Genomic DNA, 71,547 nt, shown 5'->3' on the forward strand with positions numbered 1-71,547 from the left:
CCTATCACTGCATGACCCTGTCAAAATTCTCTCTCCAGTTTTCTTGTAGGCCCCCTTTGAGTACTGAAAGGCTGCTATAAGGTCTCTCTGGAGCCTTCTCTTCTCAAGGCTGAACAGCCTCAACTCTCTCAGCCTTTCCTCATAGGAGAGGTGTTCCATCTTATTTTTGTGTCCTCCTCTGGACCCACTCCAACTGGTCCGTGTCTGTCCTGTGCTGAGGGCTCCAGAGCTGGGTGCAGTACTCCAGGTGGACTCTCAAGAGAGGAACAAGTTACTTCAGAATTCACGAACCTCACACTTTAAGAAACAGTTGATGTTTCTACCTTGCTACAGCATCCTTAACACATCTTTGCATAGGCTACTGCAACTGTATGACAAAAAAATCAAAGGTAAATAAGGAAGGTACTGGATGCAATAAAATGGGTGACTGATGCTGGAAAAGCTTAGAGGCTTAGTAATATTTCCCGTCAGCTCCTGAAAGACAGGAAAACATGAGCAGATAATCAGCTAGCAGATAGGTAGTCTTTCTTCTAAGAAAGCAGACCAGAGCTAGAGGTATAGGGACAGGATTAATCTTAGGGACATCGATGAGTAATGGCCCCCTATCTTTGATAGGATGTAAATTCACACCCTTGCATAGTGTATTGAGCATCAGATGCACTAATGGAGTTGTAAAAGCCTACAGCATGTGTTCTCTGGTCAGGAACTGGCATTTAGCACGTATATCTGTTTTGCTGGTGTTAGTATTAGGTTTGCCTAATACTCATGTAATAAAATGTCATATAGGTTTAATAAATATGCCTCCTTATTTTTGCATTGTGAGCTGTCATGATGTGGAACTGCTGCTGAGCAATTCCAGGTTTCATCCTGAAAAGAACTACAGTCTCAAAGATAGTGATCTGCCTTGGGGCTCGGGTTTACCCCTGCTCTTCTTGACTTCTTCACAAAATTACTTTCTCAATTCTTGATTTCTTGAGTAGCAGTCAACTATTGACAATGGACAAAGGGGCCAAGTGCACTACTTTACAAAGTAATTAAGGTTAACAATGATGTTCATTAGCATAGAACTAGTCATTCAGCACTTTTGGAAGAAAGAAAGGAGAAGAAGAATAATAAGCCTGAATTAGCAACCTTGTTTAATTTCCTACACCTCTTCCCAAAAGAGTTGAGGACCAAATCTGCTTAGGGTGGACTAGCTGTTTGCTGACAAATGTTGACAATTACCCAAGTTTCTGAAAGATACTGCAGGAGGACGGACCATCCCTCAAGACTACTTTGCCTGGGAAGGTCCTATGTATTGCAGTTGTTGAAGGATAGCTTTAATTTGGATAGTGTTTACAAGATCTGCGTGTTTTTCCCCAGGCTGTTTTATGTGACAATCCAGTAAGGTTTCATTAGGTCTCCTGTATAAAAATACAGAACAAGAGAAGGAGATTCCAGGGGAAGTCTTTTCAAGTAAACATGGGTAACGGTACAATGACTGTACATTACTGTAGCTGATTGCATGACCAGCGTGATGCTAAAAAAATAAAGCGCAATGATGTATTGAAAAGATCTGGGTCAGATGACACAATTTCAGGAAATTAATTTATGCTGAAGGAAACTGTCGCATAAAAGAGAGAAATCACGAACATAGACTAGACAGAGCAGCCCAAAGCCTGAGCTTTCATCTTAACACCCAAAGAGATGTTTTTCAGATGCTTCTACCCCAGCAACGTAAAATCTTGCAAATATCTTTGTAATTTTGTGAAGTGGCACAGGATGAACCCAAGCGATGTCATGGATGTATGGCTGAAAGGTGATGCGAACTATCTGCCTTCTCAGATTTTATTTCCTAGGATATCTGGGGATAATTCTGCATATTTCTAGGATAATCTGGGGATTATTCTTGCCTTTACTGTTATAACCACATATCAACTATAGTCAAAAATCATTGGGATGAGGAGGCTGTTTCCCGTTTCCCTTCTGGATATCTTCAGAAAGCCTCATTTTGTTACTGAATGGCTAAAATTTTTAATTCACATGCTTGACTTGACTACGTGTATGAGCAGAATTGCTTAATGTAAGTGTGCACCTGTGAGTGTGCGTATAAAGAAGATCTGGAAGGATCGTAGCATGAGACGTAATATATAGTAGGACCCAGGAGAATGAAAGAAAACTGCCTGAAATTGAAAACATGCTCATTTGAATCTTTTTCTATAAGACTGCTTATGCTGTTGAGTCCTCATCCAACCATTACTTGACTTCACTTTAAAAGATCACATCTTTTTTTCTACATTATTAAGTCTAATTAAAAGGAATTAGTCACAAGAGTGACAAATTTTAAGCTAACTACAGAATTATTTCATGTAGCATTTATTAGATAAGTCAAACATGGCAAGAGTTTTAGGCAAACTGGCAAAATCAGCAAAAGTAATGTCTTGGCATCAAAATTCTTTCTTAAAATCAAGTAATTTTTTATTAGGGGTATTATTTTCTTTTTCTCAACTTCTTTTTCTGTACTTTCTTTTTGTTAGGACTGGAGAATAAAGAAATTGTATAATAGTGGGTAATAAAATCTGTCATTCTTGTGAGTAATGCTTTGTAATTAGAAGAAATAAAAGTAAAGTAAGTACGATGGCGTGTGGTTTGCTAGGCTGGGGGTGTATCATTGCGTTCAAAGGTTTTTATATTAATAACGAACTTTAAATGCTTGAAGATTCTGCTTGAATTAGCATCAAAAGGGACAGAGGTTTATCTGTACTTTCAGTTCCACATGCTGCCACAGCTATATAAATCTTTCACACAAAAAGAGCCGGGATGAACCCAAATCTTTCAACACTAAAGCTGCAAGCTGCAAGCATGAGAGCTTTGGGAAGAAAACCCCATCAGCTGCTAAAACTCAGACTGTCTTTGCAATTCAGACGCTAGATGGCTGAGTTCCCCTCTCATATGCTTGTGTACACCAGGTCATGCTCTGAAACAGGGACCTGTGGGATTTACTGTTTCCCTCTTCGGGACCAGCAATTCCCCACAAATGACCTTGCTGCTCTTATTGTGCTTCTTTTGCAGCAGAACCACATGAAAATAGCAGTCCAGTGGACTGGACAGATATGGTAATATTTCAGGTCCCAGGAACTTTGATCAAGTCCAAGGCTATGTTTCAGTGGACTGGCTGACACTGTGTTCTCAGAGTCATGAATGCTGTTTTCCTGTTTGTCCTTTGCTGGATTTATCCAGAGCCGGGTGTTTCAGCTGCTGTACCCTCTCTGGCTCTGGAGCAGATGGTTCTGATAGGGCTGCCCCAGAGCTGAGGATTTTGGAAGATGGATATTTCCGAGCCTTGGGCAGTGAGAAGGAAGATCTGCCCCAGAACTCTGTGTGCTGGGACCCACCTGCAGCTGCTCAATGAACTTACCATTCTTATTAACTAGCATTTAATGAGTTTGCTAATTGCCAGCTAGCAATGCAATGCACAAGAGTGTCAGATTTTCTGAGCAACTACTGGGATCTGGGAGCTTCCAGTTCCATGGAAATGTGGATGATTTTTGCTTTCTTCCTCATTTAGACAAATAACATCTCTTTCAAAAAGACCAGTGAAATGTAAATGCTGATTTTCAGTTAACTCTTCTGTCTAGTCCTGTCTCCGAGATTCCAGGAAATGTTGAGTCCACCACCTCCACATTTAAATTATCCTGAAGTGTAAGTACTGCCATTTTTTTGAAATCCTGTCATATTTCAAGGCTAAATGCAACTAGCTTCATTTTCCAGTTATTTAATTCAGGAATACCTTTCACTTGCAAGTCTTGAAACTACAAAAGTTGCCCTCCTTGGTATTCCGTTAAAATATGAAAAACTACACAAGAAATCTACTTCTTATCCACTTTAATGAACTGATGTGATTTTTCACCTTGAAGTTCATATAATGTAGCCCTTTCTTTGAAAACCCTATCTTGGCCTCTTTTAACAATTTTCTTCAAGTGAGGGTGGGACTTCGTATTTTAGTAGTAGCTTTCATTGTACAGCATGCAGAGACATAATTTCAGTAAACAATAAATCAAATAAATAGATTTTTTCAGGATTGCCTTTGTACTTTTATTAGAGGATTTCTTTAAGAACTTGTCGTACATCTGTTTTGATGATTTCTAGGACCTACTCATCTTCCTAATCCCTTCAGTTTCTCTGTTACAAAAGGTAAAAAAACCTTCTACTTGTTTCTCTTCAGTGCACTTTGACCACTCGGCGTGGTGTTTGGTATCTTTGTAATGGTAACTTGTCCTCTTTATTATTGACTCCATAATCATTTTTATGCTGCATACCAACTTTCACTAAAATAAACCAATAAAAAGTAGCATTTATATATCAGTGGAAAAAAGTATTCAACAATGTTTGCTCAAAACCTGTTTTTATGGTGGTTGCAACAGAAAGACACATTCCTTTCCTCTAAAATCAAAATAATGCTTAATGTACTGAGATAGCTTTTAATCGGTGTAGGAGAAGTGGGCCTGTGTGAACCTCATGAGGCTCAACAAGGCCAAGTGCATGGTCCTGCATCTGGGTGGGGGCAACCCCTGCTATCGATACAGGCTGGGGAATGAAGGGATTGAGACCAGCCCCACTGAGAAGGACTTGGGGGTTCTGGTGGATGAAAAGCTTGACATGAGTCACAACGTGTGCCCGCAGCCCAGAAGGTCAACCGTATTCTGGGCTGTATCAAGAGAAGCGTGGCCAACAGGTCAAGTGAGATGATTCTGCCTTTCTACTCTGCTCTGGTGAGACCCCACCTGGAGTACTGCGTCCAGCTCTGGAGCCCTCAGTGCAAAAAGGACATGGAGCTGTTGGAGTGGGTCCAGAGGAGGGCCACACCAAGGATCAGAGGGCTGGAGCACCTCTCTTTTGAGGGAAGGCTGAGAGCTGCGGCTGTTTGGCCTGGAGAAGCGAAGGCTGTAGGGACACTTATAAGGTCTCTGCTGCTGCTGAAAGCAGCCTTTCAGTATCGGAAGGTGGCCTATAGGAAAAATGGGGAAAATCTTTTCAGCAGGGTTAGTTGAGATAGTACAAGGAGCAATGGCTTTAAACTAAGGGACTAGATTTAGATTAGATACAAGGAAGAAACTTATTACCTTTAGGGTGGTGAAACAATGGAACAGGGTGCGAAGAGCAGTAGTGGAGGTCCCATCCCTGGAAACATTTAAGGCTAGGTTGGACAAGGCTCTGAGCAACCTGGTCTCGTTGAAGATATCCGTGCTCACTGCAGTGGGGTTGGGCTGGATGACCTCTAAAGGTCCCTCCAACCCAAAGCATTCTATGATTCTATGATTCTATGATTTTATATGTCTTATTGTTTCTTTATATGGCAGCAGCTTCATTGCAGAAGGCATGTGGTTACAATTTCGTGAAACCAAAGTAGGTTATATCATCGTGACTTTCTTTATCAACCAGACGTGAAATCTGCCGGAAAACATAGCAGGTTTCTTTGATGAGACCTACTTTTCAGGGAACAATGTCATCTGGTGCAGTAGCGATATTTTTAACTTTGAATTATCTTTGTTACTTCTGACTTAACAGTGATTTTGCTTGCTGAGGATCTGTCTTTACAGTCCAGCATCTAACTCCATTGAGTGTCCACAAGCCCTTAAGTCCCTTGAAAGGTCTCCAGTTCTCCAAGTTGTGTTATAATTTATGCAACCCCAAAACAGTGTCGAACACTCAGTAAGTTTTGGAGTATGAAGTTATATGCTGCAGTAGTTCTCAAATATTTCGTTGCAACATCTGTAGCCTCATTTGCTAGAAATGCTTTTAGGTCAGCTTGACTCTATTTGGACATTTACTGTCACAATGTGACATGCTAATATGGGTGCACCGGGAATGTTACAACACTCCATGTGTACGCAGCTGATGTATTTTGGCTGTAGGCCTGGGGATCACAAATGACGGGAGAGTTTTTCTGCATCGAGGTATTATAGCCCTTCTTCTTCTATGCAGAGGAATTTATGGCTGCATTTTGTCAGACCAAGTGTGTGTCTAGGCAGTACTCTGTCTCAAATAGTGGCCCACACATCATGTCCAGTAAAATGTAAAAGATAAAAATATACTGTTCTTTTCATTGTATGTTCTCTAGAGACGGGTGGCTGAGGAAATGCAGCAGCCAGAATACTTGAATGTACTGTGCAAAATCGGAAGAGAGTGGTTATTTTCTACTCCCATGTACACATGATCCAGGAAGCAGAGCAAAGTTTGGCTGCTGTGCTCCTTTTACTCCTGTTGCTACGGCGTGTGCAGAGAGACTCAATTTTCTTATTGGCACATTGGAGCTCTGAATTCCTTAATCTATTTGCCCTTTCTGCAGCCATACCTCCATTTGGTAAATAGCCTGGGGAGGTGAGCAATGGAAGTAGTGAGGTAAAGCAAAGTTATTATGAACCTGCTGAAAAGAATGAAAGGACTAAAATGAGCAATGGGAGAGAAAAAGAAAACAGAATGTCCCAAGGGGACATTTCATTGCTCAGTGGGCATCAGGTTGAAGAAGTTACAAATAAATTGTCATCTTAAGAGCTACCAGACACTGACGCAAACAGAAACCTTAAACAACAGCTCCTTGAATGTTATAGGCAGCAGCTTATGGTGCTTTACTGCATTTGCAGTCCTGAAATTCAAGTTGAGCCTGTGTATTAGCAGTGACTTTGCTGCTAGATGTTTAATGTTTTGCCTTTTTATTTATTTTTTTTTTTTAATCTCAGCGGTCTCTGTTCTATCTGTACTGGGATATACTGGCTCAAAGAGATTTCCACAAGACTATTGATGGTACACTTGGAGTCAAGGAAGGTCAGCCTAACATGAACCTGCTTGTGGTGACCATCCACACTGTTTACACATAAGCAAATATGGATTTGTCCAAGCTCTGAAAAGACAGAATCAAACTGCAAGTTGCAGGGATATTGCAGGGAGGTGTCACTCCATACAAACCTGTTTTTACACTCATCCCTGTGTGCTTACTATCTGCTACTGCTGTGATGTTTTCTTCTCCAGTGACACCATTATCTTCTCTAGTAACAAATTTCCAGCCTTCAGCAAAAGTTCCTCCTTAAGTATGCATGTGAACACAGGCACAGGCATAAATCATATTTAACCTTAAGCTTTTAAATGCAGTCCTTTGTCAGCTCCTTTCAGTATCTGGCCAAGGGCTGAACTTCAGCTTGGCTTGCTCAGGAACACAGAGCTTGCTATACTCTAATACCTTATGCACCAACACAATATGCACCAATACCTAGCTCTAGAGAGCTGTATATTTTGGCTGTATAGGAGATTTCTTCCTAAGTTCAGGAATAAGATTCGACAACCTGAAGTGTAGAGGGATCACAGCATTCATGGTTCCAAGGTCCTTTTCATCGAACATACCATTATTGAACCTGGGAGTGGGAAAAATGGAACTGATGGGCTTGTTTCAAGACCTATAATGCCATGGTTCAGGCAGTTCAGGCAGCACATTTGATCTAGTTCTCCAGGCTGGTTATATTTGCAATGTAGAAGTAGTTTCAAGTGGATAAAGAATATACACTGGCTTATATACTTGCTAGCACAAAGGAATAAGTTGTTCTTTTTGATTGTGGTAGGGACCACAAGAAGCCGAGGGTTTACCCTGCAGCAAGAAAGACATTTGGGAAAAAGTTTCACAATGTAAAGGTTAGTGAAACAGTGAAGTAAATTGCCCAGGAACTGCAGTCTTCATGACCAAAGGTCTCTGAGATCAGGTTAGACTGACATCTTCCAGGAATGAGAAAGGCCATGTAAACAAGGAAGAAAAGTCAAGCACCTTCATAGTTTTCAGCTCACAGTTTTCATAGAATCATAGAATCATAGAAATTTTGGGTTGGAAGGGACCTGGAGAGGTCATCATCACTCAGTCGGTGAGATAGGCAGCGGCAGCGATGGTAAGTTCCACGGCTGGGCACTCGACCGAGGCAGATAGGGGTGTTCCCGGAGCCAGAGAAACCCGAGGGAAGAGCAGTGAGACCCGCGAGGAGCCGGCAGCTCTTGTGAGCGAGCAAGGCTGACGTTGGCGTGGGCATTGCCAGCATCAACCACGGGAAATTTAAACAGCACTTCAGGAGCGCCAGCGACCAGAAGCGCGGCGAACAGAGTGGGCAAACAGGGCGTAGCACACCAGTCGGGGCATGGCACGGCAGTTTGCTCAGCAGTTCAAGCAGCCAGGGCACGCAGGAAGGGCCTTACAACCTGACTGTAGACCACAGCCGAAGGGAGAGCTCTAGGTTTCTGCCATAATGGTGCACATTAGCCTCAGAGCTAGAACCAGAGCTCCCACAGTGGGCAGCCTTGTGACGTCTGATGCCTCCACCCAGAAGGAATTGGTAACAAAGGAGACTTCAGTACGGGATGGAGCTTGCAGCGAGTGCCCAGACTCTTCTTCTGGAGTGCTGGTAAGTGCCTGCACAAGATGCAGGCAGGTTGAGGATCTGATAGGTCAGGTGGCTGAGCCGCAAGAAACAGTTAAAAGGCTACGCGGTATCAGAGGAACTGAGATAGAGATAGATACATGCTTGCAGAACCATGCTCCTGTGGAGGCCACCAATGAGAATGAGGCACCTTGGACCCTGGTGACCCGCAAAAGCAGGACTCCACTCGAGCCTCTGCCCTCCAGCATAACTACCAAAACCAAATATGAGACTTTAACAACCATAGATACCCAGGAGCAAGGTCTGCAAGAGGAAACTACACCAGCAGCACACAGCGGGTACCGTAGAAAGAAACGACGGTTACATGAGGTGGGTGACTCCCTGTTAAAGGGCACTGAGGTGCCCATCTGCTGACCTGACAGGGAGGCACTCGAGGTGTGCTTCCTTCTGGGATCTAAGGTATGAGACACAGCTGAGAGGGTGCCACAAATTGTAAAGGACACAGACTACTATGAGCTGCTACTCTTTCAAGTAGGCACAAATGACACTGCAAGTTGGAACCTTGGCAGAATTAAGGAAGACTTCAAAGCCCTGGGGGTGAAAGCAAAATGGTTTGGTGCCCAAGTTATCTTTTCCTCCATTTTACCAGTTGGAGGAAAGGGATCAGCTAGAAACAGACACATTCTGAATATCATAACAAGTTGAGAGCTTATGGATTAGAATTAAGGGACAGCCTCATATGGGCAACAATGTTGTGGGTGTGTACTACAGGCCACCTGATCAGGAAGAAGAAGTTGATGAGGCCTCTACAGGCAGCTGAAAGTAGTCTTACAGTCACAGGCCCTGGTTCTCATGGGGGACTTCAACCACCCTGACATCTGCTGGGAAGACTACACAGCCAGGCACACGCAGTCCAGGAGGTTCCTGCAGAGCATCTAACTTTCTGACACAAGTGGTAGAGGAGCCATTGAGGACAGGCTGCTGCTGGACCTTGTACTAACGAACAAAGAGGGACTGGTTGAGCATGTGAAAGCTGGAGGCAGCCTCGGCTGCTGTGACCATGAAATGGTGGAGTTCAGGACACTGCCTGGAGGAAGCAGGGCGATAAGCAGGATCAAAACATTGGACTTCAGGAGAAATAATTTTGGCCTCTTCAAGGACTGCTTGGAGGAATCTCATGGGTCAGGGCTCTAGAAGGCAGAGGGGTCCAAGAGAGCTCGTCACTGTTTCAGCATCCCTTCCTTCATGTTCAGGATCCGTGCATCCCCCTGAATAAGAAATCTAGAAAAGGAGGCAGGAGATCCGCATGGACGAGCAAGGAGATTCTAGCCGAGTTCAGATGGAAGAGGAAGGTCGATGGAATGTTGGAAGAGGGACAGGCCACTTGGGAAGAGTACAGGAATGCTATCAAAGCATGCAGAGATGCAACGAGGAAGGCTAAGGTCCACCTGGAATTAAATCTGGCAAGGGATGTCAAAGACAACAAGAAGGGCTTCTTCAAGCACATCAGCAGCAAATGGAAGACTAGGACTAATGTGGGGCAGCTGCTGAAAGAGGTGGGTGTCCTGGTGATGGAGGATTCAGAGAAGGCGGAGTTACTGAATGTCTTCTTTGCCTCAGTCTTTAGTGCTAAGGCTGGGTCTCAGGTATCCCAGTCCCCGGCACTAAGAGAGGAAGCCTGCAGAAACAATGACCTTCCCTTGGTCAAGGAGGATTGTGTGAGAGATCATTTAAGCAATCTGGATGCCCACAAATCCATGGGACCCAATGGAATGCACCCAAGAGTGCCGAGGGAGCTGGCAGATGTCATTGCTGAGCCACTCTCCATCGTCTTTGAAAGGTCCTGGACGACAGGAGAGATGCCCAAGGACTGGAGAAAAGCCAATGTCACTCCAATCTTCAAAAAGGGTAAGAAGGAGGATCCAGGGAACTACAGGCCAGTCAGCCTCACCTCCATCCCAGGAAAGATGATGGAGCAGCTCATTGTGGAGATCATCATCAAGCCAGTGGAGGAAAAGAAGGTTATCAGGAGTAGTCAACATGGATTCACCAAGGGGAAATCATGCTTGACCAGTCTGATGACAGCTTTCTAAGATGATATGACTGGCTGGGTAGATGAGAAGAGAGCAGTGGATATTGTCTACCTAGACTTCAGCAAGGCTTTTGATGCTGTCTCTGATAACATCCTCCTAGGGAAGCTCAGGAAGTGTGGGCTAGATGAGTCATCAGTGAGGTGAATTGAGTTCTGGCTGAATGACAGAGCTCAGAAGGTTGTCATCAGTGGCACTGAGTCTAGTTTGAGACCTGTAACTAGTGGTGTCCCTCAGGGGTCAGTATTCAGCCCAGTCTTGTTTAACATCTTCATCAATGATCTGGATGAAGAGACAGAGTATACCATCAGCAAGTTTGCTGATGACTCTGTTCTGGTTTGGCTGCAGCCGGCAACAAAAGTGCCGCGCAGCCACCCCTCCTCCCGCTGGGGTGCGAAGGAGAATGGAAAGAAACAGGCAGAAGCTAGTGGGTCGGGATAAGGGCAGTTTAACAGAACAGCAAACAAAGGGAACAATAACAACAATACAGATTAGGAGAATACACAACACAAATCGAAGAACAGAGAGCCGCTCTCCACGACCACTGCCCCACGCTCCTGAGCTGCGAGTGAGTTCCCGCTGTGCAGCTCCCCCCTCAACCTGAACCCAGCATGACGGCACATGGTATGGAATACTCTGCTCTGTTTGGCCAGGTTGGGTCAGCCCGCCCAGCTCTGTCCCTTCCTGGATTCCAGTGAGACCTGGACAGTCTGGAGAGTTGGGCGCAGAGGAACCTCATGAAGTTCAACAAGGGCAAGGGCAGCGTCCTGCACCTGGGGAGGAACAACCCCATGCACCAGAACAGGCTTGGGGCTGGAGAGCAGCTCTTTAGAGAGGGACCTGGGAATGCTGGTGAAAGACAGGTTAACCGTGAGCCAGCAGTGTGCCCTGGCTACCAAGAAGGCCAATGGGATCCTGGGGTGCACTAAGAGGACTGTGGCCAGCAGGTCGAGGAAGGCTTTCCTCTTCCTCTACTTTGCCCTAGTGAAGCCCCATCTGGAGTACTGCATCCAGTTCTGGGTTCCCAGTTCAAGAAAGATGAGGAGCTACTGGAGACAGTCCAGCGGAGGGCTACAAGGATGATGAGGGGACTGGAGCATCTCTCCTATGAGAAAAGGCTGAAGGAGCTGGGCTTGTTTAAGCTGAAAGAGAGAAGGCTGAGAGGGGACTTCATAAATGCTTATAAATATCTGAAGGGTGAGTATCAGGAGGATGGGGCCAGACTCTTTTCAGTGGTGCCCAGTGACAGGACAAGGGGCAATGGGCACAAACTGAAGCACAGGAAGTTCCGTCTGAACATGAGGAAGGACTTCTTCACTCTGAGGCTGACAGAGTACTGGAACAGGTTGCCAAGGGAGGCTGTGGAGTCTCCTTCTCTGGAGATATTCAAAACTCACCTGGACAAGGTCCTGTGTAACCTGCTCTAGGTGACTCTGCTTTGACAGCGGTGTTGGACTAGATGACCCACAGAGGTCCCTTCCAACCCCGAGCATTCTGCAATTCTGTGATCTAGTTCAACCCCCTGCAGTAAGCAGGGACATCTTCAACTATTTTAGGTTACCCAAAGCCCCATCCAACCTGGCCTTGAGCGTTTCCAGTGATGGGGCCTCTATTAACTCTCTGGGCATCTTGCTCCAGTGTTTCACCACTCTTTTGGTAAAAAATCTCTTCCTTATATCTAATCTAAATCTACCCTCCCTTACTTTAAAGCCATTGCTCCTTGTCCTATCGCAACAGGTCCTTGTGAAGAGATTTTCCCCTTCTTTCCTATAGGCCCCCTTCAGATACTGAAAGGTTGCTATAACGTCTCCTTGCAGCCTTCTTTTCTGGAGGACAAACAACCCCAGCTCTCTCAGCCATTCCTCATAGGAGAGATGCTTCAGCCCTCTGGTTATCTTTGTGGCCCTCCTCTGTGCCCTCTACATCAGCTCTGCTTTCTTCTTGTGCTAGGCTACTTTCAGATGAAAACCATTCTGCAAAACAGAGTTGTCTCTCACTTGTCATTTATTGGGCCTGAATAAAAGGACTAGACCACCATCAAACAAAACCTTCAAGGTTAAGTCTAATGTGACAGGTACCACCGATAACAACAAGGTTTTGTCTTGTCTATCATTTCATAGTGCATTATAGGCACAAATTTTGTTTTCTTATCTGAAACACAGAACAGAAGTTACCCTTTTGGGTCTAAAATCCCCCTACCCAAGAAAATATATTCTTCCCCCCAAAAACATGATCTGAGGCTCATAAAGACCAAATAACCACATCCAGATAGCCCTCAGGAATCTATTTTCCATTAATGATGTGGATACCTATTCTTAGCTATTTTCATATACATTTTAATATGCAAACAAATCCCTTCCCATCTCCTCAGATGAAATTCTGACATTACTTAGTTTGCCTGGATATTTTTTTGTCCCTCGTGTGATGCACAGTGTACAGTGAGTGGTCTACTTAGAAGGGAAGCAGAAAGACAGGTGTGTGTGCACACCTGTAAATCTGCTTTTAGAAGGCAGAAATCACAGTTTCTTAAGCACCTTCAAGTCCAGTCCATAAATCTCTGCTGGGAATATTATATTCACAGAGCACAACTTTCGAAATTATGCACGTATTGAGGAACTTGCTGAAAAAGTGGGCAACCCAGTGTTCTTTTAAAATGTCTTCTTCAAACCTTACTGACTTGCTATCATATTTTCTGCACCTTTCACATCATGTTAGCTGACCAGACAATTTATTAAGGACGGTGTGGGGAATACTGAGATGAATGGCTAACCGCTCTGAATAGTGATGTTGGAGGGAGTAATAGGCTTCCGAACAATTTCTGGAAGTGGGGAACTTTATCAGAGTATGTATAAAAGTAACGTGAACTCCATTCAGATCCTGTGTCTTCATTTCTGATAAACACATTATGCAACACAGATATTAACCTCCTTAACATGAGAGCTGTGGGGAAAATTGATTTGTTATTTTTCTTGTGGTCTGCAGCATTTGTGGGAAAGAAAAAGCCCAATAGCAAATTTTGCATAGAGTCTGATCACACATTGTTTTTCTCCGGTAAACTGAAAAGTAGATAATGCTTTCACTTAAAGGGAATGTTTTACTTCAGTGTTCGGTTTGTGACTTCTGTTAGAAAATACTCCTGGTTGAACAAATGTCATTTCCAATCAGAAAGTAAAAAGATTTTATTTTTAAATGAGCTGCTTTATCTCCTACAGATTTTATGCTTCCTGCTAAGTTTTTTGTTTGTCTGTCTGACACCCAATAATTTGTGAAACTAACATAAACACAGTAATAATTTTGAATTAACCCAACAGACATTTTTCATCTGTTATCAGCCCAAGAATTTAGATTTAGTGGAATTCTTTAGTGGGAAGTGTGCCTGTGAGCTGGATACTAAGTGCTCTTCAGAGCTGTGACCTCCACATCAATCTGTCTGGCATATAGTTTTGAGAATTCAAGAGCTACTATGTTATCAGTAATAATAAAAAAACCTACCCTCTATTAATTGCCATTAAAGTATGTCATAGTTAAATTTCTTACCATGTTAAATTGGATCAAGGAACGAAAATCTGCAATCTGTGCTCTGCCGTTAGTAAGATCCAGTAGGCCTCTGGTGCCTACATAAGAAATCTTGCTGCAGCATATTCTTCATCCAGCCATTTCTCTGCTAAATTTGTTTTTTTAATTACGAGTTTCTTCATTTGGGGAGGTGTAAATGGGCACTCAGTTACTGCTCTGCAAGAACTGACGGGCGAAGATAGGGCAAAAGAATAGACAAGACTGTACTTTGCACAGACATGATGTCCCAAGGATCGTGTATACTCAAGCTATAGTCCAGAGACACAATGTGACTCTTGAAGATCTGTCTGATTCACATTTAAGCCAGATGACTGAACTCACAGTAGCAAGTTGGCTTCACTGTCACGAACTTCAGCATCAGGACCATGAGTAAACAGCCTGTACTCCATTCAGTGAACTAAAGTCTGCACCTTAAACCTAGCTTTTGCCACTACTTGTGTTCCCTACACTGCCTTTCTAGTTAAATGTGCCCTTAGCTCTATCTGTGTCAAATGAGATAATGACAAAGAAGGGTCATGTGAAGTTTCTTCTAAATGCAAATTATCTTCTGTTCCAGCTTTAATAAAGATCCTGTCATCTGAATTAGAATTTGATTGCATTAAACAGAACGGACTCAAATCCACTGCCCCTTACCCAAATCATTTCTACAAGCGGAAAGGACATATCAAGTTGAAGAAACAGCCTTCAAGCTGCCTTGTTGAAATGCTTGGAGCTCTCCCTTTTTAAATTCCAGGAGGAATATTTCCCTGAGCGAAATAATGACTATCACTGTTTCTTGGTAGTTTTGTGGTGCCTTCTCTGGAAAAAGAGGACTTCTCCAGAAACAGAACTGTCCCCCAAGATCTTGGTGTCCTGAAATATGTCTGATTTTTTACAGGCGAGCTTATAGCACCAGACTTCTGTCCAGTTACAGGAAAGAAAGGCAGTCACTGCGGTTACTTACTAGCACCTGCCTGACAGGAACTGTGCACCCTAAGCAACTGTAAGTGAAGGTGGTGGTGAAGGTGTCTCCAGATCACTAACTCCAAGGGGCAGAGGTATGTTGAAAACACTCTTCAATGGGGAGGAATTCATTGTTTACTTGAAGCCATCCAACTGCTTTGTGTTTATCCTGTGCTGATCATCTGGACTGCCTCTTCAGTCAGCAGAGAGACGTGGATCTGTGGGATGAGCAACACTTTCCTATCAATGGAGTCCAAGCTGACCAATATTTGCACATTCTAGGTGCCAGTCCTTTCCCATCAAAAGCAGTAGCTCAGTGGTTAAAGCACCAATGGGGCTTTTTTTTGTCTAGAATAGAGGAGTTGCTACACTTTTAGTTATTTCCAGAAACATTTGGACTTGGACACCCAAATCACCATCTAGAACTTACCCATCTTGAATGGGCTAAGGCACACCATGAGCTTTATTTCCTTGTGCCTGATGATTCCCAACAACTAGATATTTGGGTAGTTCTTGGTATGGGATGTGGAGCTCTATATGGTCTCACTAGCACCCAATGAAAAAAAACTCTAGGAGAGAGCAGGATGTGGGTGAGGTAGGCAGGTGGGAAAGATCTAGCACCAAAGGAAAAAAGTGTGGGTCAAGCTGCAATCAGTCAAGATACGCTTCCTTTTTTTTTTTTTTAATTTTTATTAGGAGCATTATCACCTATAAATCCTGAAAACTTTTCATTCAGTGATGAACTCTTATTTTCAAGGACTTTATTGCTGTGTGTGCAACAGTTCAGTATTTGGCCCCGATTCACTATGGCAGATAAGAGAAACGAAGATGCATAGGTGCAGATAGTCACATCAGGCATTTGCATATCCTTAGTTTTATAGCCAGGCTATCAAACAGATAACAACGACGGGACATTGCAGACATTACTCACTGGTCAAGAGTTTTAAACACTTTGGGCTTGGCAGAGGGCTGTGACATCCATCTTGGAACTTCTCAGGCCAGGTGGGTTTCACGCATCTCAGTCCTGTCTTGGTTTGCATCCAGCCTGCATAGCAGGCCCTGAGAAAGAAATGGGGAGTGGGGGGCACTTTTCTATCTTTAGGGAAGATCATGGCTTATCTGCCTTCTTGGCCTTTTATGTCTGGGCAGTCATACTCTTAAACAGGAACAGACAGGAGCAGGACCCTCATGGATGGAAATCCTGTAACTATGGGACTCAATGCTGCTGTCTGAGCAGGCGTCTGGCACCTTCTCAGAGGTGCTATTGCATGTCCATAGTATAATGCAAGAATTAGGATGGACTGTGTTCCCTGAAATTAGTAGCTTAGAGACCCTTGGATTGGGATCAAACTCATCTCACCTTGAAGAACTCCACCTGAGCTGGTCACATTCAGTCCCCTTTCTAATAGAATCATAGAATCATAAGATGGTTTGGGCTGGAAGGGACCTGTAAAAGCCATCTAGTCCAAACCCTCTGCAGTGAGCAGGGACATCTTCAGCTAGATCAGGTTGCTCAGAGCCCTGTCCAACCTGACCCTGAATATTTCCAGGGATGGGGCGTCTGCCACCTCTCTGGGCAACACGGTCCAGTGTTTTACCACCCTATTCACAAAATATTTCTTCCTTACATCCAGTCTAAATCTCCCCTCTTTTAGTTTAAAACCACTACCCCTTGTCCTGTCACAGCAGGCCCTGCTAAAAAGTTTGTCCCTATCTTTCTTATAAGCCCCCTTTAAGTACTGAAAGGCCACAATAAGGTGTCTCCAGAGCCTTCTCTTCTCCGGGCCGAACAGCTCCAACTCTCTCAGCCTTTCCTCTAGGAGAGCTGTTCCATCCCTCTGAAAGAATAAGACGAGAGAAAATTCTAGGGTGTGATTCCTCTAACCTACATTAGGTATCTGCTGCAAGAAGAGATAAATTGTGACCTCAGCCTTGTGGCATCTCTTCCCGCGAATTGTGCAGGGAGTTGAGAGTGACTAACTCAGATGGAGAAACCCACCTTGTGTGAGAACAGAGCTGAGATCGCTTTGCCTGCAGTTATCCCAGAATTGGGGAGGTGAGAGGATGTTGTCCAGAATTAAAGAGTGATGTACCTGCCTTAGCTTGGTCAAGGAGAGAGTCATCCTATGGCTAGTTATCACTTTAAGAGAGCTATAATGTGTTGAAGAGCTCTGCCCCAGAGGCCAGCTAATGCACCCACAACCTGGGAGAATGAGTCTACAGTGCTGTACTGCCCTGGCTGTCCTTACCAGCACACATCCCCAGACCTGGGCATCTTCTACAAGTGCTCTGTTTCACCATTGGTCTATAACCAAAATCCACCTGTGGGTTTCCAGTTGCATTAATGCCTTTCTGAATGCACCAGTGAAAGCATTTAGCTATGGAAAATATTTCCCCCATCATGATTCAGGCTGTTGGCACGCTGGGAATCATATAGACTGCTCCGTATCCTGACCCTGAAATGTTCTTGCTCCAGAATGACCTGAAGAAAAGGTTTAGGCAAGCACTGGAAGGAATCCTTGCTCCAATTTCTCTCCCAGTTCTGAGTTTTATAGACTCATGTCTTTGTTTCTTGTCCTAACACACTGGGTACAATTAGACAACCTCAGAGCTAACAGTGTCTGCTAGACTTGCTGAAGATGTAGAGGGAAACACTTGTCAGTCACCCACCAGTAATGTTGCCCTCGCAAAGCAAAGCGGTGTGCCATGACCTACATCGCATGCACTCGCCTACACCATTTGTGGGCTTAGTCTTCTCCTGGGGGAAGCCCAGCAGCTGTGTGTGGGTATTATTCCAATTAGTTTTCACGTTGTCAGTGTAAGTGCGATACGGAGACATGCTGGCATGTCCTGCATGACAGCGTTCTGCCAACAAAAGCGACTCCCCCGGCTACTGGGAAAATATCATCTATATCTGCAAATCTGTCCACAGCTTTACAGATATTTGTGTTGTTCATGAGAAGTGTAATTTTTATTTTAGAAATATATATCTGCTTCTAAGCACGTGTATCTATATCCCTCTCTACCTACAATAATTGGCTGGCATTTTTCAACTCAGCTACTTAAGCAACAGAAGGTTGTTTTTTTAATCCCTGTGTGTCATTAGCTAAGAGCCTGTATCCTTCCATCTTAACGAGGAAAAAGCTCTCATATGAAACCCCAGTCCCTTTCTCACAGGCTGAGTCAGCAGGAGATTGTTATTTTTGTATTGCTGGAAAGCAAGTGAAGGGTGAGAGTGGACTCGCACTTCCCACACCACCCAGAAGGAGTGGCAAATGCTCCGCAGATTCCAAGGCATCCTTCCTAGGTATGGTGGGTCACACCCAGAACTGCAGAAACAACACCCTGCTGAGGATGTGGCCTGAAATCCCCAATAGAGTTGTTCTGGGTTTGTGGGTTTTACCCTTAGGCTTCACCATCCAGGGGAGATGGCAGCTGTTGTTGATCTGACAAGTCTTCTGGCTCCTAGTGCCTTAATGGGCACCACGACTACCCCCTGCAACTCACTTTTGTTTGCATTTAGGATGGTGGGAAAATTATGGGCTTTCTACATCCTGGAGAGATGTTAAAAAAAAGAAAGTCTGGCTAAAAACAACTAGGCTGTATATTTGGAGCCAAAATCTGCAGTTAGCTGGATCCTGTTACTTAAGACTGTGAGAACAGGGTGAAATACAACAGTAAATGCAATTACTGCTATGGAGAGGAGCAGATGGGGAAGACATAGCAAACATAGAGTTTGCTTGTTTTCAAAACTTTTCAGCAACATCTTTTTTTCTTTTTTTTCTTTTTTTCTTTCCCCTATGGCTGTTGCTGGATGATCGGTAGTTACATGTCTGGAATAACTTTAAAATGTAATAAACACACAGTCTGAAACTAGTGTGGGTTTTGAGACCTGGTCATTTTTCCTTCTGTCCTGTTAACCACCAGGAGGACCTGTATTTGGGTTATAACTAAAGTTCACCCTTTGATCTAGAGCAGAATACTTTGCGAACTGAAATACAGGTTTTGGTCCTGAAATAATGTGCAAATTCAGACTGAGGGCAAAACCTCTTTCTTTACCACAGCTTCATATATATTAAATGATAAAGAAACCCTTTGCTTCCAGCCTTATGTTTAGACTCCTCTTCCTGGCTGTGGGAACCCTTAGGTCAAGTATTTTTTTTTTACGGAAGGGGTGAGGCTCTGAATTCCCATGTGATAAAAAAACAGCCTTTTCCACCATAAGTATTAAAGTAGGCATAAAATAAGCCAGGGAGCAATAGTGAAGGACAAAGATTATTCACAGATTTAGTTAAGCCTATTTGCTTAATAGGTCTCAGCAATATTGGTCTGTAGCTAAATCCCTGAAATCTGCTCCTCACAGAACTCTTGGGGTGAGCACTGATCCTGAAATAATTTCTGTATAGGTGAAAGCTGTCGATGTATCAGGAGGTCTGACCACCCTCCCACAAACCTCAGGTGGCTCAGATATTCAGCATCCCCAAAAGGACTCAAGATCACAGCCTTCCCAGAGCTACAGGGAGGATTATGGGGGCTTCTCCCCCACGTTTTGCCCCTCTAAAGCTGCTGTACCTTGTTGGAATAAAATACCCTTTAAATGTCAGATGAGTAGAAGCTGGCAGGTGGCTTTACCTCACTCCTCGGGGACATTTCTGACTTTTCCTGGGCTCCTGACTCACAGGCAGTGCCTGGGGGACTGCACTACCCACCTCCTCAGCGGGGGAAGGCAGGTGGGCAAGGCAGAGCCCCAGCCCCGCGGGGAGAGAGATGATTTTTGCTGTGACTCATCTGTGTGCTGCCTTCGGAGGGAGAGGCAGCAGCTTCGGTGAGTAGGAGTCGCTCTGCTATTTTCTGTTTACAGGTTTTTCTCGCTGTCTTTTCCCACCTGGGGGACAATGGTTTTGAAAGCCAAAGTGCAGTCTTTTTGTGGCTAGAACTTTTTTTTTTCCTTTCCTCATGAAGACTGAAAGTTTGGTGTTTGCAGGAGAAACTGGAAAATGGAGAAGGGGGGAGAGAGGGAAGGAAAAACTTATTTTGGGCAGGGATGGGCTATGCACAGGATACCCTTTTTCATCCCAGAATCCAACTTGTCTGGAAGTTTTAATGGTGCTGAAGGGTGGTAACATATCAACTTGAGACATATGGGAGGAAGAACAAGGTTTCTTTGTCTCCAGATCTTGGATGGATGTTTGATCCTGGACACCACAGCCAATGTCAGTCCTGCCACACAGGACCCAGATAAGCTACCATGAGTCCGTTTGAGTTAATGCTTCTCCCCATCAAGCCTGTCAATCTTCGCATCAAACTCGGTTGTCACTCAGGCCCATTTCACACTGGATGCATTAGCTGTGGTGAATCAATTGCATAGCTTGGGGCTGGGTGATTAATGCCATTATCTTGTTTACTGCTTGTGGATCTCCCTAGCTTCAAATGCCCTTCTAACAGCCTTGTAAAAGAGAAGGTCAATTATTCCCATGTTCCACATGTCAAAATGACGATGGAGAGATGGATTCACTAAAGGCCTTTGTTCTGCCATGCTTATGTTGTCTGCAGGGCTTGAATCAGTCCACACTCTCTGGGAATACCCTCCAGCCTGGGCCTCTCTCTGTTACAAGAGAAAGGCTCTGACACACAGCAGCCAAAGGCCAGTATCACTCAAAACTTCCAAGGCTCAAGCCTTGCCCAGAAAGCTAACTCATTTGTCAGAAACAACTGGATGGAAACAACTAGGCAAGGATAGAGGATATCCTGCACCGGACTGAGATCCTTCCTGTTGAAGCTCTGGAACAAGTGATGAGGTGGATTTGAATTGCCAGGAAACCCTTGTATTAGCCCATAGCTGTCCATGAAGTAAAAGTCCTATCATGGGAACTCCACTAAAAAAGCTCATGAAATAGCTTTGTCCCCAAACCTATTGTTTGGCTATCTCTGGCATCAAGATAAAGCTCTACACAGAGAGCTTGGGTTTAAAGCTTGACGTGACGAATGGGTGTTTAATAACGGTGAACCAGCTTTAGTCAGCCAAGCTGAAGTTCTCTAGGATACATAGAGCCTGGCAAGCAGACCGTGAGTCTTGGTTCTGAAAGTTCTGGTCTTCTCAAATGGACTGGAGATTTGAACCTGCATCTCTTCCCTCTCTGCAAAGTGCAATAGCCAATGTACTTCACATATATCTCAAACAGCAAAGTTTTGTGAGAGTAGGCTTGCCTAGCCACATTCCTTCAGGAGAGGTTTCCAGGCCTGGATCCTAAGTGAAGACCTCCCAACAGCCTGTTAGCTACCTGAATTCCAAACAGATTTGAAGCTCATGTTTCCCCCTCCCCAACATATTCTGTGAAATACCTCCAGCTGGCACACAGTCTCAGTTCTTGGCAGGAAATGTCTGTCTGTCCAAGAAAGCTTATTGTGCACTTGCAGGAGATGCAAAAATTAGCAGCTGAGTACATGTACAGCTGCTAATGTACATGTACATTAGAAGAATTCTGGAGGAGGAACTCTAAAAAGATACAGCATGCAACTCCTCTGTGAAAGCGGTAGGTACCTGGAGAAGTCTCCCAAGGTTACAGAAACGCTCTGCAATGCTGAGAGATGGCGGTACATGTTTCCAGCCTTCAGGGTGATGTGGGAAATAGATGTTTAGTTCGATTTTGCTATAATTTTAGTTTGATTTTGTTATATAGCTTTGCAGCCATTAAACCTCTGACATTTAGTTTGGTCCTATTCTTTGTAATCTTGCTAACAAGGACTGCTGTGAGCTCAAATGTAGATAAGAAAGACTGGTTCGAGACAGGTAAAAGAGACAGGGACTGATAAGCACTGATAACCAGAAGAAGCCCCCCTCAAGCTGAAACTGGTTTGGCAGCTTGGAACTCAGCCAACACAGACAATTCATCAGTTTTGGGCCAAAGATGAAAAGTACACAGCGAGGAAGACTATGAGCCTTCGCGAGGAAGACTACGAGCCTTCATCCAGAAGACCCCCACAGATGACCACCAAATGATATTGTGCAGGCGCTAAAGAGTGGTGGAGTATGAGAATGTATTCCTGGAAATAATTGTAATAATCACACCTATTCCCAGAACTAATTGTAATAATCCAGTCCACTTAGATAAACTTTGTAATAAATAGGTGCATGTTTTGTGACTCGGTGTGCAAGTTAGGACGAACGATACCCCTTGCACCCGGCACCGTAATAAACATACTTGCTTTATAACTCTCTGTGAGTTGTTGAGTTTGTTTCCGCACATCAAGGGATGGGTCAGAGTTGCGATACCCACGAGGATGCAGAATGTCTCATCCTCCAGATCACACATTTCATTGCTGCATACCATAGCCCCTTTCTATCTTGCATGTCCATTTTTTTTTTCCTTGTCATAGAGATTGCCTGTTTTGTATGGGCAAAGAGTAAAGCGGAATCATGCATCCAAACTTACGATGGGGTAAAGTTTTGAATCCCACTATGGAAACAGCCAGACGCTAATGGGAAGAGGGATTCTTGCAAAGAATGATGGCCTTCAACTGCATGAGGTTACTGTGGAGGGAGCTAAAGGTGCTCCAGCCCTTTCCCCATCTCCACGTGCTTGCTCTGAAGAATTGCAAGACCCTGGTATAAACTTAAGTAAACTTTCTGGTGGCTCTGCCTTACCTTCTGGGTTGATGGAAGCCAAGTATAGCCAGAGGGTGTCACATCTTGGTGATATCCATTGCCTACATTCCCAGATCCTTCCTCACTCTACATGCAGCATGTAGCTTTTGCCAGTGCTTTGGATGAGGGCCCTTTCCATGTGTTCTCTGAAAGAGCCCCTGCACAAGGACTGATCGTGAAGCTGGGGCTGGTTTAATGAACAGTAGCATAACCAAACAACATACACTATGTTCTTTGCAGTTTTGGGAACTGTGATTATAAGTTAAGTTGCTAAAGAATAACATTTAGATTTGGGAATTTTTTTTTATTTTTTTTTGTCCCAAACCCTTTACATTTAAGCACAGATATACCCTCCAATCATTTTCAGCTGCCTTTCTATTTAAAATAATTGAAGACAGAGAAAAATACGTCCCACTAGGTGCATACTGTGGAACATAACTCTTTTATTTATTTAAGAGGCAGCGAAAAGCCACATATGTTACACAATTATATAGAAGATAACAAGATTGCTGTGTTTTGGAATAAAAAAACTGTCAGCATTTGGAGAGAAGAGAGATAATTTGAGGTAATTTATATAGTTTAGAGTGATTTAAGTCTAGTTAAACAATTGCACATCATGGTACAATATATGACATAATAGGCCAAGAGAATTGAAAAGTTTTCCAGTCTGTTTTCTATGCCAGCTTCCCATCTGGTGCTCCACCAAAGAAACCTTGGAGGTCTGTCATGGGGGGAGAGGCCGCCTCTGGCCTGGGCTTTCCTGATGTTAGTTGTCTCTTGTTTTGCTGTGCAGTCATTCAGTCACCCCATGATGTGTTCTCCAGGAGTCTGAGGGGGATCTGCATGAGCCATTAAGCAAACCACTAGATAAGCTGATCTTACTGACAATCCCATCTCAGCTTCTTCAAGTGTCTGACCAGAAGTCCTTTATTTTTACATTTTCACTGTCCACAGGTTTTCCTGTAAGTGGAACTCTGGGCAGACTGTGTTTAACAGGCTAGAGGTAAGAGGAGCTGGGAAAGGGTGCTTAGGAAGAGATGTTAATGTTTTGGGACTTCAGTGCCTATCAGCATTAAGGTCACTTATGTGTTTGAGGTTTGAGGCGCTTTGGAGAAAAGAACCACTTCTTGCTCATACTGAGCGGTGACAGCTCTGATCTGAGAACTGAGCACTTTCCAGCCTCAAATGCTTGAGAGCTCTTACTTGCTAGAACAGAGAGAGGGTCATTTTATTGATGAGGGAACTGAGGTTTGAGGGAAATGATGGGTTTATTTTTTTCATGCTAGTTTTACGGAGGTGCTGCTCAGCACTTCTGGAAAAAAACACAGTAGATTCCAAATTGGCTCCTGGAATCATTTCTTCTTACTTTAACCATCAGGAACATCACTGATTTCTATTATAAAGGCAGGAGATCCCCTCCCAAAAATCTTAATCCAGAAAGGGAGAGAGAGTTGTGACTTTGAAAGAGCTCCCTCTCCACATGCACATTCAGTTCAGGAAAGGCAGCGGAGCTAAGCAATGCAACTCTGAAATGGTAAACATGCACCTGTATGGCTTGCATGATATATGGATGGGAACAGAATGGAAGGGGTGAAATCAGGGTAGGCTGTGAGCTAAAGGATCTCAAAACATGAAAGTTCAAGCAAGCCACAGGAGTGTTAGCAGGATCTCCCCAGGGAAGGGCAATGGGCTGAATGGCTTCAGGTTGAGGGGCAGGGATGCAGGGAAATAAGACTCTTCAGTTACTCTGCTGTAAGTGACTAACGCTGTGATTGCAGCAGAAGCGGGTGACACCCACTGGTATCATCCTGCCTGAAATGGCAGCCAGGGTGCAGGGGAACAGCCTCTGGACACTAATGCAAGATGACATGGACTTACGAATGGTCTCCCTTGACAGAGACTCCTCCTTTCCTTTAGCAGAGGTGTTTGGAGGAACTTAACTTTAGACATGGTTGCCTTTTGCTGTGGTGGGAGTTTTTGGAGACACAGGGTTAAGCAGCCCACTGTTTGGGCAGATACAAGAGCACGTTAGCCCTGCTGCAAACTCCAGCTAATGATCCCCACATCTGATAAAGAAACCCCCATCTTTCCAGGCTGCACTTGTCTTGGCTTGCAGGGTCCCATCCACAGCACCAGACATTCACCCTCTCCTCTGAAGCTAGCCAGTGCAGTAAGGTCTGTGGGCAGAATGTAGATAGAAGGTGCTCGGTTCACCTTCCCCAGTACCACACAGTTCCCAGACTGGAGGAAAGAGCCAGAGGAAGGTACTCCTCAAGCTAAATCCTGACTGCAGTCTACCTATGCGACAACGAAGAGCCTTGAACTTGTCCGGTCTTGTCATTCCTGTACACACATCTTGCACCCTCATTCCCATACCTGGGGTCAGTATGCCTCTGGTGATGTTTTTAGGAGTTTGAATACTCCTGGAGTCACTACACAGTGAAGCATTGGGAAAAAAAAAGGGAGCACAGCAAGCTAAAGTGAGAGCTGGATCTATCTTTCCATGATTCTCACACACCTTATGATCACTCCTCCACGGCATGCTGGGGCTCAGCCCTTTATTGCCCAACTCCTCAGGGTGCTTCTGCAAAGCCCTGAGCATCATGCCTTGGACCTACAGACTTCCCAGCCATAACACTCCTACAGTTTAACCCCTTTCTTGTTGCTGGAACTCTTGGGTTCGATGCAACAGATATGAAAAGAAAAGTCACTGGAAATTGCCTGAGCTCTGAAGACAATTACTGGTGCCTGGCCACCTCTGCCAGGTAGCGCTCAAGGCTTCAAGCAGCACCAGCCACAGCTGCAGAGTCATCGTTACGAGCAGAGCCTAGCTCCTTGCTAGAATTCATGATTTGAGCCTGCTTAATTGCAGTTTTCTCCCCTTTGCCCTAAATGTTAATCCCTTCTTCAGCCATGAAATTGCACAGGGTTTTTGTGAGCTGCTATCTTGCCTCTAAAGGTGGTGTTTCAGCTCAGTGAGGCACTGTAAAGTGGGATCAGATCGCCCGATACCTCCCCTCACACCCTTTCCCCAGGACCAGCAGAACATCACATAATCTTCTTCAGTGGTTTTGGATTCCTATAAGAACTACCAGCCCTTGCAAACATCTTCATCCCAGGAAAAAATCAGAAAGAATCTTGGAAATGTGTTTTGAACCTCAGAGAAACTTAAGTAAATAAAGCCTGACTGAGACAGCTTAAAATGTATGATTCATCGATGGCAGAGCTGAGATGAGATCTGAGAAAGACCAAGACCCTGCTCTAACCACAACACACTCCTGCAAACTGGTGGCAGCACCCGTGCCACGGTGAGCGAGATTGTCGTAAGGAAATGAGTGTAGGTGCTGGGAAGACAACACAGGGAATATAAAGATCCCTTGAGACTTGGGCAGGCTTCACAGCTTGTTCTTGCCCGCTCTTGTGATTACTTATCATGCGAAGTGGCTGCAGGGGGTTGTTGCCATGTGGGAACTTCTGTCAGGTGCTGCTTTTGAGACACTGTCTCTGCTTTTACAGAGCCACAATCTGATTCCAGACGCTGATGAACTGCAACAGTGCATGGAGGCTGCAATGCGGAAAACCTGTTTCACCACTCATTTGCAAAATGCATAACTAAGGAGAAAACCCACAGAGCCCTGGTCCCTCCCTGGCAGTCCTTCATCCCCTGTTGTTTTGTGCTTGGCTCCATAATATTTAAATCTGGGATAATTTCATCTGCAGACAGACTCTGAGTATCAAGAAGGCAAAAACTGCTGCGGTAGCTTCAGGGATTGCTGAAAGTGAATTTAAGCAGGAAGCAGAATGACTTTTCCGGGGCGGTCTCATATGTGTGGCTCAGGCACTGGTGAAAAGGGAATAGACTGACGGAGGGATAGTCGTAAAGCAGCAGAAGAGAGAGACTTACATCAGAGCTACTGATTTCCATCTCTGCGTCACCTAGCAACACTCCAATTAAGGACTTCACTTCCGAGAAATTGATTCCCTGGGAATTTTCCCATTAGGTGGCACCACTGGCCTTGAGAAGGTTTTCCTCCCTCTGATCTGGCTCCTTCATGCCTGACAGATCTAAATCCCAATGCATAAATCGCCCTATCCCAAAAGCTCAGGAAGAGCTGAAAGATGAATAGGATTTGTGCAGACCCAAAAGTGACATAGGCTGTCAGTTCTAATTAAATTTGGAGAGAAACTTTAGATAAGACCCAGCCTATCTTTGCAAGATAAATGTAATAACGTAACAGAGATTCCAGAAAACCCCATGGAGTGACTCCATGACCTGGCTTCTCTGGGCAAAGAGTGTTATGGTTTCATTAAAACAGTACAAAAGCTACTGAGCTGGTCCCTGGTCCCTGAGCCATGCAGTATGCTCCAGGACAACTCATGCAGACTATGACTTTCTGGCAGCTGGTGGACAGCAAACCAAAATGCTCATGTGGTGACACCACCACCCTCCCAGTGACCCTCATACCACACAGTGTCACAGACAGTGTATGTGCAAGGGTAATTTCTAGGGAAAGCCAATGCTTCAGCTGAACTCAGTAGCAGAAATACCTTTTCTCCTTGTCACTGGGTACTGTAATATCTGGCGTGGCTGCAGAGAGCTGAATGGTAACTCACAACAATGCTGTTCTTGTTGCGTATATGAACTGCTGCTGGAAAGGGGACGCTCAGTTTTGCCAGATTCACATGCTGATAATGTCTGAGGTGTCATATAGAGCCCCCCAGAGTTGACAGTCAAAGGTTTTGTTTTGTTTCAGTTTGATTTGGTTTGATTGAGTTTTGAAGGGAGATTCAATTTGGGAACCCAGCACCGGTGTTCCCATTTCTATGATCTCTGTGTAGTGATTAGGTCAGTTTTGAGATTTGCTTTGTTGGTGTTAAAGTCAGGTGAGATGAATTTCACCCCAGGAACCTTTTCCAAACTGCTGAGATTTGCAGAAAAGAGTCCTGCCAGGCTCAGCAGGTCTGTTCTTCAGGTGTTTGTTACCTATCATAGTCATGTTCCCATCTGGCCTTCTAGGAATTTGGTAATCATCATCAGTACTAGTAATGCTAAATAGCTCACTGCTCTTAAGGGAAGAGAAAATAATGCTCTTTCAACAGATTCACAGGCACCGATGTTTCAAAATAGCCAGAGTCTTTGAAGAAAACAAAAGTGAAGCAGGTCCACACTCCAGACATTAGTAACCCTTCAATGTAAAGATTTACATATGAGTAAACTCTTACGATAGAACCCACAATAATCATCTAACAAATCATCGGGCTTTGCAATCCTTTTCTCACTTCTTTCAGCATCCACATGAGGGAAAATATACCAGAAAGTGTTTTGTGTTCCTGCAGGCTGATCCAAGCTGTATTTGTAGGATTTTTAGTCACTGAGCTGAAGAAATTGCTGCTGTAAGCATCTTCCATAGATAAATATAACTAGGCCAGCTCCTAACAGAGCCTTGGTTTAAGCGTGACATTGGAAGGCCAGATTCCTATTACACTAGCAGTGAAGGAGGAGGGGGAACATATCAGGCTTGCTGGTGACAAACTATGGGATGATACATAGTGGTTGGAGGGACAGGGTGCTAGTACAGACCCTCAGCCTGTTGCCCAAAGGCATGCTGGGGACACTGCAGCATAGCCAAAGTCTTGCAGAGATGATCTGGGATCTCCTGAGGCAGTAGGAGCCAACAAGGAAGCTTCTGTGATACACCCTAAGGGAAACAAGGGATGTTCCTCTATAAAGGTGACAAGGTCAATAGCCCAGACGAAGTGCCTCTACATAAATGCATGCAGCATGGGAAACAAACAGGAAGAGCTGGAAGCTAGTGTGCTGCTAGCAAGCTATGATCTGATTGCCCTTACTGAAATTTGGTGGGATGAATCCCACGACTGGAGTGTGGCTATCAATGGCTACAGGCAGTTCAGAAGGGACAGGTGGGAAAAGAGGGATGGAAGTGTTGCCCTCTACATCAAGAAATCAATACAGTGTGAAGAGCTATCCCTGAAGAATAGCCACAAGCAGGTCGAAAGCCTATGGGTAAGAATCAGAGACAGAGGCAACAAAGGGAACCTGGTCATGGGTGTCAACTACAGGCCGCCAGATCAAGAGGAGCCTCCAGATCCAGGAGGCTTCGCACTCGCAGTCTCTCATCCTGCCAGGGGACTTCAACCACCCAAACATGAGGTGGATTGAGAACTGGCTGAATGGCAGAACTCAAAGGGTTGTTGGCAGCGGAGCTGAGTCTAGTTGGAGGCCGGTAACTAGTGGTGTCCCTCAGGAGTCAGTACTGGGCTCAGTCTTGTTTAACTTCTTTATCAGCGACCTGGATGAAGAGTTAGAACGTACCCTCAGCAAGTTTGCTGATGGCAACAAACTGGGAGGAGTGATAGATACACCGGAAGGCTGTGCTGCCATTCAGCGTGACCTGGACAGGCAGGTTCAACAAGGGCAAATGAAGGGTCCTGCACCTGGGGACGAACAACCCCATGCATCAGTACAGGCTTGGGGTGGACCTGCTGCAGAGCAGCTCTGCGGAGAGGGACCTGGGTGTCCTGGTGGACGACAGGTTAACCATGAGCCAGCAGTGTGCCCTGGCTGCCAAGAAAGCCAATGGCATTCTGGGATGCATTAGGAGGAGTGTGGCCAGCAGGTCGAGGGAGGTTCTCCTTCCCCTCTACACTGCCCTGGTGAGGCCTCATCTGGAGTACTGTGTCCAGTTCTGGTCTCCCCAGTTCAAGAAAGATGAAGAGCTAGTGGAGAGAGTCCAGTGAAGGGCTACAAGGATGGTGAGGGGACTGGAACATCTCTCCTACAAGGGGAGGCTGAGGGAGCTGGGCTTGTTCGGCCTGAAGAAGAGAAGGCTGTGAAGGGACCTAATATATACTTACAAATATCTGAAGGGTGGGTGTCAGGAGTATGGGGCCAAGCTCTTTTCAGTAGTGCCCAGCAACAGGACAAGGGGCAATGGGCACAAACTGAAGCACAGGAAGTTCCAGCTGAACATAAGGAAGAACTTCTTCACTCTAAGGGTGATGGAGCACTGGAACAGGCTGCCCAGGGAGGTTGTGGAGTCTCCTTCTCTGGAGATATTCAAGACCCGCCTGGACAAGGTCCTCTACAACCTAGTGTAGGTGACCCTGCTTCGGCAGGAGGGTTGGACTAGATGACCCACAGAGGTCCCTTCCAACCCCTACTATTCTGTGATTCTGTGAACATCTGCTTGAAAAGTAGCACAGTGAGAGGCAGGCAATCCAGGAGATTCCTAGAGTACATCGAGGATAATTTTTTAAGCCAGGTAATTGACACCCCTACCTGAGGGCATACAATGCTGGACCTGATGCTCACCAGTGCAAATGGGCTCATTGATGGCATCAAGATGGGAGGCAGCCTGGGCTGCAGTGATCATGCTTTGGTGGAGCTCACAGTCCTGAGGGATATGGGATAGGAGACAAGTATAGTCAGGACCCTAAATTTTAGGAAAGCCAGCTTCCAGCTCTTCACGGAGTTAGTCAGTAGGACCCCCTGATATATGGTCCTTAGGGACAGGGAAGCAGAACAGAGCTATCAGATCTTTAAGGACACTTTCCATAGAGCGCAGGACCTTTCAGTCCCCATGTGTAAGAAGTCAGGGAAGGAAGGGAAGAGACTGGCATGGCAGAGTCGAGACCTGCTGGTCAAACTAAAGGGCAAGAGGGAACTGCACAGGCAGTGGAAGCAGGACAGGTTTCTTCGGAAGAGTATAGGGATGCTGCCTGGTTATGTAGGGATGGGGCCAGGAGTGCCAAGGCGCAGCTGGAACTGAACTTGGCAAGGAATGCTAAGAATAATAAGAAGGGCTTCTACAAGTATGTGAACCAGAAAAGGAAGGTTAGAGAAAGCGTATCCCCCTAATGAACAAGAATGGCAGCCTCATACCAACAGATGAGGAGAAAGGTGAGGTACTCAACAACTTTTTTGCCTCAGTCTTTACTGGCAACCTCTCTCCTTGCCCCTCCCCAGTAGATGGACTGCAAGATCGGGACCAGAGGGGCAAAGCCCCTCCCACTGTAAGGGAAGACAAGGTTCGGGACCACCTGAGGAACCTGAATGTACATAAATCTGTGGGACTTGACGAGATGTATCCCAGAGTCCTGAGGGAACTGGCTGATTTCATTGCCAAGCCACTCCCCATGATATTTGAAAGGTCATGGCAGTCAGGTGAAGTCCCTTGTGACTGGAGGAAGGGAAACATTCTGCCCATTTTTTGTGAGAGAGGAATCATTTTTTATGTTGGGTTGTCTGGTGGCCATGGTCTTCAGCAATGCCCTGGATTTGTTACATGCATCTGTTCTCGCCACTGTAGAGCTTTCAAGGCCTGGATTTGACATGTTTCTAGGGAAGCAGAAACTCTGTAGCAGTGGTCAGCTGTCCAAAAGGTCCCCACCTCATAAGCACAGAGATGCTGAGACCCTCAGCCACGCATGTGTGATCAGCTCCTCTATGGTAGTTGGTAGGATGACCATTGGAATCCTGAGGTGGAAGCGGTTTTGCAGAAAGGAAGCCCACTTAGGGTACTGTCCTGATGGATGGATATTGCAAGAAGTTCCATAGCCTAGTTTGGGAGCCTTAGATATCAGGAACTCTTATCTCATAAACCTTTGCGAAGAAATATCTGCTGCTGTTGAGCTGTATATTCAAACCCAGATTAAACGTATTTTTGACACCTTTTACTACCAGTTTTTTAGCAGTCATTGAAAACTTACTATGCATTTCACATATGTATTTTTGGGAGATGTGAATCTGGAGCTGGTGAAATATGGTAGATTGTCTGTATGGGGAGTGAAAGTCCTCTATTTGTAGAATAAGTTGGTGGTCTGGGCAAATATCTTCTGTATCACTGCATGAATATGCCTGGCTCCCATTCCCTAGCTGAAGAGAGACAGATTGATGTGAAAGGAGTAGCCAAGTTCCACGAATAACTCCAGATCCTTCAGCGGGTTCTGTGAAAAGATGTTAGAAATGTCTGTTCTATGCTTATGCTCTTGGCTGGTCCTCGGGTAAAGGTTGCTGTTTAACACCAGATTTTAGCTATGTTTTGTGGTATGGACCTTAGACTTTAGGTACAACAGGGAGCTCCATTTTCTTATTTCTTACCAGCACACTCAAACCTCTCCCTTCAGAGAAGGAGTTTTGATATTTTGGATATGTCAGACCAGTTTGGAAAAGCAACCAGCACATTCTCTCTGATGCTGTTATTTGGTTTATTCACAGGGGTGCAAACACCTCTGTGTTCCACCCTGTGTTTATCTCTACTCTGCTATCAGCAGCATGTGCCATGGACCAAACAATGGCTGTGGCATCCCAGACAAATCTAACCCTGTGAAAGAGAACCACATTAATCAACACAACAGATATCCAAGTCTGACACCTTAAAGAGCACTAAAAATGAAGACGGTTTGAGTAATGAGAGAAGATGGCCTCTTCAGCACCAGAAGCATAGAGAAAGCAGTCTATGTCTGCTTGTCCCTTTTACACTTTTTCCGTTCACAGTCATCTGTTGAGCCCTCCCTACGATCAATCTGTCTTTCTCTTCATCCTCCATCACCCTTGTCACTTCACATTCAGCTTCCTCATCTGTAGCTTTCTGTCTGTGGAGAGACCTAGCTCCATCTCTTTATTTTCCTTGCAATGATTTGTGAGTGACAGAGCTCTTCTCTAATCTAAAAGTAACTCTACTCCTCTGTCAGCCTTTCAGGAACATCTGTTTTGTTTCCCTGCTCCACTTCCATATACCCTCAAGAATCATGCTGTTATGAAAGTCATACACGTATACAGAGGTGATGTACATTGACAAGGAGCCTGTGTTGGTGCACTGGGTCATTGCTTTTGAGCCCAGTCTGTCTGTATCCTGTTCCCTGAAACAGCTTCTTTGACTCACAAGCTAACATCAGCTAATGTTGTCTGAAAAAGCTGAAAGATAATTGTGTTCCAACAGGTTTTGTGAAAACCAATGCCAGGACAGGGCTGAAGTAGCTCAGCTGGGAGAGCGTTAGACTGAAGATCTAAAGGTCCCTGGTTCAATCCCGGGCTTCAGCAGTGTTTTCATGTAGTTTTTTGTGCCCAGTGCTGGGCTCTTCAGTACAAGATAGACATGGAGTTATTGAATAGACGTAGAGTTACTGAATAGAGTCCAGCAAAAGGCCAGGAAGATGATGAAGGGTCTGGAGCGTCTCTCATACGAAGATGGGATGAGAGGCCTGGGACTGGTGGCTCTGAGATGTTGTAGAGTCTCCATTCCTAGAAATGTTCAAAAGCCACCTGGATGTGGTCCTGGATGACTGGCTCTAGGTGGCTCTGCTAAAGTAGCGAGTTGGACCAGATGACATCCAGAGATCCCTTCCAACCATTCTGTCTGCAGAGGAGAAAGACACAAGTTTATTTCTACAGCAGAGAAAAGCAAGATTAGTGTCACCCTCATATATTTCCATTAGCAGTAGCCATCTGGCCAATCAGCATAACCATCCGGGCTGACCAACCAGTCAACAAATAGCTGTGATTAAGATTAGGGCATCTGAAGAACCAGACCTACATATAAATAAAAGAAGGTTTATACATTCCTGTCCTTACAGAACCGTTTATTGAGTTCAACTTTCTCTTTTATTTTTCTTTTTTTTTTCTGACAAGCTAATAGCAATGTGGACAGCGACTGCTTCAAAATTATCTCATCACCCGTTCTGAAATCCTAGTGTCTGTCATCTGTTGCAAGATCTGCAACTCTACGTCATGCGCAGAGCCCCCAAATAAACTTCCGTTCTCATTTAAGACACCATCTGTGTCCCATTTCTGCAGCGCTTGGCAGAAATCGCTTCCCTTCTATGGTATATTTGTTCCCCTCGCTGAGCTGCAGTCTTCTTTGAAGGTGGGAATGTCAGCGGGTGGAAGGGATGCCAGCTCTGTGCAAATGGAGATCAGTTTGCTGTGACAATGTCCTTGGGTAGCAGGGTGCTTTTGGTGTTCAGCCTTGCTCAGGTGGTCCCAGAGCAGACTCAAGGGCAACCCACAGCAGGTCTAAAGCCAATACTAGGTCATATTTTGCTACAAAAAGCAGAAGAGGCTTGGCTGGGATATAGGCTGTTAATGAGGGCAAGGGCAGTGCGATGAGAAAGAGCCAAGTAGGGGATGTCATGAATCAGTCCAAACACACCAGAACGTCCAATTGCTGTGGTTCCTTTTATGAAGTAATTGATGGAGTTCATAGTCTTGTCTTCCTATTACGCTATTAAACTAAGCTTTACTGAAAAATTCAGAGAGCAATCGACCAAAAAGCATAAACAGCCTGGGCTTAGGCTCTCTGTCAAACCAGCTGCATGATCTGTGCAAATTGCATCTCTGTGCCTCAGTTTCCTGAACTGTAGAAGTGACACCTGCCTTCCCTTACCTTCCCAAAGTGTGGTGAGAGTTAACTTTCAGGTGAAAGTACTCTGTGTTCTCAGCTTGGTTTTGTGTGTTATCCCAGCACGTGTCCCCACAGATGATGCTGTATTACTCACACACCTCTCAAGTCCTCTTTTTCTCTGACTCCTTTTATTTGCAAGAACTACGAACAGTCATGCTATCCAGGAAAACACAGCCTTCATAATGCTGGCATCAGCGTCACGGAGCTGTGCTCAAGAGACTGTTCCTTAGGAACTCATATGACTTTCAGGTGAATTTACCTCAAACTTGATCGGAAATGAGGAGGGAGGAGAGACAAGAAAGAAAAGGACAGCTCATCTCAGAAGAACAATGAAAGATGAGGTAAATAACGAGGAAACAGTGCAGGAAAGAGGATTATGGACTGGGGATGATGTCAGAGACTACAGAAGCGTAGGACACCTTTGATTGAGACAATTTTAAACAGCCAAGAAGGACTTCCAGGGCTCAGTTTTGGGTCCCGTCTTGTTTAACATCTTTACCAATGATCTTGATCAGGGGATTGAGTGCTCCCTCAGTAAGTTTGCGGATGACACCAAGTTGGGCAGGAGTGTCGATCTGCTTGAGGGTAGAAGGGCTCTGCAGAGGGATCTGGACAGACTGCATCAATATGCAATAGCCAATTGTATAAGTTTCAACAAAGCCTACTGCTGGGTCCTGCAGTTTGGTTACAACAATCCCATGCAATGCTACAGGCATGGGAAGGAGTGGCTGGAGAGCTGCCCAGCGGAAAAGGATCTTGGGGTGTTGGTTGACAGCTGAATGAACATGAGCCAGCTGCGTGCCCAGGTGGCCAAGAAGGCCAACGGCATCCTGGCTTGTATTGGGAACAGTGTGGCCAGCAGGAGTAGGGAGGTGATCGTGCCCCTGTACTCGGTACTGGTGAGGCCGCACCTCGAGTACTGTGTTCGGTTTTGGGCCCCTCACTACAAGCAGGACATTGAGTTATTGGAGCATGTCCAGAGAAGAGCAATGAGGCTGATGAAGGCTCTAGAGAACAAATCTTACAAGGAGCGGCTGAGGGAGCTGGGGCTGTTTAGTCTGGAGAAGAAGAGGCTGAGGGGAGACCGTATCGCTCTCTGCAACTACCTGAAAGGAGGGTGTAGTGAGGCAGGTGTTAGTGTCTTCTCCCAGGCAACCAGCTATAGGATGACAGGAAATGGCCTCAGATTCTGTCAGGGGAGATTTAGACTGGATATTAGGAAAAATTTCTTCATTTCTTTCTCTTTATTCTAAGAGTGGTCAGACATTGGAATAGGCTGCCCAGCGAAGTGGTTGAGTCACCATCCCTGGAGGTGTTAAAAAAATGTGTAAATGTGGCACTTCAGGACATGGTTTAGCAGGCATCGTGGTGATGTGTTGACAATTGGACTTGATGATCTTAAAGGTCTTTTCCAACCTTAATGATTCTAAGATTCTATCATTCTATGACTTTGGGATTCATCTGGAAAGGGAAAACCTGTCATATAAATGGAGATGAGAAAAACTGGGAATAATTTGCCTATCACGGCAAAGGCTAGGAGAGATTGAGTGTTGTCTGTGTGTATCTGGAGGAGACTAACAGATGGAGCATATGTGATTGAGCTAGAAGGCAGTGTGGAAGGAATGGGTTTAAACTGGTTAAGGATGTGCGGTACCAGTAAATTGAAAAGTTTCTACCAGTCAGTATACAGCAGCAATACTGTCGCTGAAAGAGCTCTTCTTTCTTCAGGAAGAGCAACAGCTGCTAGAAAAGTCTTGTAGTGGGTCTTCTAGGAAAGGGGTTTTACCACATGTGGTGGCTGGGAACTAACTTCCCATCCCTAATTTTCATTTTGCTGCACAACTGCCCCTGTTGCCACAGTGGCTAATCACAGAATCACAGAATCACAGAATAGTAGGGGTTGGAAGGGACCTCTGTGGGTCATCTAGTTCAACCCTCCTGCTGAAGCAGGGTCACCTACAGCAGGCAATCACAGTGAAGATACTCAGGTTTCATTAGACATAGCAAAGTGGGTGAAGAAGGCATGGTGAATCAAACCTGTCTCTTCTCCAGTCTCCTTCCCCAAGTAATTTTTAAAATTTTTTTGGAAGAAAAGCTGAGATCTTGTATAAGCCACAAAATCCAGGGGAAATATCTAGGTTTTAGCCTGCTTTTGGAAATGTTGTATTCCTCTTCTCTTTTGAGGCTGTAGCCCAAAACTCCCCTTGGATACTGCTGGCTTAGGTTTAAGCATCCAGCAGCACAGCTTCCATAAACTAATCAATGTCACGTGAAGACTGCTATGTCATCAACCCTCGAAAACAATGAAAGATCAGGAGAACAAGAGCAGCCACAGGTGACATAGGAAGGTAGGACCAAAGAGGGATGTTATTGTCTATAGAGTTTTTGTCTCACTTAGAAGACACTGTCATACCTGACTCTCACTGGCATCGCCCCATGACCACGGTAGACAGTGATATGGGATGGATGTGTGGGTTACATCAAAGATCTCCATCTCTACCAAGTAAGTATAATTCTGGCTAAAAACAGCTGTCAGGAGGGAGTCAGATCCCACAAGCAAGTTGAACAGGGAAGGAGATAGCTCTGACCTTGCCCTTCACCTCCAGATAGCTATTTCTAAGGAGGGCAAAGTGAGAAACAATACTAGGTCTCATTACTCACTAGGATGCAAGCTTTTTTTGCAGTTGTGTTCTCCAACCATTCCACCTCTCCAATTGGTAACAAAACATTGAAAGAGAAAACTTTGACTTTGCAGGAGTGGAGTGGATGGCCACGGGTCCGTCAAACCCTGGGTCAATCAGCAGAGGGTGGTTTGAGAAAATCTCTGATGTAGAGAGCTATGGAACAACCTTTCCTTTGGTTATCCCAGCTGCCAAAATGAGAGGTGCTGAGACATCTACAGCTATCACTTGCCTTAGTGCTACTATGTTTAATAACCCTGATGCATCTGTCCACAAAAATTTGTCTAAAATGATTAAAACTCTCGATCATTTTGGTGATTATTGGTTGATGAGTTCTGTTACTGGTTGCAGACACTTCTGGTGCCTTTTCTCGTTTTGGCGAGAGAAGTGGCCATCACATGGAAGCAGGGACAAGATAGAAGTTCACCCAAACCAATCTCCAGCAAGTTGAATTGATTCAAGGCTGTCTTTCTTCCCTTCCTGTATTCACATAAAGACCCACATTCACTCGAATCCCAGTTGTGCGCATGCTGACTGGACCGGCTGTGTGTGTGTGTGCAGCTGGTCTGCTCTCAGACTAGCCTGTGGAAAGTTTAATTAAAAGCGAGCAGTTTCATGAGAAGACATAACAGAGAGGGAAAAAGAACAGTAATCTCATTTTTCAGCTTTTCGTCAACTCTGCATTGGACTGTCCTCAACCCTTTCCCAACTGCTCTTTTCCTGTCCCCCCCAACAATAAAACAGGCTGGCAAAGGTGGCTTCCATTGGGCAGGTGGACAAGGGAAGGGAAGTCTTGGCCCCCAGGAGTGACAACAGAAAGAGAATCACAGAATGACAGAATGGCAGAGGTTGAAAGGGACCTCTGGGGATCATCTAGTCCAACCCCCCTGCCAAAGCATGGTCACCTAAAGAAAGTTGTGCAGGACCTCGTCCAGGCAGGTTTTGAATATCTCCAGAGAAGGAGAATCCAGAACCCCTTTGGGCAGCCTGTGCCAGTGCTCTGTCACCCTCGAAGTAAACAAGTTCATTGTTTCGTTCAGCTGGAATTTCCTATATTTCAGTTTGTGCCCATTGCCCCTTGTCCTGTCGCTGGGCACCACTGAAAAGAGTCTGGCCCCGTCCTCCTGACACCTACCCTTAAGATATTTAGAGCATTTATAAGGTCTCCTCTTGGCCTTCTCTTCTTCAGGCTAAACAAGCCCAGCTCCCTCAGCCTTTCCTCATATGAGAGGTGCTCCAGTCCCCTCACCATCCTTGTAGCCCTCCACTGGACTTTGTCCAGTAGCTCCTCATCTTTCTTTAACTGGGGAGTCGAGAAATGGATTCAGTACTCCAGATGGGGCCTCACTAGGGCAGAGTAGAGGGGAAGGAGAACATCCCTCGACCTGCTGGCCACACTATTCTTAATGCATCCCAGGATCCCATTGGCCTTCTTGGCAATGAGGGCACACTGCTGGCTCACGGTTAACTTGTCATCTACCAGCACTCCCAGGTCCCTCTCTGCAGAGCTGCTTTCCAGCAGGTTGGCCCCAAGCCTGTACTGGTGCAGGGGGTAAAGCCCTCTAGCAGGGAATAGAAATAACTAGTAACACATTTCCAGAGCGCCGAGTTGCTTGCTGTCTGTGCCGCCGCCTCCTCAGCTTGGCTGCCCTGCCAGCTCCAGGCTGAGTACACCCACCTGCAAGAGTGAGCCAGCCTGAAAAGCAGCTAGGGAAAAGTTCACCTGGAGGGGAAAGCAAGCTCTCCCTGGAGGAGGTGAGAGGAGGACGGGTGATCCTGTGAAATACCATGGCTGCATTTTGAGATGGACTTTCTGGGAGTATGTAAGCTGGGTGAATGGGGAGGCAAGGGGTGCTTGAAGAGGTGTGTTACCACCCTTACTGAGGGGTATAGAGGGGAAGAGTTCATCCAGAAAGTTCAGCTCATTTAGATTAATGAATCTATTGCGTATTCCTCAGGAAATCTCTCTTCTACATTTGCAAACACTGCTTGACTTGGCTGCAATGTGTAAGACCATCTTTTAACTACATTTTTAGACAGCCGCCAGCTCTGGAATTGGACAAATCCCCCAGCACTGCTGGAGGGTTAATGCTGCAGAAGTCTGTAGTCATATTTGGAGGTGCTGAGATGTTTGTGGTGTTTTGTATCCTTCTGCATCTCCTGCCTTGTTTATGTTCGATCTCCAAGAGGACATGTCTGATCCACCTGGGGAGGTCATGACTCACTTCACACACCGTTACTCACAGCTGAGTCTCTCACCTGTCATGCTGGGAATGCTGGCACCTGATTCCTACATGTGTTGCTTGGGTTCCTTATCAGCTCATGTACAAGCTGGTAAATCAGGTTTTTAGAGTTATGGTGTCTTGACGTCAGATACAGCTCCCTTGGAAAATCATCTCTGGGAAGGTCCTACCATGCAGCTCCAGGCTCCTGCAGCCCTGCCGTGCTGTGTCACTGTGTTTCCCCTGTCGCGCACCAACGCAGGAACCTTTACAGGGCTGGCAGGAAAAAGATTTTCTATATTGCCACTTCCCAGCCACAACTGAGAAAACTGAAGGAAAGAAAAACTCCTATATACTGGTGGGTGACCACAAGCTGTCCATGAATTTGGTGAGGATTTGGTCCTGAGTTAGGAGCAAATACTCTCTCTGCCCTGTTGTGGACTCGATGTCTGGTGCCGGCCAGGATTGAGAGAGATGAAAGCCTGATTTTAGAAGCTCACCTCCTGAAGTGATTTCAGTTCCAGAGAGTTATCAGAGGCTCAGGATCTATTTTCCTAGATGCCAAGACCCTTTCCTAAGGACTGTGTAGGTATAACTATGCAAAGTTTACAAGCAAAGCACTCAGACACACAAGCAGAGCTGTGCGCATATGAATTGCTGTCTGTAACAAACCCAAGATAATTCGTGTTGCCTGAGCACATGGAGGGGTTAAGGTTCTGTACAGGTACCTCACATTTGCTCCAGAAATATCAGACAGGTGAGAGGTGCTAATCTACTCAGTGGGGAAAGCCAACTGCCTCTCCAAATCCTAAACTAACAAGTCTCTCCCCAGAGAAGCACTGAAGTTGCAAAGGAGCTGATTTTTATCTCTACTGACTATGTTGAGAGGCTGAGAAAAAAAAAAAAAAAAGGAGCTCTTAACTTAGAAACTTCAGTTAAATGTTTAAAGCTATAGGTGATGATCTGAGAAATTAAGGCTTAAAAATCCTCAGGCTGAAAAAAACCTGCATCCTCAGTGGCTTTACAAGCCTTGTAGCCCTGGTTTTATTTACATATGCTTTTTATTTTTTCTTATTGGCTTCAGCACTAGCGAGATTAGACGGCAAATTTGAAGGCAAGGTAAAGTCTGAAGTCTGGTTTTGTCATGTTTCGGGTTGGAGCTGTAGCTGCAAAACTAGCTTTCCTCAAGCAACAGGCATTCCAGCACATCTGCGGCCACCCATCAAGATCTTTAATGGGGTGGCATTAAAATCAGCAGGCAACTGTACTGCCTCTCACTCAGTCCGAGTAAAGCAAAGCTGCCGCCGTTTTCTATGCTAATTTTATGGTTTTCAAAAGCCTGTTTCATTTCTCCTCCTCCTGCATGTACTTCTCTCTCTCTCCCTCTCTCTCGCTTCTCCTGTGGAGGTGCCAAAGCATCCTCCGTCAATTTGTGAGAACTTCTGCTTGAAAACTAGAGCAGAGAATCACCCACGTAACCAGGCTGGCATGAAAACATCGGAGGCAGAGACACTGACTCAAAATGACTCGAGGAGTTTCCCCGTGTCAGGGTGAAAGAAATGGGAGCCTGGAATCGACTCCACCAAAATCCTTGGGGGACGAGAGACCTGTCCAGCATCTTCTGACCGTGGCCAGTGAACATGGTTGTTGGGAAGGCGTTTTTGCATTTGTTTCTACAGTCTGTTCATTTTTAATTTTATGTGTTTGCTGCTTGCCTGGGATTTGTAGTGTTCCCAGCTCTGCTTTCTTTTTCCTTAAAAAAAAACTCAGCAGGGCAGGCTTTCTTCTAGACATTTCCACTTTCTTGTAATGAGGGATCACAGGGCATAGCTGAATTTCCACAGACCAATGCAAAAGAGAAGTTTCCAGCCCCTGTGACAAAAGTAAAGTAGCTTGAAAAGATGGTTTAAGTGTAGCTTAAAGTCTTACCTACTATCTAGTAATTAAAATCACTTCTGTACTGGATTCTCATACTTTTTCATTAACTACTTTCTTGAATTTGCAGAGCTTTGCTGAGGATGTTTTCTGTACTGCAAATGCTTGTTGGGAACCAAACTGAAATCCACCCACCCTTCTGCATGGACTACCCAGCTCTCCCTAATCTGTCACCTCCTGGGTGCTGCCACAGGCTGACAGAAGAATATTCACTCTTGCCCCAGACTGAATCCCGCCCTGGGCAGGGAAATGAAAAAATCTCCGTATCTCATATGCAACAGCAGGAGCTCCGCAGCCCTCTTTCTCTGGGCTTCTTTGAAAACAATTTGCATATTTAAATAGCCTAGTTCCACTTGTAATGAGCAGTGCTTCATGTTCTTTCCTTTTGCTCCACTAGCACCCTGCAGTCACAAATAAAATTAGGCTTCTCTACGCAAACTGAATATAAAGGATAGCCCATTGCTCCAAAAGTTAACAGCCCAAATACTTAACAGCCTGCATAAAGATCTGAATTGCAACTAATTAATCAGCCATAGATAATAAAGCCAAGACCCTTCAAAGGTATTTTGACTGTCTGTTTACTTCAGTACCTCTGAAGATCTGAGCTGGAGCCAAAAAATATTTTACTATTCTCCAGTTATAGCGTTCAGTGTTCAGAGCAGATCTTGGACAGTTGCTGCACCTGCAAGAGGAATTTTTGTCTTTTTCCTTTTTTTTTTCTGGCAAGACACATGATCAAACCCCATTTTAGGAGACTATTTAGACAAAGAGAACAAATCCTAACTCTAAATTTTCCAAAGGGTTTTTAGATAACCTGAATGGAAGAACTGCCCTGATGGTCATATCTGCCATCTAAAGACCAACACTGCATGAGTCACGCACAACATATCCTTCACCAGGTGAACCAGGACCCTGTGCAGTACAAAATCCAAACAGCTCCCACTGTAAAAGACAGGCAGGGATTGATTTGTGACTCTAAGCTCTGTGTTTTGATAAGCTGACTGTTCACCTGAGCTCTTAGGAACAGCTGGACTCCCCTGTGGATGGTGAAGTGTTAGCTCCCAGGTTGAGGACTGCTGCCCAAGGCTCCTTGGTGCAAACCTCTCAGTTTTAGGTATTTAATGCAGGAAAGACCTTGGTTACCCCAGGCTCCTCCTAAAGTCAGTGGCGAGAGGTGGTGCCTCAGAACACGATTCAGATTGCTGCTGCCAAGATGTTAGAGGCCAGACTCACTGGCTCTGATGGAATGAGAAAGGGCAGGGCTGAACATGCACAGACCTAATTTGCCGTCAGAGTAACTGGATAGCAGCTCCTGTGCACCAACTGCCACAAGGACAGCAGGATGCACAGCTTAAAGTGAGCATGGATGGTCTTCATCAGAATCTGGACTCTACACAGGTGCACAAAAGTGTGCGTTACCTTTACAACCGCACACAAGTTATCTGTTGATGGCACAGTTCAGCTACACCTCCAAGAGCTCTGCACTGCAGCACAAACCGAGCCTTAATGTCTTTATGCCTGGAGTAGTAATCACAGGATTATTGCTCCCATGGCACGCAAATAATAATCCTTTCTTTTCCTCATCTTGTAGCTGCCATGTAATTTAGAAAATTAATCTTCAGGGCTGGGAGTGTCTTTTATTGTCTGTGTGTGCTGTCTGCCTCTATCTCCATTACGGCTAGCTCTTCCTGTCAGATCTCAGAGCACTTTCCAAAGAGACGCTGGGGTACTTTGCCCCATTTTCTGATGGGTGAAACTGAGGCACGAATAAAAGAATTGTCTTCTCTTCAAGCTATCCAGTGGCAGAGCAAGGGATAAAGGAGACTTGCAGTCCAATTAGCCTGTATATTACAGAATCACAGAATCACAAAATCACAGAATGGTAGGGGTTGGAAGGGACCTCTGTGGGTCATCTAGTCCAACCCTCCTGCCGAAGCAGGGTCACCTACAGTAGGTTGTAGAGGACCTTGTCCAGGCGGGTCTTGAATATCTCCAGAGAAGGAGACTCCACAACCTCCCTGGGTAGCCTGTTCCAGTGCTCCGTCACCCTCAGAAGGAAGAAGTTCTTCCTCATGTTCAGATGGAACTTCCTATGCTTCAGTTTACAGTAGGTCCTACATGAACATAAAAAGAAAGCAATAGCAAAAGCACTCCATGGGAATGCAAACTATCACAAAAAAAAACAGTAAAATAGAGTACACGATGCTCAAAGCGTGCCTGCCTCACCACGTGATCTTTTCTTCCGGGTGGTTGTATTGACACTGCAGCAGTGCTTCACGGTGACTCCAAATCAGAGGTCTGGGGGTCTTCTGTCCAACCCCATAAAACACAAATGAGAAAGCACTGCATATGCAGTAACCCCTGGTGTGATCTGCATTCAGTAGTTTCAGTGGGAGCTTTCCCAGGCATACTAACAGATCCAGTCATGCTCCTACACTGACCACATGCCTTACAGGCGTTTTTTCCTGTTTACCTTATTTTTTTTTTTCTGGAGAATTTTTAAGCTCCTGTTGAGGATTTCCTGTTTACTCAGCTGGCTGATCTTTCAGTGCAGTGAGATATAGCTCTGGTGCTGTGCGGTCAGGGTGGATGCGCGCAGACTGACCCATGCCAACGCTCTTGGCGGGGAAAGGTGGAGAGAGGTCTCATCAGGATGGGGGAGAAGGAGAGCAGCAGCAAAGCAGGGCTGAAGGGATAAAGAGAAAGAGGCAGAGATCACTAGAAAAAGCAGAAAATCAGAGCTGAAGGGCACCGGCAGAGCCGTGAGTATTTGTGGGGGAGAGCTGTGGGCTGGAGCAGCACTGCACAGGGGCTCAGGAAAAGACGGTTATCGGGATCTGATGTGCACTGATGGATCAGTGTGGGGGCTCCCGTGCCGAAGGGGACTGAAAAGTGGTGAGAGGAGGGAGCTGCATGTGTGTGGGCTGGGTGAAGGTGCTGGCAGGGCAGCCACCCCCGCGCTGCCTGCCGCCCACTCCAGTTATTCATCCTGCACCTTCCCTCACCGCCTCCCAGTGAGCACGCACCACCGAGCAGCACGGGGCCGCTTTTAACCCTTCTTTGAGCCAAACACAGGGAAACTTGGCAACTTCTGGCACTGAGGCTTGAGCTGAAGCTGTTTCGGTGGGGAGGGGGCCGGGTCGTTGGGAGAATGAGCAGAAAAATAAGCTGCTCTCATCACTTCTGGCAGCACTGCACTATAGACTCTGGGGATTCCTTTATGTCCTGCAGTGTGAACATGGGGGCCTGATTGCTAGCATCAGTGGGAGCCTTTCCTTTGCCTTCCCACAGCTGTGGATTACGCTTCAAAGAAATATGATTGCAGGTACCTCCTTGTGCTGGACTGCAGCTGTGTTAGAGCTGAACAAGCCCAGTGGTCACTGGCACCTCTGTGACAACAGCAGTGCTGGCTCAGATCACAGAATCACAGAATGGTAGGGGTTGGAAGGGACCTCTGGGGACCATCTAGTCCAACCCCCCTGCCGAAGCAGGGTCACCCACAGCAGGCTGCACAGGATCTTGTCCAGGTGGGTCTTGAATATCTCCAGAGAAGGAGACTCCACAACACATCTGGGCAGCCTATGCCAGTGCTCTGTCACCCTTAAAGTAAAGAAATTCTTCCTCGTGTTCAGCTGGAACTTCCTCTGCTTCAGTTTGTGCCCGTTGCTCCTTGTCCTGTCGCTGGGCACCACTGAAAAGAGTCTGGCCCCGTCCTCCTGGCACACACCCTTCAGATATTTCAAAGCATTTATTAGGTCCCCTTGCAGCCTTCTTTTCTTCAGGCTAAACAAGCCCAGCTCCCTCAGCCTTTCCTCGTAGCAGAGATGCTCAAGTCCCCTCATCATCCTCGCAGCTCTCCACTGGACTCTCTACAGTAGCTCTTCATCTTTCTTGAACTGGGGAGCCCAGAACTGGACTCAGTACTGCAGATGGGGCCTCACTAGGGCAGAGTAGAGGGAGAGGAGAACCTCCCTCGACCTGCTGGCCACACTATTCTTAATGCACCCCAGGATTCCATTGGCCTTTTTGGCAGCCAGGGCACACTGCTGGCTCATGGTTAACCTGTCGTCCACCAGGACATCCTGGTCCCTCTCCGCAGAGCTGCTCTCCAGCAGATCAGCCCCTAGCCTACATTGCTGCATGGGGTTATTCCTCCCCAGGTGCAGGACCCTGCATTTGCCCTTGTTGAACTTCATCAGGTTCCTCTCCACCTTACTCTCCAGCCTGTCCAGGTCACACTGAATGGCAGCACAGCCTTCTGGTGTATCAGCCACTCCTCCCAGCTCTGTGTCATTAGCAAACATCCGCCAATACTTTCCATGAGCAGATACTGAGTGAGGAGTAAGAACAGGGCAAATGCACACAACATCAGGCACCTCAAATCTCTTCCACCTCTAAATATCTCTCCCACTATTTGGCTGTTTTCACCTCGGGGGATTTCCTCAATAGGCTGTGGTTTATCAGTTCAGTTGGGCAGAGAGGAACCCGATGAGGATCAACAAGGACAAATGAAGTGTCCTGCACCTGGGGAGGAACAACCCCATGCATCAGTACAGGCTTGGGGCGGACCTGCTGCAGAGCAGCTCTACGGAGAGGGACCTGGGTGTCCTGGTGGACGACAGGTTAACCATGAGCCAGCAGTGTGCCCTGGCTGCCAAGAAAGCCAATGGGATCCTGGGGTGCATCAAGAAGAGTGTGGCCAGCAGGTCGAGGGAGGTTCTCCTTCCCCTCTACACTGCCCTGGTGAGGCCTCATCTGGAGTGCTGTGTCCAGTTCTGGGCTCCCCAGTTCAAGACAGATGAAGAGCTACTGGAGAGAGTCCAGCGGAGGGCTACAAGGATGGTGAGGGGACAGGAACTTCTCTCCTACGAGCACAGGCTGAGGGAGCTGGGCTTGTTCAGCCTGAAGAAGAGAAGGCTGAGAGGGGACCTAATATATACTTACAAATATCTGAAGGGTGGACGTCAGGAGGATGAGACCAAGCTCTTTTCAGTGGTGCCCAGTGACAGGACAAGGGGCAATGGGCACAAATTGAAGCAGAGGAAGTTCCATCTGAACATGAGAAAGAATTTCTTCCCTCTGAGGGTGACGGAGCACTGGAACAGGCTGCCCAGGGAGGTTGTGGAGTCTCCTTCTCTGGAGCAAGACCCACCTGGACAAGGTCCTCTACAACCTACCGTAGGTGACCCTGCTTGGGCAGGAGGGTTGGACTAGATGACCCACAGAGGTCCCTTCCAACCCCTGCCATTCTGTGTGATTCAGCACCCCATCATAAAGCTCTACTCCAAATACTTATCTGCATTGTGGCAGGCCCATCGAGAGGGTCTGAGATCAGGGTGCCGCTGGCACACCAAGGAGAGAGTTGAGGGGGATACAAAGTCCTCAGTAGGGAGAGATATAGTGTCAAAAGCAAATACAACTGGTCTGTCCTACTCTGTGGGACTAAGGCCATCTGGTAGGTCACATCTCTCATGGTGCTATAAGCTCTTCCCTCCACCGCCTCAACAGAAATATGCTCATTATGTCCAGACCACGTCTTGGGAATGGCTCCTGCCCCCTGCTGTCCCCTGAACAGTGTCTGGACATTGACTGGGAGTGCACAAGTAGGCACACTTAAGTAGTGTGGAGGAGCACTGGGCAGTGCTCGAGCCTAAGCACAGGCCTTATTTAGATTTCCAGCACACTCGTTAAACCATGAGTATTGCACCAGCGCAAAATATTTTTTAGCGGGACTGCTTGAATACTAAACCTGTGCCATCCCACTGTTCTCTGACTCATGATCTGTGTGTGTGGTATCTGATTTACTTCTGCCCTTAGGGCCCAAGGCTGCATTTCTCTAGTGTGGTAGATGAGGTCAGAGCAGTTCAGCATAGCCACAGTGTGTAAGCTGCTCTTAAACCTGAGGACAATGCCTGGGATGTACATACACAACCGTCTGATGTCTGTTTTCATAACAAAATGAGGCCCCGGACGTATACTGAATTTGATATAATTTAATCCTGCACACAGACCATGCAGGGGGCTCTGACCTACTGTCATCCAGTTCGGGGACCAGGAAGCTCATTCCCAATTTAGATGCAGACATGGACAGTAAAGGGTCAAAGGGAAAGTATTTTCTGCCTGATACATCCCCGAGCCAGAGGATCCTGCCTGAGTACATCATGTCTGCAAAAGGTAGTGATGGGTGAGGAGCTGTTATATTTCCTGAGCGATGCAGGAGGGCAATGTATGTTCCGGCCCCATCTGCTAGAGAGTGGTGGCTGTTGATATAGAGGCATTTGCCCATCAGCACCCATGGTATCTCTTCAAGGCACAACCAGGTTATGATGTTGTGGAGTTATGCATAAGTTGAAATTCACACCCTGATCAGGGAAGTAATGTCCTGGAAGTGCTGCAGGATCTCATAAGCTTACGCTCAGAGGTTAAAGTGCACCACCAGAATGAAAGGGAGAAAGAAGAAGTCTCTGCCCTATTATGGAGGAGAGACTGGATGAGTATTGGTGTTGATGTTTGAGAAATCAATAGTAAAAGGTTCACTGCTTCTCACTTCCTTTTTTTTTTGGACAACTGGCAATTCAGGTCTTGTCTCTGCTGTTTGCCTGAAGGACTCCACAGATCAAGAGTTAGTCAGAAAGGGATGGAGAACAAAACTCAAAACACTGTTACTTGGCTGTAGAACAATTTGGGGTGCTCACATAGTGAATATTATTCTTTTACAAAGGTCAATGTAATAGTAGAAAAGGTTCAGGAAACGGTAGAAAGCTTCATCAGAGATCTGGAGCTGTTTCCTTATGAGCAATAGGTAGACACACTAGAACTCTTCAACCTGGAAAAAGACAAATTTTGGGGAGAGGAATTTCTTCAAGGTCAGTTGTAATTGAGACTAAAATTAACTCTTTTTGGCAGGGTATTTTTCCTTTTGCCATACCACAGCTTTGATTTCCTGCATGGTCCTATGCACCAGTGGGTCAACATTACTACCTCTTTATGGGGCACTCCATGACATAGGACTAGGAACAGGCAGTTGAAGGTTGCGGGAAAAAAAAAACCCTTTACACCACTGTTTTTGCTGAAGCCCTTGAATTGTAAAACTGTGTTTCTGTTTCATAGACTCAGTATAGAGGAGGTTGGAAGATATCTCTGGAGGTCATCTGGCCCTACCTTCCTGCTCCAGCAGGGCCACCTACAACCAGTTGTCTAGGACTGTGTCCAGGCAGCTTTAGAATATCCACAAGGATGAAGACTCCAGAACCTTTCTGGGCAACCTGTGCCAGTACTCAGTCACTTGCACAGTAAAAAACATTTCCTAATATTCAGAGGGAACCTCCTGTGTTGAGTTTTGTGCCCTTTGCCTCTGGGGACCACTGAAAAGAGGTTAGCTCTGTCCTCTTTGCACCTTCACTTCAGGTATCCATATACGTTGATAGGATACCCCCTGATACTTTTCATCTCCAGGCTGAACAACCGTCTCAGTCTTTCCTCATAGGAGAGATGCTCCAGCCGCTTCATCTTCATGGACCTTTGCTGGACTCTCTTTAGCAGCTCCATATCTCTGTAGAGCCCAGCACAGGGCACAAAAATCTACAGGAAAATACTGCTGAAGCCCGGGATTGAACCAGGGACCTTTAGATCTTCAGTCTAACGCTCTCCCAGCTGAGCTACTTCAGCTCTGTTATAGTACTAATTTTCACAAAAACTGTTGGACCATTACTATCTTTCAGCTTTTTAACATTCACGTTGGACACTTGACTCTTGTCTTGTCACTGAAAGCCACTGGGAATAGCCTGACTTCAGTTTCTTTACACCGTGCCTTTAGATATTTATATACACTGGTGAGATTGCCCTGTGTCTTCTCCTCTCCATCATTCCACGGGACTTTGTGCATGGCTGAACTACAAAGGGTTTCAGAAGCAATGAGAGAAATGCAGAAAGTGAGTTTCATTAAAAAGTGCTACACACAAGTTACCCTAAAACCTTTCTTCTTCCAAGTTTGGGAAGTCTTTAGTCTGCAGATTGCTAGGAGCTGGGAGAATACAGTAGAGACACTATTCTGTGATTTTCTTCCTGACATTGTAGATGTTTGTCCCAAGTTCACTGCTGTCCCAGACTCCTTTCTCAGTCTGTTATGCAGAAGCAATGTGCCTACAAATAAAACAGCCAGTGACTAGTGATATCTGGAGTAGGGAAACCCCTCAAAGCTTTTGGGATCTGTGTGGAGTTTGACCTGCCTATTGTCCTACAGGCAAATGAACCATGCCTTTCGTCTCAAATACAATCCCACCACAAGAACTCCATTCAGGTTGCCTAAATATACATAATCATTACTATTTGTGATACCTTAGTCTATACCAGCTATCCCACAGCTCCTACTCCAGAGGACTGTAGGCTTTCTTCATGACCCATCTCAAATCTTTCAGCCTTTTGATGATGGCTTGAATGCTCTTGGGCCACCTAAAAAGCCCCTAGCACCTAGGAATATAGTGTGCCCTCTAGGGTAGGTTAATTGTCCATCTAGTCCAGTTCTCTGCCTCTGAAAATGGCACAGGGAGATGCTCCATAGAAGATCACGTGAGTGTGGCTGCAGTCCATTCCCCTTGAACCATATTCAAGAGGCTGGAAAAAACATCTCCATCTTGTCTTTCAGCATCAGCTATGGATCTATCACCAATGTTTAAGCCTATGTTTAAACACCTGGCCCAAACATAAATTATCAGAGACCAATAAGGTGAAAAAATAACCAAGACTGTTGAATGAGAATGGCTTTGTTGAATAAATGCACGAGATGGGAATAAGTCTTGCACCCACATTTCTAATAGTAAGACCCTTTCAAACAAATTTACTCAGAGGTTGGACTAAGCTGTCGGTCTGTAGAGCCCACATCATCCATGCCCTGTTGGCTGTGAGTAGGTGACAAGGAGCCATCTGTAGGTTTCTCGCTGGGAAAGGGAGACGTGACAGGTAAGTTTTTGTGGAAGCCTGGCTCACCCTTGACTTAGCTCTGCCCCTCCAGCTGACCCATTTTTGCTTCACTGGCTTTCTCCTTGTCAAGGAAAGCAACTGTAGAAACCAAAGCAGTTCTGTTTCTCACCAGCTTTCCTCAGACAGGAAAAAATGATCCCAGCATGGAAACTGTGGTATTTGACAACCCACTCTGCCTTGCTGGAAATACTCAAGCTTCAGCTGGGTACAAATTTCCTGCTGAAAGAAGAGCTATGTTACCACTTTGCAGATGCTAGCAGTGCTGGTGGAAATTACGAAGTGAAGGATCTGATAAAAAACCAGCCTTGAAGGAAGTGCTATATTGCAGCTAAATTAAAAATTTGAGAAGCTGGGAAGCTGGCTTATTCAAATGGTAAAACATTGTAAGTAAAAGTCTATGAGCAAAGTCATCAGAAGGAAGACTTGCGTTGCCAATTTAACATGTCAGATGGAAGAAATTGGAAGCTTAGACTTTTCTTCATTGAAAAGGAGGAAATGAAACCTGTCCTTCTGGCTCATTTCAGACCTAGAGGCTGGAGCTCCGTAGACAGCTGTACTAAGGACAGTGAATGAAGTGGGAGGAGTGAAGTTGGGGTGACCGCTCTAGCTGCCTTGTGGGCAGGTCAAAAGTGCTGCTTTTAGCAGATGCTGTTTTTTTGAGCCAGAGCTGAGGACATCGCACCCTGCCACACACATGTCCAGCTCAGTGTTGCACTGTGTAAATGCAGAGATTTGGGAAAACTGTTTTGGCAGCCTATCCACTGTCATGAAAGAGAGACAGACAGCCACCATGATCTCCTGCTGGAAAAATACCCTGTCCCCATGACACTTATTTCCCTCAGTGACACTGTGCCGGTTTCCATCTGTCCCCAACTTTGTTCTCCTGTGCCAGACACTTGCTAACAGGTAGCCTTCACCTTTGATTTCCTTCTGGTGGTTTCCTCAGGTCACTTGTGTGTCCTTTGCACCAGGGGGTCTGTAGAGTGTGGGTTCCCCAACTCCAGGGTCCCTGTTGTTGTCTCTCACCTGTCCTCATTACCCCTGCAAAAACTCGTGTTTCATTCACATGTTGAATACTGTCTGTTTTGTTTTGGTGTCCCCATCCCAGGAAGGATGTGAAAAAACCTAACCCATGAAAGAGGTAATAAAGTCACTTCCACATAGGGAGTTACTGTGTAAATCATGTTTATTTCGTCTGGAAAAGGAAAGGGTAAAATGAAGGATATTATAGGATCTAGAGAAAAGTCATTAGGGGTTGATTGGTTACTATGTCTTCTGATGAAGGGTTATCAGTTGAAATGACCAAATACCAAGCTCAAAGCAAAGAAAAAGGAGGAGTTTCTTCATACAATATCTTGTTATTTGTGCAACTCACTGATGCAGGGTATTACGGATCCCTGAAGTACACAGACATTCAAAAGGTGACTGAGCAGAATAATGGAAGGAAAAAAATTCCTTGAAGAGTGCAGATATGAAGATTTGGTTCATGCATTTCCTGAGCCACATATCTCTGGAGAGTAGGAGAGTATTTCATAATATAATATCACATTCTTTTTTCTGTTATACTCTTCTATAGGCATTAACTCATGGAAAATTTTGCAGAGTGGGTTTTGAGCTAGATGTTCTGTACATCATCTCTGGTACCTTCCTATACTCATGCCCTGGTTCTTGAGACATCAGGAAAGTGTCAGCCTGTTAAATCACTTTGGCACGATGGGCAGAGATATGTTGGAGGTGTCATTTCATCAACCAACTGTTTAATCTGCCACTCCCACACATGTGCTTGAGGCTTTGGTCATGTCAAACAGATGACAGAAGATCCCTCTGTCCCCACTTTCCTTCCTCTCATTCTTCCACTCTTCCTGTCACTCAAGGCTGATCTGCCTGTGCTTTTTAAAATATCCATCTGGCGTCAGCCAGATGCAGCTTTCAAAAGTTATCTCATTACATCCCTGTAAAAAGCTGCCACTGAATACTTAGCCCAACAGCTGATTTACCTGGCCATGCTGAGAGGCATGAAGCTGGCCTTTGTGGGCCAGCGTGGGTTCATCATCCCTTACTGAGTGCACTCTCTTTTTTAATTGGGGGTCAATGCATCAAACAGATGTAGTTGTAGACAGCTGACCTTTTCTACCCAACTCAGCACATCAGATTTGTCATAAATTTTAGTTTTCATTGCAGACTTCCTGGCACCAAGCTATGGCAGTGGTGGGATTTTGTCCTATTTCTTCACTCTTAATCTAGCTCTCTGCACCAGGAGAGTGACAGACAACTGCAGGGTTGAGATGCTATCGCTTTTCACATACTGACTTGGCTTTGATGTGTCAAATACAGCACGTGTTCCTCCTTTCGGTTTCCTGAAATCTTCCCTCTCATTACACTGAGTGGGCTTCTGGTTTACTTGAAAAAGCGGTTTTAGTGATTATCTCTATTTTGCTGTCACTATTTTCTCTTCTTTCTCTTTTTCCAGACTTTTCTGAAAATGATCTCATTAAGAACATAGAACTCCTGTTTCTGAAAAAGGTTCCTTGAGGTTTGCAAAGGTCTTCTAGCAGGAAGATTGCTTGTCTCCATTTTCCCTGCAGTTTAACAGACCCCCAAGTGAGCCCATTAGCAAAAATGGACTGCTTGAAAAAATTCTACAAAATATGCAATGGCATCAGCAATAGGTCTGAAATGTAAGGCTCCAGTAGGCAACAAACTGTGTTTGCAAACCTCATCTTTGATGACATTTAATATGTTAGGGAAAGAATGAGATAATGGCACAAAGGGGACTGTGGGTGCTTGCTACCTACTGCAATAGCTGTGAGGGGATGTACTAAACAGGATGGAATACAGGGCCTGAGATAACTCAGTTGTTATTCTGACGAGATAAATACGTCTTTGAAAAACAGAGTTAATGAAAGCCGACTGCCAAACTATGCTTTCCTCTGTAACTCTGATGTCTAAAAGATGATGAGATTGTTAGTCCATCCTGCAAGGGGTGGGGGGGTGTCACTAGGGGTTCTTTAAAATTCTCGTTTAAGTTTTGGCTCTTGGGAATCCAGGCTATGAATAACAACACTGCTGACCTTATGTGCAGAATCACTGTGCTTGAAGCATGTACCTTGGATGGAGGGATGCTGGCGGTGGTCCTGCTGTTCCCTATGAGAAATTATCTGTGTTCAGATTAATATTTTCAGTCTGCCCTGTAGTGAAATACTCACATACTCACTGGTAGGGAGGCACAGCGAGAACAAACCCCAGACCAGGCACTGAAGTTCTCCCCAAGTCTAAGTCACTCTTTTCTGAGAAAACTATGTTTCAGTGTTTGCTCTAGTGACTCTGTTCTACAGAGACTTGAGAGATCTTGGATGTGTTTGACTCAGAGTGATGGGGCATTTTGAAAAAGCAGAGGTCTATGTTCATCAGATCCGTGTTTCCAATCAGACAAAGGAAGGTACTTGAGGTAGAACTCTCTGAACTTTATGAAGGTACCTCAGCTACTGTGCAGAAAAGAGAGGGCAATGCCCTTGTCCTTTGTTGTGCCCTGCATGGACCCAAGCCGACCAGACAGCAGGAGAACTCCTAGTCTAGGAGTTTTTTCTTGGAGCTAAGCACTGAGAGACACAAGTCTCAGCCTAAATTTGTTTTGTGCCAATTAGTGAATATTGCAATCCTGCAGTTACTCTCAGCATAGAAGTCCTGTTGCTTTTCCCAGGCTTAATAACATTAGCAGATCCTGCTCTGCCTGCACAAACTCACAATGCACTATGCCTTCCCCAGGTCTTGCTTTCAAGATGGATCACCTGCTCCGATTTCAACCCATCAAAACTTCATTTTTAGAAGGGTAAACCAAATGCATTTGGGAATCACTTTTTTAATAACTGTCAATAGACCAGAGCAATAAAATGGGTACTAAGAAGGCAGAAAAACAGCACCAAGAAAACCCTTGTAAAACTAACAGGTGCATTGAAGTGTGTGGGTATGTAGCTATATTTGTAAGACAATAATACATAAACCAGGTGGCATATTACCTCATTAGCAATCCACTTGTCTTGCCAAACAGGGTTTGGTCAGATTCCCTGAGAGGTTTCCCAGAAACACATAAAATAAGTAGTAAACAACCCTTCCCGGGGTTTGGGAAATATCCCAGCCGCCTTCTGAAGTTTTTCTCTGTTTTGCAAAACACCTAGAAGTTATTGGGAGAAAAATTAGGGAACAAAGGAGAGGGAATAAGAAGAGTATAGGCAGAATCCACGGTTATCAGCTTCACATTGAAAAGCATAAGAATGATTGCTTGGACAGTGATGGTGTCTTGATGTATAAATGGGTTTGTTACTTAACTCTGGTGATTCATGCTGTCAGGCACAGGGATGAGGCAGCTGCCAAATTTGATGCTGGAAAGGAATTTTCTCTCCCAGAACAGACTGTCAGGGACTTTGTAAATCTAAGGGGTCAGTAAAAAGGGACAGCTACTGATACAATGAACATGTGGACAGGCAGGGGAAATATCCCAGAGCACAGCAACACTAGGATGTTGCTACCTCACGGTAACAAGCATGCCCCCAGAATTGGAGAACGACCCTTTAGCCCTTTCTCTCACAGCTCCTGTAGACCTGTAATCTGCAAAGGGATGACTCTGGTGGACTAGGCGAGTAAGACTACTCTTCTGTTTCCTGTGGATGAAGACTGGATGAAAAGTATTTTTCACATCACCTATTTCATCCACATTTCTAAATAAAGCCTAACTGAAATTATAGGAGTCTTAGCTGTTGGGTGTTTGGGATAGGTTTTTTTATTCTTTTGTTTTTAAAGAATGTCTAAAGAACTTGTTCCAGTTGTCTGGAAGGAAAGAGACAGAAAGAAAAAGAGAACAAAGGGAAAGAGTAGAGATATTTGAGATAATTTTAGCTATTCTAAATGCCACAGGCAACCTGCACAAATATTTGGAGAGAGGAGATGGGGAAGGAAGAAGGAAAAAGTTCTGTGCTGGTTATTCAGTCTCCAAATTAAGGGGAGGAAGGTGTCTTTTCAGAGACCTATCAGGATCTTACCTGGTAGCTCTTGAGTAATTGCTTTTTGAGCCTCTAAGGTCTTTTCTGCACTCTACCAGGCCACAACACAAACTCATGCAGAGCTAATAGGGCCTGATGGGGAAACACTTTGTTTAGAGAGCCAAGAAAAGAAATAAGACACTCTCAGGCTGGGTGAATAGGGGTGGCCAACATGGATGATGTGAATTCAGGTCCCTTCTTGGTCCGGATTCTTGTGTCCTAGGTGAACACCTGAGGAGGTACTGCTGGACTGGGAGAAGATTCTGTTACTCCTTGTGGGATCCCTACACTGTATGTGACTGAAGCAGGGAGATGGTGCTAGCGTTCCTGTGATATATGGGATGCATGGGCTGGTGTCTATATTCTGAGCTATACTTTGGTCTGACCTGATGGATGTTTGATCAGTTATCCAAAATAGTAATGCTTTTGCAGAAGATGCTGGGCTACTTAGCTATGTGGAGGTTGGAACTCTTCAGATGTAAAGAAATCACAGTTCATGTCCTGGTTAAAAAGAAGGATGTTGTGAAAGTAGTTTTCTACAACTCCCGGGAAGGGCACCCTACCCCATGATTATTCTGTACAGTAACATGTTAATAATGTAAGTGATAAACAGGATTTTAAGACCCACTATGTCTGGAACTAGAGCTTTGCATGGAGGTCGGTGTTCAGTCGGCTTCCTGCACGACTTCTGGCAGAAACATGTGGGCACCCTGATGAGATTGTTTTGCCCTCACACGACTTGACGTAGCGGACAAATGGTGCACATCCAGCACATGCAAAATTTAGGGGGAGAGTTGGAGGATTTTGGACAGCAAGTGGTGGATGGGAAGGAGGGGTCTGCAGGTGTTTACAGTGGGGGTCAGAGAACTCCAAATCTCAGGGTTTTCCCCTCCACCACAAACTCCCTAAGCACTGACATCACTTCAGAGAGCCTGCCAGGCTCTGAGCAAAGCAGCACTGCAGGCACCCTCTCCTCCTCCCCGACGCAGAGCCTGGAGAGGAGGGAAGATGGCTGTAACCCCCCCCTAGGGCAGACGCCACATTTGGGGAGCCATGCCCACAGTAAGCCTATTTTAGCTGTGCCCCAAGGATGCTGCCCTGGCCCATTTTCACCCTCTGACAAGCTCACCTGGCAGATTGCCTCTCCTTCCCGTTTGCAGGCAGGTTGGGGAAAGGCAGGAACGTGCAGCAGATATGATCTCTGGCACACACGCTGCTCATCCCTTTTCTTTGCCCCTCTCCCCACTCCCACTCACCCCTCCTCCCCCACACACCCACCCACCTCGGTGTCTCATTCAGGGATGGCTCACAACGCTTCTGGTAGCCGTGAGGATGGATAATAACCTCTGCCAGGCTTCTCGTTAAGGAACCCATTAGTATGGAGCTGCTGCCTTTCCCTCCCCTTTCGTCTCCCGCAGCCAAACCCGACTGCTGAAAAACAGAAAATGGGGGTGTGAGGTGGGAAATCCAGGGCACCGCATCCTCCCACACAGCATGGGTTGTGGTTTTTTTGAGAAGGTCAGTGGATAGGCCACCATCTGTGTCAAGATGGGAAAAACAGTGGCGATTGGCAGAGAAGGCTTGGTTTGGTTGCCTGGATGCCCCTGCATCTCCCCCGCAGATCCTTCCCTCTCTCTGTTGCAACATTCCTGTGAGGATCCATGGAGAGCTTGATCCTACTGTGCCAGATTGAGCTGCCACTGCCTCCCCAGCATCCTGGGATCTGCAATCAGGAGCCCTGGAACAGGGCAGCACTTCCTGTCCCATCCCTATAGCCCTACAGCAGGACCGTCTCTCCCTAGGTCATGTCTGAAGGATGTTAAAAAAATCATTTTTCAGTCCTAAAATCACTAAATTCAGGCATAAAGGACAAGGTCCTCTGTGGCCTGCTGTAGGTGACCCTGCTTCGGCGGGAGGGTTGGATTAGATGACCCACAGAGGTCCCTTCCAACCCCTATCATTCTGTGATTCTGTGATAAACAACCCTGGATAAAATTGCAGCTGCTGATTCCCCCACACACACAGTTTTTTTCTCCCCCTCCTCCCTCCCCCCCACCCCGACTTTTGCCCTGGATGAGGCTGAATAGAGCTGTGGGGAAAAATCTTCCCTTCTCGGCAATCTTATACCCAGATAGGACCTGCCCTCCTGAGACACGGCCTCCACGAGGAGAAAGGAGATTTATTAAATTCCCAAGGTCATGTGGGGAGGCACTAGCAAGGAAAAGACTTGTGTCAGGATCACTTCTGTCCCAGGAGCATGCTTCATAGAATCACAGAATCACAGAATCACAGAATAGTAGGGGTTGGAAGGGACCTCTGTGGGTCATCTAGTCCAACCCTCCCGCCGAAGCAGGGTCACCTACAGCAAGCTGCACAGGACCTTGTCCAGGCGGGTCTTGAATATCTCCAGAGAAGGAGACTCCACAACCTCCCTGGGCAGCCTGTTCCAGTGCTCCGTCACCCTCAGAGTGAAGAAGTTCTTCCTCGTGTTCAGCTGGAGCTTCCTCTGCTTCAATTTGTGCCCATTGCCCCTTGTCCTGTCACTGGGCACTACTGAAAAGAGCTTGGCCTCATCCTCCTGACACCCACCCTTCAGATATTTGTAAGTATATATTAGGTCCCCTCGCAGCCTTCTCTTCTTCAGGCTGAACAAGCCCAGCTCCCTCAGCCTCTCCTCGTAGGAGAGATGTTCCAGTCCCCTCACCATCCTTGTATCTTCTTAATCCTCTGTCCTTAAAGGATGCCTCCTTCCCTGTCCCTGTCCTCCTCATGCTGTTTCAGAGCAAACTGCACCTCATGTGGGACCTGTCCCATGGAACTTCTAGGTCTCAGGCTCTAACTAGGACATGCACCTCCACCTAACACACCTTTTTTTTTTTTTTACATGCTCCCAAATACACACATTTCTAAGTGCAGAGATGTGCAGCCCCTGCAGTGCTTTGCTCCTATGGACCCAGTGATCTTCAGCCTGAGACCACCAAGCAGTTGTGTTCACTGTGTTGGTAGTGACATGCTGGGGAGATGTCACACTGTGCCAAAGTTTTTTTGGGGGAAGGAAAATGTTCTGGAGAGCTTGAAACAGCAACTCACTCCCCAGCTCCTGCTAGCCCTGATCTAATATGTCTTTTAGTGATGTTTGGGGCATCATACATTTGCAAAGAAGAAATTAGTACCGTCTGCTGCTTGCTTCTCACGTTTTTCTGTTTCCCCTGAGCTTCCCTGCTGTCCCTAATTATCCATCTCTCATTTACAGGGACTTAAATAATGGAAATGGAAAAGATGGTTGAATTAGACTGGGACTAAGATGCGCTGAATGAAGCTCCTTTACCTTCAGATGTGACCTAACGTTACCCTTTCTGTTATTAGTGATGCAGGCTCCCCATTACCACGTGAGACAGCTGCTCTGTTGTTATCTTGAGCCGAGGCAACACAGCTCCTGCTCTGACTCAAGCTGTGGCTCCCCGTGGCTAAGAGAGATCAACAACAGAGAGCAGGGATGCTTAGAGAAAATCCTTTGTTAACAATGATGCCTGGGGGAGAAGAAAATAAGGGAAATAGCTTAGAAGAAGGAGAAGCAGAAGGAAAAAATTGAAAAAAGGTAAATTGAGTCACCTCAGAGTGATACAATTGCTAAAAACGGGTGAGTGGTGGCCTAGTTTATGGCTTCGCAATGATGATGGCTGTGAAAGCAGATAGCTGAGAACTGACAGATGTCAGCACACAGAGCTCTAGAGACATGGATTTGGCTGAGAGCAGGAGTCTTGTGACCTACTGTGACCATGGAAAGATCCCACGTCCATTTGGTACCCTTTGTGATGTCTTAACAGAGCCCACTGCAAAGAGGCAGACACTTATTCCTATTAAGAAAGAGGCAAAGCATCCTGCACCCCATTGGAAATCACTGTCCAATCATTACAAGAAAGAAGAAAATATAAAAAAACAATGTCCACAAAATGAGTTATAATAATGCATTTAGCGTTTCCTTTACTTTTAGGAATGCCTTAGTAATGAGGAAACCTGGGTTGAAACCCTAGTGCCAAATTAGGCAGAACATGGCTTTGAACCCACCTGGAGTGTTGTCTGAAGACACCTGTGTGGCCAAATCCTAGCCTGACTGTCAAAGGCAGGTTTAAGCATGTCTGGGATTTCAGTCTGAATGAGAGCAAATAACACTTTTATAGGGGATTTGTGTGTGCCTACAGAAAATACCCCTATCCATCTATTCAGTGAGGCAACAGCTGATGCATGGTTCAGGCATATTTCTGGATGGACAGAAGCCTAGACTACACACATTTACAGGTGAAGGGATCTAGACCTGCATACAGAAATATCTTGCTTAACATGTCCCCATTATGAATCTGGAGTTCTCTAACCCAGTTTGGGGGCATTGGCCAGAAGGAAGTTAGCAAGGAATTTGAGAATAAAGTTAGCATGGAGGTGTCCAAACAAACATGGCTATTGTTGTTATTGCATATCTTGGAGGATACCTACAATACCATGTGCCAGGAGGCTTCAGCACCCCCTCCAAATCTGGACCTGCTATCTCTGAGCACTCCTTAGCTTCCTCTGGCATTTTTCCTCAAAGGAACAGAGCAGTTGTCGCTCACAGGTGCTGTGGTGGATTCGCCACGGGACTGTGACTAGCTGCTAACAACCACAGTAAGGCAATTTCTGTTATGGCCTCTTCTCCTCTGAAAGGCATCCAGGAGGATGCAGTAGCCGAGTGCTGGGTTTTGTGTGAAGGCAAGAGGCCAGCAGCAGGTGAAGTCAAGCTTGACACAGGAATCTCCCGTTGCTTCTTACTCCCCAGAGTCCACAGCAGAGCATCTGCAGCTTGGAAAGCTTCCCATGTGCCAGTCTAGCTTCACTGATGGAAAACCAGGCTCCAACCTCCCACAATGCACTTTCCACATCCCCTAGTCCAGGAGAAGAAATCTGCGTAGGTGATAAGAAAGTGAAGGAAGAGCTTAACACAAAAACTCACCCATGGGAAGAGCATGATGTTTCTGAGGAGCAGAAGCAGGTAACCTATGGGGCAGTCTGAGCTGCTCTCTCCTCATCTTGTGAGTAGCTGATACTGTCAAAGACATGGGGCTGCACAGCTTCCTTTGGCTCACCACATGATCAAGGGTATGGTCTGATGGCCCAGCAATCTGCCACCAAAAAGGCCAATGTCCCATTTTCCCCTTGTGGCTGTGATCTCCCACTGCTCCCTTGCCATCACCACTGGACCTCATCTCACACTGCCATGGGGGTGTTAACATGAAACCCAGATAGAAACAGTAAAGCAGAGCCAGGGCTGCAGGAGAGGGTGGGACTGGCTCTGTGGACCACTTAGATCAGCACGGGAGCATCATCCTGGCAGATGGCGAGGAGCACAGCTCACTTGGACCTGTGGGACAAGTCAAGCCACACCAGGAGACAAACCAGGGCTTTGCACTTCACAGCCACCCCACTGCTTTTCCTTATTTAGCAGACCTGTGATTTTCAGTGTTTATTGTGGAGAAGGAGTAAAAAGCACTAAATTCAGAAACTTTTACTAGAACACTTAGAGGCACCTCCTTAAAGGGGGCAGGTGGGGGAAGAATCATATGTGCAGCCAATCATGGGCCAGATGCAGCGCCTAGGTACGTGGCATAAAATCAGATGAAATTTCATAAACCAGGTATGAATCAGGCCCTTTGACATAGGGCTTGTTTGTTTTGCTAGCAACAAATATACTCTACCTGCTCATCTGTGATGTGCATGAGAGGAAAATGAAGTTCATTTGGAGATGTCTTTCTACTTGTGTTGACCTCATGAGGGTCATAACAAGCAACGCTAGAATTAAGGTTCTTGCTGTGAAAAATACTGACACCTCCTTTGACTTCCTGCATTTAGCCTCAGGCAGACTTGAGGAGGCAAACGCAGCACAAGAAGGCACTCATTAATATTTCCTCTACCCAGTGAGGACGAAAAAATAACAAACATCCCATTAAATAAGGGGAGAAAAAAACCTATAAAATGCAGAACATATTTTTAGTCTGAAAACAAAGCACTCCATCTTCCCCACAAAGTAGGGTTTTTCAGATGAAAAGAAAAAAAGAGAGAATTTGCAAGCTCCTCCGCACCAGAAGGAGTGCCACTAATAATAAGAATTGTGATTATTGTTAATATTGATAGTGGGCTGCCCTCAGTTTTGCGCTTGCTTCCCCACCCTCCCAGCAAGTGACGTGTGGGCCCCAGCGTGGGGGACAATGGGTGGCCAGGAACAATGCAGCCACTGACGTGAGCCATGTTTTGAATGTGAAACTCTGCGTTGTGAGTGCCAGCTTCAATGCAATAAAGTGTTCCCATGCTGGAGATGGATGAATAGAGACGTATGGTGTAAATTGAAAGTGTTATTCTTTTTCTCTTCCTTTTTTAAAAAAAAATAAAAATTAAAAGCCCAACGCCTTGGTTTCTCTTAATTTTATTCCCTTCTTGAGAGTTTTGCTACCAAGCAAATGGCTGGTCAGCTTTGTCTGGCAACTTATAGGAGAATCGATAGGGATTGAAAGGGCATGGAGGCGGAGGGGAGGGATTGTGGTTTCTTTTTTTTTTCTTTTCTCTTTTCTTGTAGAATGAGGAAGCAATTTTGGAAGTGAAAAGGAAAATTCTAGCACAGCAGATACAGGATAACACCGGTAGAAAAAACTTAATTCCTGCATGAGTGTGGGATTAATTGCACACCAACCTTCAGACTTCGAACTTCAGGCACTTTATAGAGTCCTTGGTGAAAGACAGGGCCTTCCAGACAGTGATTCCGAGAAGGAACGCCAATGTACGTCGCGACACATAATTGGGGAGGGACCCTGGCCTCACATTAGGGTAATACAACATCTAGCAGAACTCTTCTGAGCGTAAGCCACTAAAAGACAGCACAACTCAACTGCACCATAAACTTTCTCAAGCCCTGGGATCTCCCCTTCTCACTCACCCACCAGGTCAATCTGGCTCATAGCACAGGCTCATCTCCAAGGGGTGGGGTGTCTTACCACAAGATAGATCTGAGCAAAGCACTCTTCCAGATGAGGTGCCAAAGGGCTATCAACAGAAAAAAAAAAAACAAAACCCAAACCCCATCAGGTCTGCTCTAAGGTAAGTTGCAGCAAAAGCCTGCATCCTGAAAGGCTGCAAGGGGCAAGTGTCACCGGGCTCTGGGTGCATCGTGTCTTCGGCAAAGCACTGTTGAGACAGCACTGGGGAAGGTGCCAGTGCTGGCTACGACTCAATGTCCCCCCCGCAGCACCACACGCTCCTTTTTGTCTGCCTGTAATTAGTCTGATGGCTTTTCTTTCTCCCTCTCCTCATTTTTTTGGGGTCTGATCCTAATCTACTGTGGTTTGAAACTGTTCAGGAAGCTCTAGGGAGACAACTCTAGCCCTGAGGCTATCCCTGCTGAGCTATGTGGTGTGTTTTTTTCTGTTTTCTCTCCCTTCCTTGCTCCTGCTTAGCTGTTTTGGAGGAAACAATCACTGCCCACTGATCACTCTTTTTCGTCCTCCCTCATACTCACTTCCCGCCTCCCTTTCTGCTCTTCTTACCCCACTGTCGTCTTGGACCTCCTTTGGCCACTCAGAGGACCACATGCCCAGCAGTCTCCTCCATCCATCCCATTGCCACTTCCCCTGAGGTCAGGCAGCTAATTTCAACATAAGTCTGGCTACCTCTTTGTGAAGCCCTGGGATAAAGCTGCTGTGTCTATGAGACCCTCCTCTCCAGCCAGTCCATGGCTCTTGTCCTTCCATGCCCGTCTGTCTTTCTGTGCCCGGAAATTCTCTGTCTGCCTCAAATTGCCTTTCTCTGTCAGCTCCCAGCACTCTATGTCTCCCTCCTCCCTTTGCTTCCGGCTCCCCTCTCTCCTCCTCCTCTGCCCACGCACCTTACTTTAATTAGAAATACAATGAAAATGCTTATCACTGTGCCTTAATCAGCAAGTCATTCCCCAGCAGGTCCAGAAGGAAAACCCCCATTCCTCCTCGCCTCTCCTGTCTCCCCCACCACCTCCACAGAAGAAGAGCACACAGATTCGGAGAGCTCTGTGGAAAGGTTGCTGAATGAGATGAACAACCTGGACAAGTTGAAGGAAAGTGCTAACAGAACCCTTATGATTTTTAACAAGGACAAATTCAGTGCCTGGGAAGAAAGAGTCTCTGTCAGCAACCAGCTGGCAGAAATGGACCTGGATGTGCTGGGGGACAGCAGGCTGAATATGATCCAGCGGCGTGTCTTGGCAGCAAAAAAAGTATTCTGGACTGTGGGAGTATGAGTACAGCCAGGAGATCAAGGGAAGTGATTATCCCACCCTAGTCTGGATGTATTAGACTATTATGTAGCTGCTGCACCCAGGTTTAGGCCCCGTAGTATAAGACACTGGTCAGCTGGAATGAGCACTTGCCTGGTGCCTGGTGTGGGACTAGGGCTTGTCCAGACTGGAGAAGTGATGGATTTGGGAGAAACTAACAGCAGTCTCCTGTACTTATGGGGAGGTTATCAAGGAGATAAAGCAAGGCTCTACATAGAGGTGTCTGTTGAGAGGACAAGAGACAGTAGGTATAAATTGAAACAAGACACTCAGTCCGGGTATAAGGAAAAAGGTTTTCCCTCTGAGGACAGTCATGCAGTGAAGCAGGTTGCCCAGAGGGGGTTGTGCAAAACTCTGTCCTGGGATTATCAATATCTGAAACCTGAACCACCTTGTCTGACCCAGTATCTGACTTAACGTAGAGTAGGAGTTTGAGCTAGAAACCTCCTGAGGTCCCTTCCAGCCTTAATAATCTTGAGATCCTATGACCAGACCTAAGTGCCAAATCAGGCCATTTAGACTCTGATGAATCTTTCCACACTGAAAACTAAGGGAGAAGGAAAGAGAGGTAGCAGGGGCTGGAGACAGATTTGGTGGCGCAGGTTTTACAGACGGTTCATCCCAGACTCTAGCATTTGATGGGACAAGATGAGGTTGAATTTAGATCACCTCTCAAAGTTAAATCCAGTCTATAACCCTCCCCTATCTACTGGTAGTCTCGTATGGGCCATTTCTGGGGATCCCAGGTGAAAAACTTTCTGCAGAATATCTTCACACTGATTCAGAGATACACAGATTGCAGTGTCTTCCAGTTCAAGTTATCTCTTACTGGCAATGCAGGTTTAAGGCAGACTCTCCAGGGTATATAGACCGCAGCATAAAAGGTTCCATATCTGTCTCAAATCCTCACGTGACTGACATTTGACCCTTTCTAAACACAAACACAAATGTACAAAAAATCTCATGCTGAGGAAAGCTGGGTGAAAGTGGAGAAGTAAGCAAGGCAGAAGATACAGCTGTCTGCCTGTCACATCACTGCCATTGCATGTAAGGGGGATAAAGTGGCATTGGGATGGTTTTCTCAACAGGGAATCCTGCATTTATAGCCTCAGGCTTTTGTCCTCTTCCCTGCCCACTGGCACTCCTCACCTTGAAGCCAAACTATGCAGCCCTTCTGTGTCAGCTTGTTGCTGCCCTAAATAACCCTCCTGCTTCCCCTGAGAGCCATATGGCAGAAGTGTTTGTCTATGTGCCTTTACCTGGTAGGGATCAGACATCTGTCTTCCTGGAGCACAAGGATAAGGGAGAGAAAGGGAGTCCTGACCACTGTCCCTCATGCCCGTCAGCTTAACCACCATCTGTTTGCTCCAGAGGGACTCTGTTTTAACCAAATGCGTGGGGTCACTGAGACCTGCTTTGAGCAGGACCTCACTGAAAGACTAGCCATCTCCTGAGTGTAACTCTTACCAGACTGGCTACAGTCCCACCAGGAAACATGTGGCCACGAGCCGTGGGAGTGGGGACCCATCCTAAGCTTCCCTGGCACACTGCCCACCACCTCAAGTGGAGGCAATGCACCTTCACACTTGCAATAGGTTTGAAACCCCCTTTTTAGGTAATATTCACGAAAAGCATCCCACTGCCTCCGGCCACTGTCACTGGGAGGGGATGAGAAGCCCTGGATGTCCTCAGCCCCTCTCCGAGGGTGTTCCGGCGGGGAACTCTCTAGGATTAGGGAATCCTTTATCTTTGGCTTATATAAGACCCGGAGGCTCCTTTTATGGTAGGCTTTTCCTGCTCTGTCAAGAGCAAAGAACAAATGTATCTTCATCTGCGCTTGTGGGTTGGCTAACTGATTAAGCATCTGATTCAAGCTAAGTACGGAACAGGCTTTTGATGGGCGGATTTAATTTGGTGTAAAAACCAGGATGCCATCCCCCCTCCCTTACTGAATATTCCCAAGATAGCGATTGGTCTGGTGTAATTAAGCTGTAGGGATGACTCCCACCTATCAATGCTTTAGAAAGTCCAGAGTGCTCCAGTTTGTACCGAAGTGGCTCCTTTCAGTGTTTCCCCCTCTCCTTCCCCCCCCCCCCCTTTTCTTTTCTTTTTTCGTTCTTTTTTTTTTTCACTTTTTTTCCTGCTGACTTATCACCATATCCGAGCATTTGCATTAGGAGTGAGCTCACTCTGTGTGTGTGTGTGTGCATGCGTGTGAGGGTGTGTGGGGTCCTGTGGGAGTCTGTCTTGGTGTGACACACTGAATTCCCCCTCATCTCCCCCTCTGCGAGTCCTGTCAGGGGAAGCATGCTAATGATGACCTTGCTGAGTAAATAGTTGTGGAATGAATAAGTGTTTTTCCTGCAATCTGCAAGGCGGAAGGTGCGATTACTCATCCATCTATCCAACTGTCTCCAGCACCTTTCAAGTGCTTCTCGCGTCGAGTCTGGGGGCGTGCGGGAGGGGGTGGGAAGCGAGGGGAGGCTGCCAAGATCTGGGTTGCCACAGACACCGGCCTCGCTTTTCCTCCAATGAACGCTGTGCTGAGAGTGCGAGAGGAGGCAGGGCACCACCCACATGTTGAGCTGTGTGGGGTATAAGTAGATGGAAGAGCCTGGACTAGTGGCAGTTCAGACAGGGAAGCAAAGCAGCTCTTTGCATCTCTAGCGAAAGCGTTTCTGACTCGCCAAGTTTACCAGAGGAGAAATCACTGGGATTTTTGCAGCAGCTTCCAGCTTCTGTGTGCATCTCTGTGTGTTTTTCTCCAGCGGGGACTCTCTGCCTTTCAAGATTCTCAGCTTCGGAAGAGCAGGTAGTGGGCACGCGTGCGTGGCCGGACATCTGAACCAACTCCTCTCCTTGTTCCTGGAGGATCCTGGCTCTCTCTGGGACACCCTGAGCACATGAGACTGGCGTTTCCAGCTGGGCACCGGGAGAAATTTGCCTACAACTCTCTCTGGGATCCACGGGGACCGAACAGCTCGCTCTGCGGTGATATCTGATTTGGTTGTGTTTGTGTTGAAAAGTCCTTTGAGGGGGGTTTGGAAGTCTCTGTGTGTCTTTCGGGAAGTGTTGTGGTGTGGTTTTTGAGAGCCAGCTCTAGCACCAGGGCTTACAACCCAGTTCTTTCTGTGTTTGACACTCTCACGGTCGGAGCCATGCAGCTGGATAATGTCACCAATGCAGGCATCCACTCCTTCCAGGGGCACCGTGGAGTTGCCAACAAGCCCAATGTGATCTTGCAGATAGGGAAATGTAGGGCAGAAATGTTGGAGCATGTCAGGAGGACCCACCGGCACCTCCTGTCTGAGGTCTCCAAGCAGGTGGAGCGCGAGCTGAAAGGCTTGCAGAAATCAGTGGGGAAGTTAGAGAATAACTTAGAGGACCATGTCCCAACTGATAACCAAAGATGGAAGAAGTCCATCAAGGCCTGCCTGGCCAGGTGCCAGGAAACTATTGCCCATCTGGAGAGGTGGGTCAAGAGAGAGATGAATGTTTGGAAGGAGGTCTTTTTCCGTCTGGAGAAGTGGGCGGACCGTCTGGAGTCCATGGGAGGCAAATATTGCCCTGGAGACCATGGCAAGCAGACTGTGTCCGTTGGGGTGGGAGGCCCTGAGATAAGGCCAAGTGAGGGGGAGATTTATGACTATGCCCTTGATATGAGCCAAATGTATGCGCTGACCCCTCCTCCTGGGGAGATGCCCAGCATCCCCCAGGGCCAAGATTCCTACCAGTGGGTCTCTGTGTCGGAGGATGCTCCAGCCTCCCCAGTGGAGACCCAGGTCTTTGAGGATCCCCGGGAGTTCTTGAGCCACTTGGAGGAATACTTAAAGCAGGTGGGTGGAACAGAGGAGTACTGGCTGTCTCAGATCCAAAACCACATGAACGGCCCAGCTAAAAAGTGGTGGGAATATAAGCAGGACTCTGTCAAGAACTGGGTCGAGTTCAAGAAGGAGTTCCTGCAGTACAGCGAGGGGACTCTGACTAGGGATGCTATCAAAAGGGAGCTGGATTTGCCCCAGAAAGAGGGGGAGCCCCTGGACCAGTTCCTTTGGCGCAAGAGAGACTTGTATCAGACCCTCTATGTTGATGCAGATGAGGAGGAAATTATCCAGTATGTGGTAGGCACCCTCCAGCCCAAACTAAAGCGCTTCTTGAGTTACCCCTTGCCCAAGACTTTAGAGCAGCTGATCCAAAGAGGAAAGGAAGTTCAAGGCACCATGGACCACTCTGAGGAGCCCAGCCCACAGAGGACCCCTGAGATTCAATCAGGAGATTCTGTGCAGAGCATGCCTGCCTCAACCACTGCCAGTCCTGTGCCTAGCAATGGGACTCAACCCGAGCCCCCTAGCCCACCAGCTACTGTCATATGAGCTAGTCCAAGGAAGGCAGCAGTCTAGGTTACATGAAATGGAGAAGGGGGCTTATTTAGGAAGCTTCTCCTTGGAGAGAGGTTCTGGCTGAGATGAGACATGAGGTGTGCTCAGTCCAACAGCCCATAGCAGATGAATTAACTTTGCTTGTGGGGGGAGGGAGGCAATGGGGAAGAGGCATCTTAGGATGCAGTTGCCCACCTCACCTAACCCATGCAATATGGTGGTGCTGGAGATACTGCTTGCACCACTATGGGGAATGGACAGTTTTATGAGATCCCTGACAAGAAACTAGAAACAATTCTCAACTTCAGAGGCAGCCGCTTAGCACTGGCGGCTTTCAAGGACTTCATAGGAGTGCAGCAGGTGGCTGAGGGTTCCTACCCATCTGGATTTGTCCTTCTCCTCTCCTCCCACTTCTGAAGAGGTGTCCCTGTCCTAAGGAGACATCTTTATTTTGACCCATGTCCATTTCTGATGTACCACTGGGCTTCTGTTCACTTGGAAATGTCCTGTTCTTACTTGCTCCAAAGGATTAAATATTTTTCAGAATTATTTTTTAGAAGAAAAGCTATGACTTCAGGAACTGAAAACTTTAAGAATCTGGATTATTTTTAGTGTTTTTCATTTCATTGCACCTGATACCTGCTTTAAGGTTTTTCCTCTCAAGAGGCTCTTACAGGTTTACTTCTTGTTTTAGTTTCTGCTCACTCCAATCAAGGCCACTGCAGTGCAGAAGCAGATTTCACCCTTTCTCTGCACATTATACTGTGCATTCAGCATGAAACAGGGTTTCAAATTAAATTCTAGGCTCATTTATTGAAGGAGCAGTCTGCTTCCTTTCAGAGAAAAGAATGTGTCAAGGTGGAGAGAAGAGGCACCAGAGCTATATATTTTTTTTTTTTGGGGGGGGGCAGGGGAAAGGAAGTAAATCCTTGTACTTTGAATGAAACAAACAAACACATCCTAAATCCAGAGCAAATATCCCCAGAGCAGCAGATCAAGTCCATGCTGACATGTGGAGACAACGGGAGCTTTTGCCATGTAAAAGCAAAACAAAGTGAAGAGAGGAGCTGTGTGTCCCAGCACAGTTTCAGCTGTGCATCACAACAAAGAGTTTCTACTCACACAGACAGACTCAAAACGCTCTTGGAAAGCCTGGCATCCCTGTCCTGGACCACCTGAGGACCGAGAACTGTCTATTCATAAAGAACTCTCTACAACTTCTCTTTGACATATACGGAGATGGACTTGGACTCTGTGACGTTTTCTGTGTTGAGACAGTAATGCTTAGTGCCCACCTTGCTTTGGCTAGCACCTGATGATAAGACTTTGGGATAAAACTGCTGTAAGACATATTCAGGAAGTTTGGCTCTTCAAAGCTCCTTAAGGCTGGACACATCTTGAGTATCATCTGCATTCACCACCAGACTAACTAAGCAACACCTCCACAAGAGATGCAGTAGGGATGCAGCAACCGAATGCCCCTGAGATGCTCCTGGCATTACTACGGCAGTGACGTGTGGCACTGGTGGCTTGGAAGATCTTTGGCGTGCCTCCTTCCAAGAGGCTGGAGGTAAGGCAACTCTCTGATATTCTCCTCTCTGCAATCCTCAGACCTAAATTAGCCATAGCCCATCCAGTAGGAGCCTGGCACTGCGATAAAAAAGAGTCTGAACTGGGACATGAAGCATCGTGACAGATTAGCACTGGGAGAAGGGGGAAGGGAGAGCCAGCCAAAGGGAAATAAAGGACAGTGAGAGGGATAAGTTTCCAAACAGGGCAGTATCTTCGGAAGCTTATTCATTAGCCCAGCCCAAGGACATGCCCCATGAAGCTCTGGGCATGAGTCCCCAGCTATGACAACATGTCACTGGTCTGTGCATAGCCCGAAGGAGATGCATGTCTGCTCTGCATTGTTGCTAGAAGTGAGTCGGTCTCAGGAACGGTGGGAGTTCTCCTTTCACTTTGTTCAGAGTGAGTTAGTTTGACAGTGGCTGAGTCTGCAGAGAGAAGGGAGCATTTCTTACTAATGACCTGGGATGAGTGGTGGGGGAGTGGGTGTCATTGCTGAGGATGAGCTGGCCATGCATTACAAGCATTATCTTCTCTTGGTTACAGTGACTCACTCAGATCCTCCTCTGAGAAGGAATCACTTCACAGTGTTCAGGATTTGGAAGAAAAGCCAAAGAGAAAAAGCTTCAAAACCAAGGGTTCAATATCAGACCTGCTGTTAGGGTCTCCTGCCACAGACTGCCGGATCCACCGTCTGAAGGAAGCACTTGCACAGGTAATTACCTCCCATCTTACCCTTGTGGGCCTTTGTTAGCCTCCCCAGTGCCCTGACCCAAGATACTGAATAGCCCTGGTGAAACTTTTTGTGTTGATTTTGAGACCTCAGCCCCAATGCTTGCAAGAGGCTGGAAAGACCAAATAGGTGGGATTTCAACATCTTGATGTAGGAACCCAAACACCAGCCCCAGCGATTAATGCTCAGGGGTCAGTGTGGATCACACTTTGCTTTCTGCTGGACCATTGGCAAATGCTTAGACACCAGTACCTAGTGGGACCTCCAGGCTGCAGACACCTAGTGGGCACAGCTGAATATAACCCCATCTCCTGAGAAATCGCCTGTATTCTCCACTTTGGATATCTAACCTGAGCTGCTGCATTTTCTTTTCCTTTTACAGAGATCCCTGCTGCTGTTGCCAACTTTCCTTCTCTGTGTCCAAGCGTCCTGCTTTCCCAGGGGACAAGCAAGTGCTGCAGGAAGACAGTGCAAATCATGTACCAAAGAGCCTCCCATGCAGTGCTATGTCGCGTTCAAGGTGCTAAGAGCCAGAAGGCAAGGGGGAGCCACTTCCAACAGGGTGGAGAAGACCTGGTCCAGGTACTCCAAGTACAGAAGAATGTGTTGAAAATGAAAAGAGAAACCTAGATGCAGAACAGAAGAACCAAGTCTGGGCTTTGGGGACAGCAAGGTTGCTGGGCTCGTACAGACTGTCTGTTGAGATACTACCATACCTCTGCAATCTGGGGCCACTGGGACTCAGCTAAAGAAATCTTCACTAGATTATTAGTTACAAAAACTTTCCTGATTTACTTTGTCAAATGACTGACCCTACCTAGGCTACGAACCCTCTATGCTATTAATGCTGTAACTCATTTTTCCTGAGTTGAGGGTAGCTTCATTTCATGCGGGTATCAGTTTCAAACCTCAAGGGCTCTGGAGGTTCGGAGAAGCATCCTGTGGACCAGATGCTTGTCTGAACTACTTGAAGCCTGCACAACTGGGCCAGCTGTCTTGCCATAAAGGAGAGTCTTGTGAGACAGCAGGTGCTTCCTGGATCTGCATGGGCCAGAGTTACTGCAAGAACTGGTGTTCTTGTGCTCGCTTTGGTGTGACTGTGTCCATCCAGACCCAGTGAGCGCAATAAGTGTACAAACGACAAGAGCTCAAGTGAGTTGAACAAGACAGTTTTGGTTCACATCTCAGCTGAAGAGGACCAGCCGGTTCCTCTCTCTTCCAGAGCCAACTGTCCTGGTTACGTGAGTGTGTGTGTCAGTGTGGGTGTATGTGTGTTGAGCAATCAAATCCACCTAACCAAATTCTGTGGTGTTTTGTTACATATGAACTAAGCCAATGGGACCTGATGTGCATTCCAACAGTGTTCAGCAAAAATGTCCAGGACTAGAAAATTATATAAAACCCTATAAAGGCAGACTTCACAGGAATCATTCCCAGCTCAAAATGATGTTTGGTTTTGAGGTGTTCAGTTTCCTCAGGCCCTTTCATGGGACCTGACTGTCTAAACAGGCATTCTATTTTTCCATAGATTTTCCTGCCTTTTTAATGAATTAGCCAGTCTGTTCTACTTAATCTTTTGGTCCTGAGGTTTGTACATTTTCAGCTGACTTTTTGGAGT

The 71,547-nt window shown here is 46.2% G+C and overlaps 1 protein-coding gene and 2 non-coding genes across 3 annotated transcripts in view; 2 read left to right on the plus strand and 1 right to left on the minus strand.

Annotated features, from left to right (window-relative positions):
• Window positions 1-32,636: 32,636 nt before the first annotated feature.
• TRNAF-GAA (transfer RNA phenylalanine (anticodon GAA)) lies at window positions 32,637-32,709 on the plus strand. Its single transcript has one exon. It is a non-coding gene; the product is annotated as a tRNA-Phe (tRNA).
• Window positions 32,710-48,502: 15,793 nt separating this feature from the next.
• TRNAF-GAA (transfer RNA phenylalanine (anticodon GAA)) lies at window positions 48,503-48,575 on the minus strand. The gene has a single exon. It is a non-coding gene; the product is annotated as a tRNA-Phe (tRNA).
• A 17,312-nt stretch (window positions 48,576-65,887) lies between these two features.
• The window catches only part of ARC (activity regulated cytoskeleton associated protein), a 6,202-nt gene continuing 542 nt past the window's right edge, over window positions 65,888-71,547 (plus strand). Inside the window, exons 1-3 of the mRNA XM_009936392.2 lie at window positions 65,888-69,197; window positions 69,743-69,911; window positions 70,312-71,547. The exon at window positions 70,312-71,547 is cut by the window's right edge and continues 542 nt beyond it. Of these exons, the coding sequence (XP_009934694.2) occupies window positions 66,407-67,621 (1,215 nt within the window). The 5' untranslated portion in view covers window positions 65,888-66,406 and the 3' untranslated portion in view covers window positions 67,622-69,197; window positions 69,743-69,911; window positions 70,312-71,547. The remainder of the gene's footprint in view (window positions 69,198-69,742; window positions 69,912-70,311) is intronic.

The sequence above is a fragment of the Opisthocomus hoazin genome, chromosome 3, assembly GCF_030867145.1.
Source record: "Opisthocomus hoazin isolate bOpiHoa1 chromosome 3, bOpiHoa1.hap1, whole genome shotgun sequence".
Lineage (NCBI taxonomy): Eukaryota > Metazoa > Chordata > Aves > Opisthocomiformes > Opisthocomidae > Opisthocomus > Opisthocomus hoazin.